The following is a 60948-nucleotide window of genomic DNA, read 5'->3' on the forward strand; positions in this document are numbered from 1 at the left end:
ATGTCAGTGAAAGACCCCAAACTGCATGCAGACAGTCCAAACCTCACACCACTGCCTTTAAAACAAGAATAGGTAGCTCCTGAGGTGAAAGACATTGTTCTGTCTCATAGCCTAGAGATATCTGCTTTCAGACAAAGCAGGTTAATTAATAACCCTGCTTTCTGGGGATGATGAGAGTTGTAGCCTAATGCATTCAGAGGGCATTGGGTTAGGGAAGGCAATACTGAGCTATTGGATAAATAGAGTCAGGGTTGGTTCTACTGTTAGACAATGAGAGGAAGGCACTTCTGGAATGGAATTTTGGCATCTTTTATTATTTATTATTATTTTATTATTTTTATTATTATTATTAACCTTTATTTTTGAAGCGCTGTAAATTTACATGAAAGGGTAGTATATGCTTACCTATTTCATTGATTACTGTTATTTTTAATTATAAGAGTAGATGAGAGGTGTTTCTAGGATCCCCCCCCCCCACAGGTGCCAATGTAACTTGACTCAGGTACCTACTTGGCAAGGTAGTAGTACCCTTTGCTGCCCTGCCACAGGCAGCAAAATGTTTTGGCCCACCCTTCATTTGAGTGCTCTGTGCTTCAATAGACACTTTGGCTCTTCATGAGACACAGTTTCAGTGGCAGCTGCCACACTGCAGAATTAATACAGTTTGACACAACTTTAACTGTCATGGCTCCATCCTGTGGAATCCTGGGATTTGTAGTTTAATGTGGCACCAAAGCCTTCTGACAATGAAGGTAAAAAATCTCACAAAACTACAAATTCCAGCATTCCATAACATTGAGCCATGCCCATTAAAGCAGTGTAAAACTGCATTAATTCTGCAGTGTAGATGCAACCTGGTTTTCGGAAAGCCCTTGTTCATAGATCAGAAAGTCACACAAGTAGATTAATAAAGGAGGAGAAGTGGAATGAATGTCAAGGAAGTTCACAGTGACTGAACCTGCAGTTGGAAGGGAGGCAAGATCAGAATTTGTTTTCTGTAAGGCTTGAAAGCCTAGCTCTGAGGAGTCTTCAGAAGTATGACCTGAGACCTTATTGCACACACTTTTGCTCCCGATATGGGAATGGGCAGAGGACACACATGGCCACATAAAATACTAGACTGGCAGGTGAATGTCCATCCACACTAGGGAAATAGGGCATTGCTTTTACAACCCTTGAAGACAGCTGGTCAGTTCATAGACCTCAAAGAAGACTGTGTGGCACACACAGCAATGCACCTTGCTTTCACTCCCCAGTATCTGTCACTAGAGACAATTGTTTCATTGTGCCCAACAGTAGCAATCACTTAATTAATCATCCCCTTTAAATCCCACTTAGTCTGGATTATAGAATAAAAAAAATTCAAGTTAAAACCACATTCTGGTGTGGTACAGACTGCCCTTTTGCCCTGTGCTGGCACCAATTTTAGGTTAGGGACCGTGTGGCAACCACATGGTCCCTAATCCTAGCACAGCGGGGCAGCGCTATAATGGCGGCGTCCCATCCATATGGGCGTGACCATTGTGATGTCACTCACACACCACACCCAAATGGCGCAGTGTGGGCATGACATCTCCACATCGCCCCAGACCGCTTATGGTGGCCTGGTGGCATCACGGAAAGGAGCTCCGAAATGGAGCTCCTTTTTGGCACACGTATCGTTGGCGTAGCAACCAAATGGCCACCCCAATGATGCAGAGGGGAAAGGGGCCGCCCCTTTCTCCTCTGTAGCGCCGGCCCCTCCAGGGTGCACTGGGCGCCTAAGGCGCCAGGGCACCCCTTTCCAGGCATTTTGCCACTTCTCTTTGGCCTGGAAAAATGCCAGATTGGGGCCACAGGGGCTGCCAGTTAGGTTGCCCTGGCCCCAATCCGGCATGAACAGGGATGGCTGAAGGCCACCCCTTTGGGGCGGTCTGTACTACGCCATAGCTAGAAACATGCAAAAAGACAGAATTTAAAATCATATAAAGCATTAATTGGAAAGCATTGATTAAAAAAACAGCACTGAAACAGAAACCTGAGGTTTAAGACAGGCAGAACCAATGAGATCACAATATGCTGGGCAGTTTTTTGTTTTTTTTTAATACCTTGCAGGCACTAAAGTATACCACAGAAAGTGGAAAGTGAGACATGGGAACTTTTCAGATACATGAATGCAGAGTGATGGTGACTGTGTTGGAGAAGGAACCATATAGCCTGACAAAATCATGCCTTTGAACCAAATTCCTCTGCTCCAGAAAGACCTATATTTGCTCCTAGAAGAAAATTTAATCAAATGTCTAAGATCATGAGTACAAACCAGGAAGAGGAGAGGATATTTCACACAAAAACATTCCTTTGGATCCACATTCTTGAGATCCAGTAGCACCTCAGATTGCACAGAAATAAGAAACTGCAGGAGGAAGAATTTAAACAAACCAATAATGGAAAATGAACATTGGAGAGGAGATTATCACACTCAGGCAGGATAGAGACAGGATTGCTCTCCTGTCCTAATCCCATCCGTGGGAGGGATCATGCAAAAGTCTTTCATATTGTACATGGGGGGCATTTAGAACTTTCAATGGGATGATGCTGTTGGTAACACTCCAACCTGTTGGCCCTGTTGCCTTGGCTGGTTCAGTTTGGCTGTGTTCTTTAGCATCACATGAATTATGCCCTTTGGTACTGGATAAGCATGAGGATAGAGTGGTAATTTAAACCCCATTGGAATCTATACACAACTTGAAAGTCTCACAAACCATCCAGCAGATGACAATGGGAAGGGCGTTCCTGCTAATTGGTGATTGTCAGGTCCAAAGGCATGGGCTATCATAAGGAAGGAAAAAAACAGGATGAGAAAAGCTGCTGTGGTTAGATCAAGAGGTGAATGCATTTTATGATCTGTGCAATGCCAAATGGCTGATCATTCAAACTAACAGGAAGAAGGAAAGCTTGAGAAAGTTGCCTTCATGGTACTAAAAAACAGAATAGATCAATGGGATTGCCATAAGTGTTGATTCATCATGCAACAGTTGACCCAAAGGGTCTATTCTAGTTGGGACTGTGTGCAGGATCCATATCTTGGGGCTACAATTCTCAGAATCCCCCAATGGCCATGCTGGCTGGGATATCCTGGATGTTGGAGTCCTTATAGTAAGTTTTCCAAGTTCTGAACCAGATGCTATGGCTGGACCAGCTGTCCTCTGGAACAGGCAATCCTGGTGGAACACTAAAGAAGTTTCAGATAGAGGAATAGTACATGTCTGGACATTGTAAGATGCAGGTCTTCTTTTTGCAAAGGATAAAACTAGTGTCCAATTACCTGTGTAAATGGGGAAAGAAACTTGGAATCACAATTTGGTTGTGCATGTTTACCCAAGTTGCCCCATTACATCAAAAAACAGACATCACCTAGATCCACATTAGCAATATCTCGAATAGTGAGGGCAGGAAAGGCACAACTACATTGCAATGTCTATTAATCTGGGGGCTAGCCAGGAATGTAAGTGGCAAGGAATGTACCCCCCTCTGGGAGGTAGGGCAATCTCAAGCAAAAGTGTCAAAAAGCTGACAGGAGAATAAGAATCAAAGAACAGAATTTGGGACTGACATCACCAGAAGATTCCGTATATAAAAAGGAAGACCTGGGGGCAGAGGATGGGAAATTCACCAAGGCCAAAGAGACTTTGAGGAGGTGGGGTGAGGAATGGCAATTGAACTCTTTTACTGACAGAGTACTGAGAAAAACTCTCTCTCTGGAATTGTTTTTTGAATTTCAAAAGAAGGTCCCATAGGCTTCCCTGCAGCTTCTGTTTACATAAAAAGAAATGCATATATTAGCAGCATTTCCAATTGACATCATATGTATTTTTGGACCAAGGAAGTGCATATGTTAACAGCATCCACAGTTGATGTCATATTTAGTTTTGGCCCAATGTATAATGAGCTACGAACTCAGGAAGCAAGGAAGTATGATTCATTGGGGATTATTGTTATTTTTCCTCAACTTGTTAAGAGTTTTGATTGCCTACAACAGTGGTGACTAACTTACATCTCTACACATATTGTTAGCCTTCAGCGCTCCTCATACCTCAATACTGACTATGCTGGCTAGTACTGATGGAACTTTTAGACCCACAACATCTGGAGGGGCACATCTTGCCCACCATTGATACTTTGAGAACTTAAGTGGTTCTTAACCTTTTCTTTACCATGGACCCACTTTAAATGTTTTTTGTTGCAACAGACCACCAAGAGCTGTGATGTTGCCGTTTGGCCTAGCAGGAGGGATGGAATACTCTCTTCTCTTCCTTTTCCTCCCCCCTCTCTCTTTCACTCTCCATTTTTAGCATGGGACTGAGCCCAACAGACTTTGGGACAGTGAAAGGAGGAGAATTGGCCTTTGTGGACCCCTCCTTTTTGGGGGGGGGGGGGAGTCTGTGGACCACTGGTTAAGAAACACTGATCTATAATAATAACAACAACAATAAACAACAATAGAAAGAAAAGAGAATGACTTAAAGCTCAGTATTTTGAAACTGCCCAAATCAGTTTTTCAATTCATCCATTGGATGGATCCACCATTTAGAAGCACAGTAACATCCAAATAATAAGTGTTCTTCTTGTTATTATAGCCATGAGGAGTCTGTGGACCACTGGTTAAGAAACACTGATCTATAATAATAACAACAACAATAAACAACAATAGAAAGAAAAGAGAATGACTTAAAGCTCAGTATTTCGAAATTGCCCAAATCTGTTTTTCAATTCATCCATTGGATGGATCCACCATTTAGAAGCACAGTAACATCCAAATAATAAGTGTTCTTCTTGTTATTATAGCCATGAGGTGTAGACTGAGGTGATAGTCATATTTTCAAAAGATAAAAGGGAAATAAGAGACGGGGAGGGTGGGATAATGTGGGGTACATTTCTGACTGTGAGCAGGGCAAGAACTCCAATTTTTAGATACTACAGTTCACTGGTTAATTAGAACAACATTATTGTAGTCCAGAAGGGCACCTCATATGCCATAAAACCTAAGGAAGGCATTTTTTGTGTATATGGTATATGGTACCCCAACCCAGTTATCCATGTGGAAAGCAAAAAAAAAAAAAAAAAATAGTATGAAAAACCATTGACTGCTTCACTGACCATAAAAGACTCAGCATGAAAGATTCAGATGCCTATGTACATGTCAACATGTATCACTCACATTATACCAGATGGCATACTGGATGTGATTAGTTGTCCCCTAATATGTGGCAGAGATGCACCTCCACAACTGGGGCCAATTGTTGCCGCATTCATTATATAATTTCTTTCTCACTTTTTCTCTCACTTAATTCTAGGTCTCATGGATAGGACCCTTGACAGGATCTGCTTTGGCACCAATATCTTATCATTTTATAATTGTTCAGACACCATGAGATCTCAGAGAATCTGATGCCCACAGAAGAAACAGAAACAAAGAAATAAAGCATCATACCTTCCTACTGTCCTGATTTGGCAGGGACAGTCCTGCTTAATCCTCCGTTGTCCCACTTTTTCAGCTGCTTTTAAAAAAAATTCAGGTTCTCTCTCCTCCTCCCAGTTTCCTTCTTTATGCTCAGCTTTCTTCATTTGCTGCAAACTAAGTTCCAAATTGACTCAATGGAATGAGAGGAGGGGAGGGACACAGTATTGCCTTTTACAAACTGCCACAGACTCTGCTAGCTTGTGTGTTCTTCCTCATTAAATACTTTTGCCATCTTGACAATTAATATTTCTTGGCACGTGAGGTATCATTTTTCTATGTTAGAAATCTTAGGTGGTTGCACTGTAGCAAACAACATGTGCAGTTTCCATGTATCTAGTCCTCAAGATACAAAAAGCCAGAATGTCATAGCATGTGCCAGTCAGACTTCCTAGCTGCCTGTGAAATCAACACAGGGTGGCCACTTATGCAACATCCCACAAGGGGAACTGAATAAAGTAAGTAACAACAACAACAACCTGAATTCTGTTGCTAGTCCTACCTAAAGTAGACCCACTAAATCAATGGGATTTATCAACATGTTGATTTAGCATTAAACAATTCATTGAACAGGCCTACTCTAGTTGAGACTAGCCAACAGGATTCCAGCCATTAAGAATAACAACAACAATAAATGAGAACAAAAGAGAACACTGATTTACAATTTCAAATGCTATAGAGATGTAATTCTGACCTTACATTGTGCATAAACCCTCCTCTATTGGAATATGGCCCTCCAGACCTTCCTTAAATTGGAATTCATCTCTTGGACCATTTCCAACCCCATCTCTATCATGGAACAAACTTAAAAATTTCTGTTTTATAACCTTTTCAGTTAGTAAGATTTGGGTGAATTGGGAGTGCAGGAAGCAAAGCCATTCTTAAATAGTTTATATGAGGTTTTGAGGGTTCTAATATACTGTATCATTAGAACCAAGAATATCCGGAATCTGATCTGCAGTACTAAGTTGCTGATATGTAGAGATAATTATTACTATTATAAAAATAGGCATATCATACAAACAACACAGAGAGTCACAAAGAGATTAAAATCAGAAGCCTTTGCTTCCTGCTTTTTCTGTAGTGAAAGTGCCTAATAGGAGAGAATGCTGTTTCATAGACCTCAGCTCTGTTCCACTTTGAAGGTTTTCATGAGGGCTAAGCAGGACAATGAAGAAGGGGAATGTGGATAGGACATAGGTAACCAGGGTGATCTGAAGATTTCAAGAGTCTTCTCATATTACCTTCTAAATGGGGAACACACAAACAAGGGTAGGGGGAGTAAGAAGAGCATTTGGCTTGAAATTCAAGGAAGGGTGAGCAAAAGCATAAAGGGGCAGAGTGGAGCACAGTCAATTTCAGATGGGAAAAGCAAATTTTTCATTTGGTTTGGGACTGTTTACCTCATTTTGGTATAAGCTGCCTTCCCTCTCTCCCTTGCTGCCCCAACTCAACAGCACACTGGAGCTGTCTACACTACATAATGCCCTGGTGAAGAACACAATGGCAAAATCTTCTTGGTGACATATGCTAGTATAGCTGGGTTTACCTTAGCATGAGTACGTTTTCAGCATTGTGCATGGAGGTTTTTGGCACCCCCTTGCGCAACAGCTTTCCCCAGGTGAACAGTGGCTGTTGGGTTTTTCCAGGTGCAGCTTCACTGTTCTCATCAATAGAAACAGGTACTGATTCGCTATGGGGTATATAGGGAGAGGTCTGTCACACTGTTGCCAAGCTAGTTACCAATCACAGCTTCACATTTCACCAGCCTTGACTGCGATGTTGGCCTATTGTCATTATGCCTCATATCTCTGATGGGGCTTAGGAAAGGAAAAGGCCACATATCCCCAGAGAAGAACCCTCACAACCCTTGAGTCATCTTCAGGAAAGAAATAGCTGCAGAAAATGAAAAAAAGAGAGACTCCAGCAAAAAACACAAACACTCACTACTATAATACAATACACTACAGATGGGACAAACAACCACAATGAACCATACTGTAAGCTGCATTTGGTCTCATATGGGAGAAAGATGGGACAGATAGACAGACAGACAGATAGCCAAATGGACAAATGTTTATTCCCCCTCCCCCCAGCATAGAAGTGAACAAAATACATCTAGGATCACTATTCTGGTTTTCATACCCTCCAGCTCTGAACAAAGGGAAAAAACCCATAGTTCTGGGATAGTATTAGCCCTGTGATCCCCATGACTCAGAGGGTGGATCCAACACAGTCCAGACCACTAATTTGTCACTGGAGAAACAAACAGAGAACAGACTGATGGCACAGACAACAAGTGGATGAGGCATGCAAGCCACAGACTGTCAAGCAAGTCAAACATATATCACACAAATATGCATAATATTGCTATGGAATTAGGCATTTATAATCACTTAGATATGGTGTTTTATTGTGCAAGACCCAGACACTGAGAGGCAGGTGCCTATTCCAAGCAGCTCAGGCAATCCTGATTTTTATGTATCTTTCAGGCAGGTGATATTAGTCCCATCTTAGACCTGGGAGAGCTTGAGACTGGTTTTCCACATTGCCTTGGTTGGAAATCCATGTGATACCAGCCCCTCCTCCCCTCAGATTCAAATGTGACAGTAGAAAATTACTAAGGAAGTGCACAACACAATATACACCATCACATTTTACAGTGGACCCTTGTTATATGCTGAGGTTTGGTTCCAAGATCCCCCATGGATAACAAAATCCGTGGATGCTCAAGTCCCATTGAATATAATGACATAGCAAAATGGTGTCACTTATAAAAATGGGAAAATCAAGGTTTGATATTTGAAATTTATACTTTTTTGAACATTTTCAATCCGTGGATGCTTGAATCCGTGTATAAGAAATCCATGTATAAGAAGGGCCGACTGTACTTCAAATGGCAAAATGCCCCCCCCCCGCCGCCGCCATGATAGTTTAATGAAGAGGAAGTTGAAAGTGAGAGTAGAGGTCACATTCCTCCAAATAACCTATAATTTGTGTATTATGTTTCTGTAAATCAGAAAACCCTCATTCAAACAAATAAAAACTCCCACTAATTTTTGAGAATCAAAGCTTTCACTTTCAGCAAAGCACATGGCAAAATGAAGGCCTTAACAAATGGAGACTAATATCTCTGAACAATGAAAAGAATGTTTCTAAGCCTGAGGAGAAGGTAATGCTTTCAGCTACAGAGCATGTTACAGAGTGTTTGTTCTACTATATTTAACTCACTAAGGATTTTATCAGAAAATCCTCTTCCCCCTCCCCCTTGCAGTGATTATGGCTGCCAACCACTTCTCACATTCACACAGGAGCTGGCTTCAGAAAATGATTGACAGTCATGAACATTTGTCCCCAAAAGGTGGCATTTGGCATTGTGGAAAGCAGATCACACAACTGTAGATCGCTTCAGAAGGTGATTGATAGATCACATGACTGTGGATCGCCAAAGGGCTATCATGGGGGTAAGTGTGATAAGAAATGATGCCAAACCAGTATCCTTCCATTCTTAAACTAGTGTGATTGTAGCACGACAGCAGTCTGGTGTGGTAAAATCCTAAGCAGAGACCTGGAGAAGTAGACTGCGGACTGCTTAACAGGAAAAAAGAAGGAACATTGCAGCAGAACACAGAACGCTGAGAGGCAGCCTCAACGGAATGAGAGAAGGACTAATGGAGGCAAGTAGGGATGATGAGAAGGAGATAAAGTTTGAGCTAAAGATGATGGTGCGGAGAGAGGTAGAGTCTAATCAAGAGCTAGAGTAGCATAGAGGTTAGAGTGTCAAACTTGGAAAATTTAAATTCAGTTCTCCACTATGTAATAAAACTTGCTGGATGATCTTGGTCCCAGTCACAATCTCTCAGCCTAACCTATATCATAGGGTTACTGGGAAGACAAAGGGGAAAGGAAATAGGGGAATAGCTATGGGAGAGGGAAATGAGGTCATTGCTCCTCTGAAAAATAATTCTGCCCCACCAATGAAATTTTCCTTCAGTCCCCAAATTTCTAGCATTGCAGAAGCTTAAAACTGCAGTTGAGCATTTAGAAGTACAGTTCACAGTGTCCGAAGAAAAGGGGAAGGCAAAGTTACTAAGGAAAATCTAATACACACACACACACACACAGGTTCTAGGTATCATTCTCTTCAATGCTAGAAATTTGGAAAATGAAGGAAAATTTCATTAGGGGAAAAATTATTATAGGGAGGCAATGCCCCACCTCATAGCTACCACCCCTGGAAAGGAGATCCAGGCATACTACCTAGAGCTCACTGGAGGAAAGTCAGGATTAAAATGCCACAAATAAATAAATAAATGATAAACTGGAAGTGATGGGAGGGTAACTGTTTAGTTCTTGCAGCACGTACCCTGGCTCATTTAGTTGAGCCATCTGGTGCCTTTCAAGGGCCTTTTGGGGGGTTTCAGCCATTTTCCACCTGAGCACATTAAACATTTCATAGGCTATTGAAGAAAATACTTCCCTCTCCCAATCTCATTTTTCTAGTCTTACAAACCTCCCCTTTCCTTCAATCACACTTCTCTTGAACATTTGCAGATGTTTCTCCTGAGCAGAAGTCTTCAAATTAGCCTAAGTGTTTCACTTTAGGTAAAACTTTGCTGAAGCACAGGGCCATTCTTTTGAGGAATGGGGTCAAGTCTCTTCCAGGTCTAATTCCCTGGATCAATCAGTCAATCAAACTATTATTTTAAAAGCTGTACAAGCTGGTGATAAATGCTGGGATCAAGGAGGAGTTGGGGCATGGCGACTGCACGTTGCATGTCCCGACTCCACTCCCATGCTGGCATGACACCATGGTGTCAGTGGCTATGGCGTCCTTTCCACCGCACACTCCACCACATGGCGGGTGGCATCACAATGCTCCCTTGGTGCAGCATGTACATGCAGTGCTCTAAAGTAGTGCTAAAAAGCAATGGCATCAGGGGCTATGGCGCCCTTTCTGAAGTGCAAAAAGAAGCCGCTTTTTGTGGGTCCTTTTTGCACCACAGAAAAGTCAGATCAGGCTGCAGTGTGAGGTTACCACAGCCCCGATCCAGCTAGGAAAGGAATGGGGTTTCGCCACCCCTTTAGGGGCTGTCTGTACAGCCCCATAGTCTGGCCAGCATTGAGAAAGAAAGAGTGTACAACCAGGTTACTTTCAAAAATGGACAAAACAAGAATAAGATATATTATATTTTCAAATGAGGGAGGGCGATAGCTTCTACACAGGCTTAGTGAGTAGTACCTGAAGTTTCTTGACCTTTTGGCTAAGATCAAGATTTCCTGAAAGAGAAGCCAGAGCTTAATAAAAATTACTTGTTTGGAACAACAGCTTTGTCAAAGCCCTCAGTCAACAGGACCACTGGACCCCTGAGATAACATACTATGGGAAAGAGGTGCTTATTTTATCATCTATCTATCTATCTATCTATCTATCTATCTATCTATCATCTATCTATCTATCCAATCTATTTTGTAGCTGAGGAGAATGGGAGTGGAATTAAGGAAGCACAATCTGCTTTTGAACTCAAGCCAGGACAACTTGACAAACCAGGTTGTAAGACAACCCCCTCCTTACATTAATATTTTAGGTGTTAACTGATGATGGACTGTATTTGTTCATGTATGAGAGTGTGCCTATGCATGAATATGTTGTCTTTTAAAAAAAAAATGTTTCACAAACTATACAATTGTTACACCAGCTCATGATAACAATACAACAATAGAGACAGTACAAAATGAACTGGAACCTTTGACTAATGAAGTAAAGGTCTTGAGGAAAACTAAATTCCCCTCACCATTTTATATAATACCTATGACACATTGATGCATGGTTTTCTCTCATGTTTATGAATCAAGGGATTAAACTATGTTAGGGTGGTTCTATTGAACAAATGACTGTTGTTAAATTTTGGCAAACACTACAGAAAGAAGAGAGATTTCACTCAAACTTCCCACACCAAAACATGAATTGAAATGAAAGTGTCCTTTGGTATTTGCACTCCTCTGAATTATGAAAACATGAGTATAATAGGGGGAAATGTGTACATACCACAAAGCTGTTGCTGCTTTGGTTGCTGTTGTTGTTGTTGTTGTTATCCCCTCATCCCCATGGATCAAGGTGGAGAACAACAACAGATCAACAAATACACAACAGCAGTTAAAAACACACATCAATTAAAAAGAACAAGCAAGACCCATGCATGTCAAAACAATTCACATTTTTAAAATTATAATTAAAAAATTACAATTTAAAAATCATCTGGATAGGCCTACTGGTATATGCATGGAGTAATAGAAAAATGCATTGTAGAAGGGAATGTTGTTTGTAAAAATATGTACAGTAAGCAAAATACGACAATGCAAATATTAAGAAGATGAAAATATATTACATGAAAAACATATATGTGGACAAAATTGCAAACTAATACTAAAATACAATGAAAAATCTTAAGACTGAAAATAAAACCAAGACACTGAGAGAAACTGTAATTGACAGATTCATCCAGCATGTCCAAAGGAGGGCAACTAAAATGGTGAAGGGTCAGGAAACCATGCCCTATGAGGAATAACTTAGGGAGCTGGGGATGTTTAGCCTGGAGAAGAGAAGGTTAAGGGGTGATATCATAACCCTGTTTAAATACTTGAAGGGATGTCATATTGAGGAGGGAGTAAGCTTGTTTACTGCTGGTCCAGAGAACAGGACCCGGAGGAATGGATGCAAGTTACAGGAAAAGAGATTCCACCTCAACATTAGGAGGAACTTCCTGACAGTAAGGGCTGTTTGACAGTGGAACAAACTCCTTGGAGTGTAGTGGAGTCTCCTTCCTTGGAGGTCTTTAAACAGAGGCTGTATGGCCATCTGTTGGGGATGCTTTAGATTTCCTGCATGACAGGGGGTTGGACTGGATGTCCCTTGTGGTCTCTTCCAACTCTATGATTCTATGATTCTAACATATCGTCAAAGGGCCCTCTTTCTTCTAGAGACTTTGGACATCATGTTCAAAATCTCCTCTTTCCCCCTCCCCATACACACATGATAGATTCAGGTGGTTAAAAGGAGACTTGGGGACCCTATCATGGTGATGAAACCCTGCAGCTGACCATACATGCTGGGTGCTAAAACTGATGTGGTGTGCATATTTAACTTGCACTCTGGCTGCTCTCAAGGCTAGGCTAAAAGAAAACAAATCTGGGCAGTTTGAAAGGGGAAGAAAATCTACCCAAGCCAGTTTTAATGCAGCCAGGTGGTAAGATTATGTATCTATAGGCACATAGAAGCAAAATCAGTATCAGAAGGGATTTCATGCAGAAGATGGACTGAGCTTATTCCTGAGCACAGGACCCAAATCAGTGAATTGATTCCTTTCTTGTAAAGGAAATGGCAACTGAACTTTAGAAAGAAGAATGTCTTAGTGGCAAGGGCTGCTGAACAGTGGAACAGACTACCTTGGAAAGTGGTAGACTTTCCATCATGAGATGTTTTAAAACAAGAGTTGGGATGCTTCGGATGTGGGATCCTGTGCTGACAAGGTGCTTGACTAGCTGGCCCATGACATCCATTCACTTCTATGATGGGCCTTTGAAATGTTCAGGGGTAGAACACAAAGTTCATATAAGAAAGATTTCTGTATGTCAGGGATGCTTAAGAACATACAGATTTCAGATTTCTGCTATGAACCAGCAGTTTTCAACTGTGTGAAGGGGAAAGCTGCTATTGTTTGCAAGTGTATCTGTGACTCCAGGAGAAGCCTGGTAAGGAAGGAAGGAGACTTTTCTCAGAAAGTCTGCTTATTCCCCGTGTTGGGTGTGTTGTAGAGTTGGTGCATGTTCATTGTCTGGAGAGCAATGGGGAGGTCCCAAAGGCCCAGCCACCAGCATCACATGGAAGCTTTGAGCCACCCTCTAGTCTTCCACACTACTCAATTATAGTGTTATGATTTCATTTTAAAGAAAGATCCTATGGAATCCTGGTATTTGTAATGGGGGGTTAGAATGCTCACGCAGAGAACTCCTCTAGTTCTTGTTATCTTTTTTATTTTTGGTTTATTGTTAACTGCCATCAAGTCAACTTTGACTTATGGCAACTCGATGAATAAGAGACCTCCAAGTTATCCTTTCATCAACAGTTCTGCTCACGTCTTGCAGACACAGGACTGTGGCCAATTGAGTCAATCTCTAAATTGCAGCCTTCTACTTTACCAAGCATTATTGTCTTTTTTCAGTGAGCCATATCTTCTTGTGATATGGTCAAGATACCACAGTATCTAAAAGTTTGGTCATCTAGGGAGAGTTCAGGCCTGATTTGCTCTAGGACCCATTTATCTTTTTAGCCATCCATGGTGTTCATTGAATTCTTATCCAGCACCACATCTATGATATGAGTTTACTTTTTTCCTATTCACTTTCTTCACTGTCCAGCTTTCACAACCATACATAGAAATTGGAAATATGATGGCATGGACAATCCTAGCTGTAATGTTCAATGATATATCTTAACACTTTAGGGTCTTGTCCAGTTCCTTCATAGCTCAATGCTATGGAATTCTGGGATTTGTAGTTTTGTAAAACTTTTCACCTTCTCTGTCAGACAGCTCTGGTGCCACAATAAACTACAATTTCCAGGATTCCCTAGCACTGAACCAGGGCAGATAAAATGGTCACAAACTGGATTATTTCTGCAGTGTGTTTTGGAACCATTTCAATGTCTTTGTTATCCACTTTAAAGTTATGTAAGCCATCTGTTGTCATTCTTTTTTTGTTTTCTTAATGTTCAACTGTAAACCTGCTTTTGAACTTTTTAAAAACATTTCCCAGTAATTGGTCCAAGCCTTTGCTATTTTCTGCTAGGAGTATGGTGTCATCTGCATACCTTAAATTGTTCGTGTTTTTTAATCTCTCTAATTTTCATACCACCTTCCTCCAAGGCATTTATTTCTTTATTCATTTATATTTCAAAAACAGGAATGAAGTCACCTCCAAGAGCGGGGTGAGGAGACTAGGCAGCAGGGACAGCTTCTCATCCCCTTCCAGTTCTCCAAAGAGAGGCAGGGGAATGCTAGCAGTGTTGTTCTTCTGCCTTTCTCTCCAACTAACTCCAGGGGGGTGAGAGGAAGATGCCCAGTTCTCCCCTCCTTTTTCCTCTATGGTTATTTAATGACTGTCGCTGCTACCCCATGGGTTTGAATGCTGTGGAAGGAAGGTTGCATGGAGCAACACATTTGGAGCTACTACACTCCACACACATTATCTAGGCTCCCAGCCATCATTTCGGGTGACTTCTCCCTTTCTTTAAGCTGGAACTGCCAATATACATGACAGGGAAGTATGTGGTGTGGAGATGGTGATGCAGAACATGAGCTTCTCTGATTCTATATCTAAAGTCAAGAAGGAATTTCCCTCCCAGGCTCAGACTGACCATTATCCATGGGGGATTTTGTTTCTCTTTTGCCCTGCAGTGTGTGAGCTGATTTGATTACATGAGTCATTGTTGAGATATTTGCCTTGCAAGGTATTTTACACACAACACCTGCTCTGTGGCTTGTACAGTGTGGTCAAGATTGCAGAAGTAATACTCTAGGGTGTGTAAAGAAGAGGTTGGACAGGGGGATGATCCTAACTTTTACCCTACGATATGGTGTTGCAGTAAATTGCCCTTTCCCCCCCTTCCATATCAAGGGATGCCTTTGGAGTTCCTAGTCACAAAGTGTTCACTGAGTGAGTCACCCCACATGTCACAGCTTCAGTGCCTCAGTTAGACATATCAGCACTGACAGCAGTTACAATCACCTGGGCTGGAAAGAGACCTTCCAGCTCTTCTGTTGTCCCAGCCTGTCAAGAAAGAAGGAAAGAAGCACCATCCTCCCAATTACATACCTTTCTGACAGGGCCTCACTTCCACTACCGTAGGCAAAGAAATTACACTCCCAGACTGTTTTGGGGTTTTTTATGATTCTGCTGCTCTCCTATACATTTAAATCTCAACAAAGGGAAAAAAGACAAGTGGAAGAAAAAAATGGAATGGCAATCAAAGCAGACCAGACCTACATTTCTATGATTTTGGCACCCTGATCCAAAATAGGTTTACATGGAAACCACTGTTTTCAATATGCATTGTTTGTTGGGTGGCATGAGCAAAGTTGTCTCTTGTTTTTGACATTATCTGTTTGTTTGGGCCAGCTATAACATCTTGCCTAGACTTTACCAAGGTTGCTACATACACACACATGCACACACAGAGAGAAAGATACACATAATACTGGTGGGAAAAAGTCCCACTGCCAAAGGCCAGTTACTGTTCTTAGAAGTCTCCAGGAGCAACAGATTAGCTGAAAACATCCCCAATATCCAAGATCGCAAAACCTGCTAAAAATAATAATAAGTGGAACAAACAGTTGCAATGGTTAACCAAACTGTGCCATTGCAACATAGTCAGGGTGGGAGGGTTGAGTTTTGTGTTGGGAGATGTATCATAAAAGGCTGCCATATAGAACTTCAAACTGTCTATTCCCATTCTCCTTGGGGGGGCACCTCCACCATGCAATAGCCACTGGAAATAGGGATGGACAGCAAGTGTCTGGTTATGTGACTGTAGCTAGTTGCACAATGATGACATCATGTTCCGGGATCTAAATGTCTTCGGTGCCGTGTCTTTGGGTATAAACACATAGCCAGATACTTCTCAGCCATCCCACTGTTCACTAGCTACTTACCTGGCTGTGGGAGGAGACACAGGAAGAAGGTATGTTATGGGGAGGGAATAGCCATTGTGTGAGGGAAGAAAAGAATTCAGATCTCTTCAATTACCCAAAAAAAACCATGCATGAACTGGTATAAAGCTCCATCAGCTACTTCAAGAAGTACCACAAAAAAAGAAAGAAAGAAGGGAGAGAAGAGAGAAGAGAAGAGAAAGCAAAAATAACTAAATTACTGTGATCAGTATTTACCCCAAAAAAACCACCCTCTGCTATTTTAATACCCCAATATCTAAACCACCAGTAATGATACAAAAAAAATCTTTCTTCAAATATATTATCATCACAATTGACAATAATTTTGTGATGATAATTTATTTGATGAAAAAAAATATGTATCATTATTTGTGATTTACATATCAGAATGTTAAGGATTTCAGTAATCTTGTTATTTTTGCTTTCTTCTCTTCCTTCTTTCTTTTTTGTAGTACCGTGAACCCTGCATATCCACTGGGACTTGGTTCCAGGATCCCTTGTGGATATCAAAATCTGTGGATGCTCAAAACTTAAACACAATGGTGTAGTAAAATGTTGTCTCATATAAAATGGCAAAAACAAGGTTTACTTTTTGGAGTGTGTGTGTGTGTGTATTCAAGCTGTGGATGGTTGAATCTGTGGATAAAGAATTTGTAGACACAGAGGGCCAACTGCACCAAAAAAAAATACATACTCATGCCTCCATATGCCACTAACAGGATGTCAGATGAAAACTGGCCTCTGGCTTTGCTGGGGTTCACCACCTTTGGTTTGTAAACTTACCTTTAAGGCCATGCTTTCTCATGTTTACTTACACAAAAAAGGTAAAGGTATACCCCACTGACAAGGTTGTCAAGTCATGTCTGATCATAGGGGGCAGTGCTCATTACCAAACGCTGTTTACCTTCCCATAGGAGTAGTACCTATTTATCTACTTGCATTTGCATGATTTTGAACTGCTAGGTTGGCAGAAGCTAGGACTAGTGATGGGAGCTCACCCCATCATGAGGCGCCCAGGCCTTGAACTGCCAACCAGCCAATCTTGCAATCAAGAGTCAGCATCTTAACCACTTGAGCCACCGCATCCCTATTTGCTTACACAAAACAAATACAAACATTATTTCAGTGCAATATAATAATATTCCAAAAGCCAGAGCCACACTCATTTATCACTAATATTAATAACTAAAAGGAGTGACATAGAGCCAACAGTTTCAACAGAGTTTGTTTGTGGGATTCTGAGAGTTCTAATCCCCCCAAAAGTAGTTTTTGCCAGCATTGATAGTTACAGCTCCCTGCGGGCTCAGGCTTTGGAAGTTTCAGATCATGTTGCCATTCTGTATACATTTCCTGTCAACCTGAATGCAAAAGGGAGCAATTCTTTTTGAAGAGACGGCAGAATTAATAATAAAAGGTAACACGTGTGTACTCTCCCTCTGTACTGCACAGCACACACCCTGTCCTAAGCACAAGTTGGCAGACACGTGCTGTGCAGGGAAAAGGGATGGTTTATTTGACCTTTGTGGGCTTGAAAAGATTAGAGTGGAGTACTGTATGTCCATGCATGCGTGTGTTTGTGTGTGTGTGTCTGTCTGTTTCTGTTTCTGTTTACCTGCCCAGTTTTCTCCACCAGCAGTGTGTCAAAGCCTCTCACCTGCCGCATTTGCTCTTATAGCTCTGGACAATAGCAGCAACCTGCTAGAAATCTCCCTGGAAATAGAATCAAAGCACTCTTGACAGATCAAAGCACCCCTGACAGATGGTCATCCATCCACTGTATAAAAATCTTGAAAGGAGATGCCACCATACTCTCAGGTAGTATGTTCCACTGTTGAACAGTTCTTACTGACAGGAAGTTCTTCCTAATGTTGAGATGGATTATCTTTTCCTGTAGTTTGAATCCATTGCTCTGGGTCCTATTCTCTAGAGTTGCACAAAAGAAACTTGCTCCATCTTCAATATAACATCCTTCAAGATGACAGTTCTACCAAGAGAGCTGTGTAAAGAACAGGTGTGGATGCTGATCCCATAGGCCTATTAATACATTCAAAATTCAGATTAAAATATTATCACTGACTAGCATTAAAAATAAGCTTAAATATGGGCACTGGCAAACCTCACCCCTCACAGGTCTATGGCATTTCTGGTCTGGCTCTACATTCCCATATAAAGTATTCTAGCATAAGAGTCCATGTTATCAAATCATTGCTCAACTATTGGATTACGGTATAGTCTCTGTTTATTTCATTTTCACAAATAAGTACTAACAAGCCCATTATTTTCTCCTTGCTGGGTGCACCTACCAGCCTTTTTGTTTGTTTTTCCATTCTTTTTTTCACATTTTAGGACTTATTTTGTGAAAATTTTGCAAAAAGTATATTTGGTGCCAACAAAAATGTATACAAAATTTGTTTACAATGTTTTGTACAAATTTTGGCACTAAAAATAGTGAAATACAGAAAGTCATTGGAAAGTGTCCAAAGCTTTTCCTAAAGTACCAAGGTACCCTTTCTCATCAGTGACAAGTATTTTGGGGGATGTTCTTTCCCTCCCTATCTAGCCTTACGTAGGCCAGCCTCAGTTCTTTCCCTCTAGCAAACCGTCTCATAGGGATATGGTTAGGACATATATATCTGTGGATATATTGCTGGAAAAGAAGCCCATGGCCAAATAAATGGTTGGATGATCCATATCAATTCAGCATGCAGCCACCACAGATTTTTGAATCTCCTTGGTCTTTTAGGGTTCTCAGTTCCTAATACCACAGTAATGGTTGAAACTGCAACTTCTTACTTTAATTGCTTGCCACTTCTGTCCTCCTTACTTCAGTTTCTCTGCCACTTCTAATCCTGAATCTATCAATTCCTCTCCCTACCTCTACAGGAAGATTGGGCAATTGTGTTCAGGCCAGAAACCATTCTACCCAGCCCACCTCATGGACCCCTCTTCGCCCACACGCAGCAAGGCAAAAAGGCATCCATTTTCCTCTACAGTTCATCTCAAAATAGCAACAGAAAGGGACATCCCACAGTGTATGGAGTCACATTCACTTGCCATTTTGAGAGGAATTGTAGAGAAAAATGGAGAAAATTGGAAGTAGTCCAGAGTTCTGTGGAGTGTGGTATTTTTTGTGTTGGTTTAGAGACAGCATTGCCCGAAAATCATAGTGAGATCATACTTTAAAAGAAAATCATATATATATATATATATATATATTTTAAAGGGGGGGGGGAGTTGGAGGAGCTTTGGGAGACTGGAGAGGGCTTTCAGAGGCCACAATAACGGGGTGTGGAGCTATATATGAACACCAAACCTCTTTTGCCCATCCCTGGTTTACAATTTAGAGAATCTAGACTCCCTGCTACTTATTTTCTCTCTAGCTCAAGGTCTCTTCCCAATCCACAGCCTTCCCACTGGGAAGTTTTGGTCCCTGCTGGATTGACAGATTCTGTATCCTCATAAAAATGGGATTGTAGCGAATAATTTATTTCTGTGAGCAGCAGAATACATTAATCCCCCCTCACAACACTAGGCAAGCCAGTCAGTGGAGATTATTAGACAGGGTAAAGGATGGAACACTCCTCTCCTTACCCTGTCATTTTGGCATGATCGTGCAAAGATCATCAGATGACGTCTGTCCTTATCCTGTCCTTCAGTCATTCTTATCATGCAATCATGATAAGATTATCAAATGATATCGTGCTTATCCCATCCTTCTCCCATCAATGAAGTGGCATGCCCCCATCACTTTGTATTAATGGAAACTCCAATTAATACAATGACGGGTGCCACTGGCGGGAGAAGGAGGGGATAAGCATGAACATGATAAGGATAGAAGCGATCCCTCCTTATCCCGTGTGATAATCTCCAGTGTCAGATATTCATTTGACACAACAGCAGTGCATGACAGACAGATTAGTCATACACAGCTGGGGATCACTGGTCAGGATCTGTCTTTTTAAAAAAAGCACAGAAACAAATTAGCATCATGCACCTCTTTGTAGACTGAGGAAGTCGTGTTACAAGATGGAGCATTTGCTCTCTTCCTAGTTTCTTAATCTAAATGGCCTTCCCCTGAAATTGCTATTAGTCCTGAAACAGGGTGTATCCACACTGCAGAAATATAGCAGTTTGATACCACTGCCATGACTCTATCCTACAGAATCCTGGGATTTGTGGTTTGGTGAAGCACCAGATTTCTCTGACAGACCAAGCTGAATACCTCATTAAACTACAAATCCCAGAATTCCACAGAATGAAGCCATGACAATAAAAGTGATGTCAAACTGCTTTATTTTTGCAATGTGGAAGTGCTCAAAGACATACTGTTGTTGTAGTTGTGACTTCAAGTTGTTTGTGACTTATGGCGACCCTAAGAGGAACCTCTCAGGGAGTTTTCATGCAAATTTCTTCAGAGAGAGCTTGGCATTGCCATCCTCTGAGGCTGATAGAATGCGACTTGCCCCAGTGGGTTTCATGGCATTTGAACCCTGATCTCCAGAGTCATAGTCCAACATTCAAACCAGTACACCACCCTGGTTCTCTGCTGGTACCTTACAAGGAGTTATATACTTTCCCTAGAAGAGTTAATACCAGTTTTAAATCAAGGAATTGCAGAGAGGAAACCATTATATTGCATTTTCCTGTGCCACTTCCACGGTTTTAGTAAAGGATGGGAGATCCTAATCACCATCCACCTGTATTAAATATAGATGCTTCCTTGAGAGTTTGCTAGGCAAATGTATCCAGGACTCTGCGAAATCCATGCAGCACACTTCTGATGCCTCCAGCTTCTTCAGAGCAAAGATAGTAATATTCTGCTCCCCCCTCTCCCCAGGGGCAATTTACAAGGGTGTGTAAACGTCCACCAGTAGCAAAGAGCTCAAAGGGATGTTAGCTGAGCTGAGAAAACAATTGCATGAAAAGGGTTCTTTGAAATTATGCAACACTTGGCTGAAATTGATCTGTCCTCTTCCAAGCAAATGTTAGATAGTTGTGCCAAATTTCTTCGGTTCTGAGGCTGCTTCAACTGTCTTGCTTCCTTGCAAGCTGTAAACTGAGATGAGTCTTGTGCTAAAGTCTTCTGCTGCCAACACATTCTACAATTCAACATCCAGGAAAGTATTGAAGGTATTTTTACAGATCTTTCAAGCCCTCCAGTAAACTCCAGGCTCTGAATAGAAAAACACACAAATTAAAGGTCTGGCTTCCAGGGTCTTGAAGGCAAATAAACAGTAAGCCCAAAGAAATACATTCAGACATTTTCTTTTAAAATGTAAGATAATAATAATTTATTTATATTTCCCCCGCCTCTCCCTTCGAATCGAGGTGGGGTTACAAACTGATAAAAACACATATAATTACAATCAGTAAAATGCAGTAAATCCAATACAATACATCACTTCAACAACAATAATGTCAGATAAAGTTAGTTTCCTGGAGAACCCAATTCATCAAAGTTGTCCACAAAATGTTCCCAAAGAGCCTCCGTTCTTCAGATGAAAAAAGTAAAACAAGCAGCAGCGAATAAAAAGAATAATATATAAGTGTCATAACATGTTTTGTGTTTTTATGAAAAAAGAAGCAATGACCTTATAAACCAAAGGAACATATAAAAGGAAGGGGGGGGGGGGGGGGAGAAAGGTAAACAGACAAGGTGCTAATCTGTATGTCATTATGCAATATTGTGGTTATCTAATGACAGCAAGGCCATTCAATACGGCTCACACTGTCTGCAGGAAGGTGGGGGAGAAAATCAGCATCAGGGATGAAGCCTCCAAAGGGGGAAGGTTCAGGTGCTTGTTTGAAGATGGAAACTTTCCAAACTCCACAGGTACAGGGGAGGGGGGAGCAAAGAAGGACTGGCTAGCTTCTTAGCTCCACCCATACTTGGGTACAATCCTTTCTTGCTACACCTGGTGAGGGATACATATATATATATATCAGGAGGGCCATGTATTTTGCCACAGTCCATTAGCATCCTAGGCAGAGGAAAAATCTTTCCACCACCCTTGCAACTCCACCTGCCCCATCTCAATTATGAGGAAAGAAGTCTGCACCATCGCTTTTCTCAAAGCCGTCTTGGCTGAGTTTTTAGGCACTGCAATTTTTGTCTTCTTGGGTCTGGGCTCAGCCTTGAAGTGGCCTTCTGCCTTGCCAAGTGTCCTCCAGATCGCCCTGGCTTTTGGCTTGGCCATTGGCACCATGGTACAGATTTTTGGACCCATCAGCGGTGGTCACATCAACCCAGCAGTGACCATTGCCTTCTTTGTGGGCAACCAGATCTCTTTCCTCCGAACGGTTTTCTACGTTGTGGCTCAGCTGGTGGGGGCCATTGCTGGCGCAGGTGTCCTTTATGGTGTGACTCCCAGTAATGTCCGTGGCAACTTGGCAGCCAATGGGGTAAGTCCATTTGGCTGTTAGTCTTGTAGATCTAATTCATAATGTTAGTAGGTTGGCATCCTGCACAAGGAATTCTTAGGCAAGTAAGGATGCCCACAGGGCGAATTGGTATCTAAGGGGAAAGACCTCAGGTGAATAGGCAGCTGTACAGTGGACCCTTGTTATACGCTGGGGTTTGGTTCCAAGATCCTCCGTGTATAACAAAATCCATGTGTGCTCAAGTCCCATTAAATATAATGACATAGCAAAATGGTGTCCCTTATAAAAAATGGAAAATCAAGGTTTGATATTTGAAATTTATACTTTTTTTGAACATTTTCAAACCATGTATGCTTGAATCCATGTATAAGAAATCCGTGTATAAGAAGGGCCAACTGTATTCTGTACCTGGCTAGCTTGTTGTACTGCATTTCCATCTGCATATCACACTGCAGAGTTAAGATGCAAGTTTGCACTTTTCAGCCACTTGGGAGTTTACTGGCAGAACAGGTGAACAGGGCAGAGTAAATTGCAAGGCAGTGTTTCTTCCAATTGCTTCTCATAGCCTAAGGGAAGGAGGGAGTCACTTTTAAAAAGAAAAGTTAAACATTCAATAAATGCTTTTAATTCCAGTGTTGCATCTTGAAGGAAAATTAAGGAAGGAGGTGTGTAGGGACCAGCTATGTAGATACCAGTATTGTACAGAAGGTTGCTTTTTAGTACTCACTTGGTACCATTTTAAACGCTGCTGGATTTTTGTACATTCCCCAGGAAGGTGGGCAAAGCCCTGTATGCCCACTGTACCTATGAGGGTTTTTGACAGGGGATAGTGTCTCCTCTTTTCTTTTTGTTTCCCCATATGACCCCCATGGGAATGGTAAACTCTTCTGGGCAGTGTTGTGTGCAGGGCACACAAATGTGCCTCCCTCCCCCTGAACACACAGTCTTACTCCTGTGTGTGCGCAAGGCTCTCTTTAGATACCCATGAAACATCATACTTAAGCCAATTGATCCAATGGGTTCTGTTGCACTAAGCTCTGGGCTGGGCTGGGCTAGGGCTTAGTTAAATAAACCTGATTGAGGAGTCACATTAGGCTTGAACAGAAAAATGTATATGAGTATAACTAAACTATTCCAAGGAGAACAATAGAAGGCCTGCACAAAAGAGGCTTAGCAGATCTGTTGGGTCAGCACTGAATGCAACTGGAAGCTCCAAGTGTCCACTCTATGGGCCATGGGCATCACCCTTGTTACAGAGAGGGATCAGATTGTAGAATTCATTTAGTCAGTGCCAGTACATTTGTGCACTGTCATAAAAGAGAAAATGCAAACAAAAATGGAGAAAAGAAGATACTGTGCATGTAATTTGCCTATGTTAATTAATATGTAAAGATAAAAAGTTAGCACCTATCACCAACATTCAAATAACTTTCATCACACTAGAGAAGACTAGGACCTGGGGCCTTTTCACATGTCACAGATATAAATAATAATAATAAATAAAATATTTATTTATATCCCGCCTTTCCTCAGATCAAGGCTGCTTACAGTATAAAATGCAACAGTACAATAAAACCAACAAGGAAATTACAGTTAAAACAACAAGCACAGATTAAAATAACAATGTCCAGCTAGCTTGAGATAACAAAACAATAACAGTGGGGGGGGGGGGGAGAGGAGGCAGCATCGAGGACAGTTAGGGGAAAGCCTGTTGGAATAAAAAGGTTTTTAACCCCTTTTTAAACTGGTCAAGGGAGGTGGCCGAGCGGAGTTCTCCGGGAAGCGAGTTCCAGAGCTGAGGGGCCAAGGTGGAAAAGGCCCTCTGCGTTGTTATAACATATTTCGCATCTGGAACTCTCAGTAATTGCTTCCCAGCAGATCTGAGTGTGCGGGGCGGATTGTATGGAGAGAGGCGGTCTTCCAAGTACCCTGGGCCCAAGCCATATAGTGTTATGATTGCACTCTGAGTGCCACAACTAGAATCTTGGGGTTTTTAGTTTGGTCAAAGGCACTAGAGGACCTCCCTAGCTGCATGTCGCAAATGCCCTCTCCTGAAAACTGCAAGTCCCAGGAATTGTTTCACATCACACAATTACAGTGCACCCACATCATATACAGGCACCTTTTATGTGGCTTTCAGCGTGATGAGGTTGCAATGGCGCGTGCCCTTGTGCCATCGTGCATGAGCCCCATTATATTCAATGGGGCTCGAGCATATGCACTATTTGCCTTACACCAAGGAGTCTGGAATGGAGCTTCCACATAAGGCAAGGGTGCACTAACTGCCATGGTTCTGTCCTATGTAATCCTGGGATATGCTGTTTAGGAAGGAATATTTAGAATTCTCAACCAGAGAGCTTTGCTGCCTCATCAAACTATAAATACCAGAGTTCTATATGAAGCAGCCATGGCATTTAAAATGGAATCATAGTACTACAACTGTGTGGTGTGAAAGAGTCCCAGGTGAGCCATTTGCCAGCTCAGTCTACTGTCTCTCCATTCTTTCAAAGGATTCTATGGCCCGGTACACACAGTGGCGTACTAGGGTTAAGGGACCACACGGCAACCGTGTATACAGGTACTGCCACTGTTATGTGATGGATGCATAGTGTCTGCACATTGCGCTGTGCTTGTGACATCATGAGTGCGCCATTGGCGCACTCAGACGTCACAATGGCGGTGCAAAAAGAACCCACTTTTCATGGGTTCTTTTTCCTCCACAGGGAAGCCGCGTGGTTTGGCGGCTGCGGCTTCCCTGCAGGAGTAAAAAGGTGTCGGCAGGCCTCCCTTTTTGGGAGGCCTGTACCGTGCCTAAATAGAATGTCTGTTGACACCTCTTCAATTAGAGAATTACTTGGTTTGCAAGGCAGCATACAGTTCATGAAAGTGACTCAGGCAGTCCTCTCTTAAGACTAAAATTGTCCTTGAAATTTGAACAACTTTTGCATGATATGTATTAACATCTTTTTATTCTTTATGTCAAAGAGTGGGCTAGTGTGAGGGTTTATTTTTTAATTTTTATGCAAAGGAATTCTCTGGCCCATGTAGGCTTTACACTGATTGCAATCCTGATTGAAGCAAGAACTGCTCCTCTGTGAAAACATGCAATGTCTCTACACAGGAGCCTTAAAATTCCATTAAAGACAATGTGGCATAGATACAGTGTTAGCCAAGGGATAAAATATCTCAAAGCTGCATTAGAGAACAGTGTTCACATGTTGCACTGTAAGCTTGTTCATGTGCAATCTTCATTCAGGAACAACTTGGATGAGTTCTAAAACTACACTTCCCATCCTTTACCTGTTGGGTTCTGCAGCAAAAGGCTGCAGTGGATATCTGGTTTGTTCAGCCCCATCCTGCCCTATTTTTGTTCTGTTTTGACTCTTATACCATACAGTTGCCTTAATTGTTCTTATTGCTTTCTTTCTCTTTTCCCTCATCTTACTATATAAATTATTGTGAGGAAATATTTTGACTTTCACTAGCATTTTTATTCCAGTTTTTTACATTACATTCTCCTTTTTCTCTCCTCCTCCTCCTCCTCCTCTTTGAAAGGATAGATGTAAGAAAACACTCAGCTTACTATTTACATCAATAATGGTTTGGGCACAACAAGTAATTTTCCACACAGCACAATCCTATGCAAACTCCACTGAGCAGGCTAGGATTTATTTCTGAGAAGGGTAGCAGCAGTCTTTTTTTTAATGAATAATTGCTTAGAATATTTGTAAAAAATCAATTTACACAAGACCTCAATGCCTTTTATGAACAGTTGAGCAGCAACAGAAAGTATGAAACTGATGTATGAACATGTGTAAATTCCATGCATTCCACTGCACCTGCAAAACAAAATCAATTTTTGCCCCCAAATTCCCTCCAAACACCTTCTAGGGAACATGGAGGCATGTTCTGGGGGGGGGGGGGGGGTTCCTGAGCCTTCAGAGTTATTAGGGCATTGGGAAGGAATATTTGAAAAAAAATTGAAAAAATTATTTTGACCCCTTGAGAGTCTGAAGGGGTTCAAAACATGGTGAAAATGCCCCCCCCCCCCACACACACACCCTCTAGAGATCCTTTGAGGGCATGTTTTAGCAAAACCAAATTTGTAAAACTCAAATTGACCTCTGGGAGACACAAAAACAGCATTTGGGTCTGCACTTTGCCCACTCCTGATACAGATCAACAACTTGTGTACACATATTGCACTTGTGTTGAATGCGACATGTCACCACTTTTGTTGGGTGACATCCAGCGTGGTGTAATGGTCTGAGTGTTAGGCTAGTTCTCTGGAAAACCATCATAGGGTTGCCTTATGGTCACCATAAGTTGGAAACAACTTGAAAGCATGCAACAATAACAAACTGGCAAAAGAGAGCCAAATGTAAGTTCTCTCTTAAAGAAAAGGGACTGGGCTGTGGTGTTGTCATATTTGTTTTTTGCAGTAATCCCTTTGTTCATTGCAGTAACCATGAAATTCCTGCCCCTTTTGGCAAGGGGTGGTGGGGTAAAAATAAAATTCAACTTGGTGAATGCACTTGTTTATTTAGCATTAAGAACCACACCCACATGAGTTTGAGAATGCCCAGACCAGCACAAACTTCAGGTCACTGACACAAAGAATTAGAAACTAATGGTAACAGGTAGACCTTCTGTATATTTCCAAAAACTAATCTTCATTTGTCAGTTGTCCTTAAGTAGCTTTATTTACTCAGAAGTCATCTCCCTTGATGTTTCAATCTTTAGTATTTCCAGCTACAAATGTGTCTAAGCCTCTTCGCTTCCCTCCCAACAGCTCAGCAACAACACAACTGCAGGCCAGGCTGTGGTGGTGGAGATGATTATCACTTTTGAGCTTGTGATGTGCGTTTTTGCCTCAACTGACAGCCGCCGAAACGACCATGTGGGCTCTCCAGCTCTGTCCATTGGGCTGTCTATCACCGTGGGTCATCTGGTTGGGGTGAGTATTTCTTGCTGTGATTTTCAGCTTTTGGGCAGAAAGAAAGAGGGGAAAGAGGAAAGGTGAAGTGCCAAATCATATGTTCAGAGATCACAGCAACCCTTGGCTGGTGAGGACTCTGGGACCATGTGGTCCCACTATCATGCCTGAGCAGCACTGATGTGAAGGAGTCATGTGTGAACAAGCAAAGTAAAGTGTTATAAACAGAAACAGCTATCAGCATAACACAGTTTGAGACCTCATCTTGTCTTAATCCAGCCAGTATCTATGAAGATGAGAGTAAGGAATAAAGAATATTTGTTCATTTAGCCCATTTTTCTCTACTCTGACTGGAAGTGGTTCTCCAGCCACTGTACCAGTTCCATTTAACCATGGGAATAAAGAATAAAATAAAAATAAAACTCTAGTCTCAGTGCTTTTCAAGATGGAGGCTCCCCCCGTCCTAAGACTTGTAATTAGTAGGATTCAGAACTTTTGATTCTCCAGCTCTCTGCTGAAGTTGTGTTGAACTCCATGTAGACTGGCCAACATGAGCATGGATCACAAAACCAATGCGGTGCAAGGTGGCAGGGCCCACATCCCTGTTCTAGATAGGACCTCATCTTTCACAGGCACTTTCTGGCCTTTCTAGTTCTACGTGACTGTTATTCAGTGTTGCCAATCACCGACGAAGGAGATCCCCTGATTGGCTTCCCAGAATGCCCCCAATTTTCCCGGAATGGGGGGAGGACTTCTGGGTCAGGGTGCGACTTCTATTGCACATTAAATCCATATTTTGTATTGTTTCCCTCCTTTTGACCCAATAGATATATTTTACTGGCTGCTCTATGAATCCTGCTCGGTCTTTTGGGCCTGCTGTTGTCATGAAAAGATTCACCTCCGCTCACTGGGTAAGAAACTGATTTTTCACCATGGGGAGAAAAATAACCCACGTTGTTGTAAACCTGCCCTTAATTGCTGCAAGGGCAGGCTTTTATGGTGGCAAGATCAAAGTCCAAATATATAACAGAAAAGTATTTTAATGAGCCAAGAATGCTTGACAATTTTCATTTGTGTGGCATTTACTAGCCTGCAATGGTGGGCCAATAAATTTCTTCAAGGTCCACAATGTCATAACAGTAAGGATAATGAGGGTGAAATCTAGAATTTGTTCACCATCCCATATGCTCATATCAAAAGTCAGTTTGTGTCCCTGACCTGAAAAGCTGAGAAGTTCAGGAAAATCTAGGAAAATGTAAATCCTCTTCTAGAAGAAATTTTACATGACTTATTGAAACTGAGGTTGTTGTTCTTCTGCCCATGTCGTTCCTGTGCCTTTTTAGTTCAGCTAGAAAGCTTCATATTTATGGTGAAATATCATTTTTTGCAGTAAATGGATGCAAACTTGGGCTAGATGTGGAGACAACATCCTTGAAAATTACTTGGCTACCTTTTGGCAAAAGCCAAATTTGCTTCCTATCACATTTTTCACATTTTATTTTAATTATTTTATTTTGCCTAATGAGGAATCTTTCTGCTTTTGGTAAATTTCAGAGGCAATGGTAATCTGGTTCGTTCCTCACTTGGTCTCACTTTAGCACTTAACTAGATCAGCCAAAGAGGAAGAAATCACACTTTTGTTGTCTCAGCTGGTCCTCCCATGATCTACATTGTTGGAAAGAATTTGTCTTAGGACTTTATCACATGGGAAAATCAGGGATTTAAACAGTGAAAACTGCATTAAAATCATGCAATCGTGATTAACATTTTCATACGACATCACCGATAAGAGTGCCATTATCCCTGGAATAAACAGGCAATAAACAGCAACAAATCATTCATGGGGAAATCCTGTGAATGATTTGTTGCTGTTTATTCCCTGTTTATTCCCAGGATCATGGCTCTTTAATTGCGATGTGTGTGAAAATGTTAATCACAATTGTGTGATTTTCACTGTTTAAACCCCCGATTTCCCCTGTGTGATAAAGTCCTTACTCTGACTCACCTGAGATTAGAAAAGCTTGGAAAAGTCAGGGCAGTTTTTGTGCTGTAACTCCCAGAAAGTGTAAAGACATATACAGTCAGCCCTCCACATTTGTGGCTTTGACTTTTGCAGCTTTGATTATTCACAGGTTTAATTAATATGTTCTCTATAGGAGTCTCTTCCAGCATGACTCTGCCAAACGTTGACCATAGTCATGCTGGAGGATCTAGAGATTCCTAGAGAAAACACTGTCTAGGCATTTGTAGGTCCTCTAGCAAGATTCTGTGGGCAACAACCACCTGATGTTGACCACAGAGTTGCACCAGAGGACCTAGAGATTCCTAGAGAGGTCTTCTTCAGATTAAAAATAATGGTGTTTGTTTTTTTTAGTTGTGGTTCTTCCACTTTCATGGGGGCCCTGCACCCCAACCCCAGCAAATGTGGAAGGTCCACAGTAAAGGAATCCTGTAGCTATTTTGAGATTCAGAAAAAGAATTTTCTGGCATAAGCTGTCATGAGCTTCAGTCCACTTCATCAGATGGATGGAATTATGCTTCTGTGGACAGACACATATATCAAAGTGGGGAGTGTAAACTGTAACAAAAATGCAAAATATGTGGATGTGGTGATGAAATGACAGGTTAAGTCTCAAAGATTATTAAGAGCATCTTAAGGGACAAAGGTGGGAGACAAGGGCTAGAATCCAGTTGATTAGTCTGAACTAGAGTGGATTTATTCAATCATTACATACAGCGTCAATACACAGGTAAATTCAATTGATTCAATGAATCTACTCTATCTTCTTGTTGTGTGTTTTCAAGTCACATTTGCTTATGGTGACCCTAAGGGGAACCTATTACAGGATTTTTTAAATAAGATTTGGTCAGAGGGTATTTGTCTTTGCCTTTCTCTGAAGCTGAGAGATTGTGATTTGTCCAAGGTCACTTAGTGAGTTTTTGTGTCTGAGCAAGAATTCAAACCCTGATCTCCAAAGTCATAGTCCAACACTCAAACCACTACATCCTGCTGGCTTTCTATTCTATCTAGTTGAGAATCATCCAGCCAGCATGTCTAATTTGTGCATGTTTTTTTGCATATAAAACGTGGCCTAACTCTTGAGAGTTAGGCCAGGTTTTATATACAGATGGAGATAAGAAGGAAAACATGCAGAAAGTAAACATGCTGGGATTCTGAGAGCTCTTGTCCAAAAAGTGAGAGCCAGTGTGGTGTAGTGGTTTAAGTGTTGGGCTAGGACTCTGGGTAACTAGGGTTTCAGGAACAGAAACCCACTGCGTGACTTTGGGCAAATCACACTTTCTCAGCACAAAGGCAGGCAATAGCAAATTTCCTCTTAATAAATCTTGCCAAGAAAACCCTGTAATAGGGTCACCTTAGGGTCACCATAAGTTGGAACAACTTGAAGGTACACAATAACAATAAAGTCCAAAGCGTAACTCATCCAGGTTCTATTACATTGAATATACAACACAGATGGAGTGTGTACCCCTTGCCAAACAAATGTCTAGCCAAACAAGAAACAAATGGTAGTGTGAAAAACTTTGAAAGGTTCTAATTCCTTTCTTTGGATTTTTTTTTCTCCTAGGTCTTCTGGGTGGGTCCCATTGTTGGAGGCATCCTGGCTTCTCTGCTTTACAACTATTTTCTGTGGCCCCACTCAATGAATATGTCTGAGAGGGTAGCAATTGTGAAAGGTACCTATGAGTCTGAAGAAGAGTGGGAAGAGAAGGAGAAAAGCATGGAAATGTCCTCTCCGTGAACAAAAGAGCTTTGGATGAGAAGAAAAAGATCAACCTCACATCTCCTGATGCTGAATGAACATTTGACTGTATACTCTGTAATCCAAAGAACCCATAGCTTATGCTGGTGCAGAGGGTTTAAAGAGGGAAAGGGGATGACATTATTTGTGTAAATAATTGTCTTGAACATGTGGCTGTTAGTGCATGGGAAAAATACTTCTGAAGAATGGGCCATTCCAACATGGCTTCGTTTTGGGAGCAATGCATCTGAACAGCAACACCAGAACAAGAATCTTATCCTCTCAGGGCTTGCAAAGGCTTGTTCTAGAGCTGTGCCTGGGAGATCTAAGCTTCTGCAAACTTGCAAAGTTTTCAGATTTTTTTTTTTAGCTACAGATGTTTGTCTTCCTAATAGGATCCCAAAACAAGTTTGCCAGGTCTGTACAGTATTGTATATACTTTCAGCTATCAAGGTTTGGAAGGTAAAAGTGGCTTAAGCTTGAATTTCCTAGGCTTGATCCCATTTCAGATATGCAATAATGCTAGCCAATAGTGTGTGTGTGTGTGTGTGTAGGTATGTTGTGTGTGTGTATGTTTAGTTCATGGTCAATCCACCTAAGAGCATAAATAGTAACAGAAACAGCTCAGAGTGGTTTACAGATGAGCTTGTGGAAGAGAAATGATGTTTGGCTGCCATTCTGTGTCAAGGACTATGATATTTGAATAAGATGCCACAGAGGCCAGAAGACTGAACAACCAATTGTCATTAGGTTCATCACAGGTTCTTTGGAAGCAACATGGTTGTGTGTCTAGGTTGTGAGGGTGGTAGGGAAGCAAGTTTCCTCAGGAATTGAAGGAACCCTCCCCATTCAGAATTGCTTGGACGTTTAAGGCTTAAAGCAAAACACAGTCAAAACACTTGTTTTGAATTGATTTCAATCCTACCTTAGTTCAAACAAGTGGCCAATGGAGATAAATTAATTTTGATACCTCCCAATATAGCATGCTATTCTTTTTATAGATGCACTGCTATCGTAGCTTTGTTTGCTTGTGTGTATGTTTGAGGGAGAAGGAGAAAAAAGGAAGAGGCTGGCAGGTAGAAGTAGATGTAATAGCAAAAGCTTGATGCTTGCTTCTGTGACTGATGCCAGTAGAGGCAGCAGATACAGGCTCTACTTGTATTCTAGGCAAGGGTGCTGGGGCTGCATAGACAAAAACGTTTAGCCACACAAAAATCCAGGAAGAACGAGACTTCTGCTGTCCTATTCCAAAGCTTTTGTTTTGTTTTGTTTTGTTTTTCACCTGAGTGGGGAGAAAAACAGACTACTGTCCTCTGCACAGTTTTTTGAGTTTACTTTCTGTTAAAGAAGAATGAAACTTGTTTTGGGCCTATGTTTTTATTGGGGTTTCTATAATATATTGCATTATTTATTGCCAGTAATAAAAGAGAGGCTGTACAACAAGAACAAGGTCTCAGAAGTCTGTGAAATTAAGTGAAGATGGGGATGGTGGTAGGCTATTGGTTTCAGCAGGTATATGCAGGTAACCTAACTGGTTTGTAACAGAGTTTATAAAGCTGAACCCCACAGTCAAGCCTCCAGCAAGATTCCCCCTGTCCAGAAAGGCCCAGAACACTGTTAATTTACTGTGTCTGCAATGGTGACAATTACTATTCCACCCCCAACAGGCTTTTGCTGCTGACAGAGACCACACTGCAGATCACACAAATGATCACGTAGCTGTACCAGGTAGCCCCACATCTTGACAGTGGCATGCATGCTGGCCATGCTAAATCACCATGCAGAATTTTCTCTTGCCTGAAGGAGCCCTGCTTGTGTCTGTGACTGCACCTGGGCTCAGATATCTGCCTGGTTACTGTAGGGTTGCCAGCTCAGAAGTTTCCCATGCTCTGAGATTTCAGAGCCAAAACTTGAGAACAGGGGTGGACTCTTATGAAAACACAGGTGGCAAACGCTTGTGTAACAATTTCAAAATAATATTTATTCATATCTGTGTGTCCATGAGAGAGTGAGACATGCAACATGCATTTCCAGTCTATCTCCTAAAGAAATATTGGCGGGATACAAACCGCCATATAGTACGTATAGGATACGTACTAGGGTTAGGAAGGGGCGGTGCTTCCGCACCCCCCTAACCCTAGTACGTATCCTATACGTACAAGATGGCGGTGCCCCTTCCACATGGGCGCCGCCATCTTTACGTACTGGACGCATAGCGTCCAGACGTGTCGCGTCCTTTGTGACGTAGTGAGTGCGCCCCTGGCGCCTCGCTACGTCGCAAACGCGACTCCAAAAGAAGCTCCATTTTGGAGCTTCTTTTTTGCTCCGCGCGGGAGCCGCGCGGTTTGGCTGCTGCAGCTCCCGCGCGGAGCAAACGGTGGCGGCGGGGAAGCGCCGCAAAGCGGTGGTTTGTATCCCGCCCCCATTTACAACATATCGATGGCCAGAGGGCTGAATCTCTTTATAGGCTGATACTACTAATACTAATGCATATACACATCAATCTTAGTATGTCCATATAGTCATTGACTAGACATTGTTATCTGATAACATTTAAAGGGCAGAAGTCCTTCTAAATTTTACCTGCATATTTGGGAGCCAGTGTGGTGTAGAAGTTTAACAGCTGGACTACAGAAGTCCAGGGTTCAAATCCCCACCCAGTCATGGAAACCCAATTGGTGACCTCAGGCAATTCACATGTTTTCAGCCTCAGAGGGAGGCAAAGGCAAACCCTTCTAAATAAATCTTGCCAAGAAAACCCTGTGATAGGTTTGCCTTAGGTCACCATAAATTGGAAATGACTTGAAGGCACACAACAATTATTCATGGGATGTTGATTGTTTTCATGGCCAGCATCCATAGTTTTTTTGTCGGTTTTTCTGCCTATGTGGCCATTTCCTAGAAGAGTTTATTCCTGACGTTTCGCCAGCATCTGTGTCTTGCATCTTTCAGGCTATGTTATTTGGGCTAATTATTCATGGGTTTGTATCCAGACTCTAACTTGAAATATCCTAGTTTTCCCTCACTTCCCCCTCCTTCCTCCTCCCACTTTGACTGATGTCACATCTAGACTATAGAACCATTTCAGAAATTGCCAGTTTCCACTGATAATTCAAGAGTTATAGTCAAAGTGTTAATGTACTTTAGCAACACTGCACTCATTAAGCATTAGGATCATTTCATTTTATTACTAACATTCCTCTTTCCTTCATCTGATCTCTGTTGAATCTGCATGAAACACACACTACATTTTTGATGGTAGCTATGTTAGCTGGTTCCAGGATAACATAAACAGACAGATATTGAGCGATACATTTCATTGTGAATAATACTGAGTTAATTTAAACTGACCTGGAGAATGGGATTAAAAAGTCTTTGGTAATGCCAGGAGTTCCCTAGGAATACCCCAGGATGCAAAAAATTTAATGTAGATCTTCCCCCCTCCCCCCAAAATAAACAGGACAGAAACAAAGCCTTTCTGGTTTTTCCAGTCTGCCCGGATGAGTTCTGAGAAGTTGGCAGATTTAATGAGTTTTTCATCCATTCATTTGTATTTCTAATTAATTTGACATGACAGTTCATTGATACAGAAACATCTGAATCCCAGTTGCATATGAACATGTTTGTTAGATGTTCCATTACAGATGTGGAATGACAAATGCAACACATTAGGCACCACAGCTGCTAAAACAGTGCCTTGTTAAACAATGGTGCATAGAAGTCATTCATGGCTTTCATAAAACTGAAGGCAATTATAATTATTGGTCTTCATGCTTTATATTGTATATAAAATAGCTCAAGGAAGAAGACTCCTTCCTTTTTTAAAAAAAAGCCACAGAAAAACATGCAGATCATTTGTGTGTTCATACTGGTCAGCTTCAGGCTAGCTCTCCCATGCTAGGTGCTGGATGTATACTCACAGGGATGGATTCTATCACACAGCTCTGTCTCCAGGCAGTACTCATCCTGTACCCAATCCATGCTCCTTCTGAACCTTTTAAAGAATGGGAAAATCCTGTTGTTTAAAAGGTCCAGGAGAAGCCCAGATCAGGTATGGAATGAGTACTGCCCAGGGACTGAGCTGTGCATCCCTGTGCATTTACATCTCGTACCTAGCACAGGAATAAAAGCTGGTGTGATAATCTCCTAGGTGAGGGAACCACCGCAAAAAGGAACATTTGTCTGAGTACAAAGAACAGCTGGAAAAATCAACATGAGGATATGACTATCAGGTTGATATCAGGTTGTCCCCCACTTCCTCTTAGCAGGGCGTCTGGACAACACACAGACTACACCCTGGTTGTGAGGTGAACAGACTGGATGACATCTGATCCATACAGCACCAGAAGCAGGGTATTTGTTGTTGTTCTTGTAAGCCATCAACTCATTTCTGGCTTATGACAACCCTAAAATGAGATGAGAAAAACTTACTTTTTACTTCAGATTTTCCCAGAAGATCTTGAACTCCCTGTTGCAATGTCAGGTGTTTGTTTAAAATGTGCCTCGCTGAGCTGCCTGATGCATCCACTGCTGCTGCTACTCTGAGGTCAGAATGAGATGCCCAGCCACATGATCATTGCTGCTCACTTCATTCTGACCTCAGAGTGAAGCAACCCATGGCAGCGACAGTGGATAAGCTGGGCAGTTCAGTAGAATATGCATGTGAACAGCTACTTGGCATTGGAATAGAGGATGTTTTGTTATGGGGAATGGTCAGGGCTGCCCCCAGAGTATCCTGGCCAGTGCAGACAGGACCATAGCTATACAGTGGTGTCACTAGGTGGTGCAAAGGGTTCAGACCGCACCAGGAGACACCCTAAGGGGAGTGACACCACTGCTGCTCAAATATCTGCTTTTTGGCAGAAATGGGCTGTGGCATTTGCCTGTGTCCCATTAAAATGCTGAAGAGATGGTGTGAGCAAGGTGAGACTCAGTGGAAGCAGAAAGGAGAGGTACTAGAGTTGTTGTTGCAATTAAAAAAATAAATGTAAACATTTGTAAACATTTTTTTAAAAAATTACAATTTTTAAAATTTTATTCAAAAACATTACCTTCTACCAAATTTTTACTTCAGCCACATGAAATGTATATGTTAATATACTGAGGCTGTGCATATAATATTGTAATTTAAAGGTATAATTTTAATTTTGCTAATTGTTTATGTCACAACTATTACCATGACATTCAGTGATATGCAGGAATTACAATTAATGAGTAACATTAATATGAAAAACACGAGTAAGGATTCTGTATGGTGTGGAATAGGAGAAGGTCAGTGGGGGCTGACACTATGAGTTACCGCATCAGGTGATGCCTACCCTAGTGACACCACTGTAGATATGAATTGTATTGCCTGGCATGGGCAGAATAAACTGCCAATCTGATTGTCTTCTGCATATACAGTTAAGGGAGAAAATGTTGTCCTTCGCCTTAAGCAACAAAGTATCTTGAGTCAAGCCTGTAGCTGTTGTTGTCATCATCATTAGTATTACATTTAAAACAAACATAGTTTTTTTTAAAAAAAAAAATCATAGCATGCAAAAATTAAAAAGCAATTCACCTAACAAAAATGTAAACCATTAAAATCATAAATCTTTTTTTAAAAGTCCAGTACATTATATATAGCCTGTACCACCTGAAAAATCAATTCTCAAAGGCCTGGCAGAAGGGAGTACCAGGACCTGGCAGCAGCCATAGAGAAGTCCTTCCCCCATGTCATTCCAACTTATGGCAACCCTAAGACAAACCTATAATGGGGTTTTCTTGGCAAGATTTGTTCAGAGGAGGTTTGCCATTGCCTTCCCCTGAGGCTGAGAGCATGTGACTTGCCCAAGGTCACCCAGTGGGTTTCATAGTCAAACTGGGAATCAAACCCTGGTCTCCAGAGTCATAGTCCAACACTCAAACCACTATGCCACATTGGCCTTTCATATGGGAGAATACAGTCCTTCAAATAACTTGAGGTCATGCTCCATTAATGGCCATGGCTTTACAGCATCCTTCTATAAACAACAGGATATTTCTAAGCAATTTGAAGTATACCATGCAGACAGTAGTTTCCTTTAACTTGTGGAACAGGAAGGTCATTTGCACAATAGCAAATATTAATAAAGATTATGGCCTAAATCTGATTGCTAGGTCCACCTAGAGTAGGTCCCTTGATTAAATGGGATATACAAAAAAGATGGCTTTTGTCTATCCCTCTGAATAGTGTCTACTCTGCTTGGGAATAGCAGTTGGCTTTAGGCCTACAGTTCTGCCTTCTTAAGAGAACTTTCCCCTCCAAAGTCATATGCTGCTTAAACATTTGCAAGACGATATCTAATCCAACCAACCTTAGCAGAGAAAATATGCTGCTTGACAAGGTAAGCTGAAGTAAGGTGAGCTCCAAGGAGTCCTAAACAAAGCTTAAGACCTCTTTTCAAAGGCCTGTTTGCAGATCAGCATTAGCCATAGCCTCTGTGGGTCTGTTTCAAAATATCAGTGAATTCATACAGTATGTACTAGCTGAACTAGCTGAGAGAACAATTCAGATAATAGCACGTACAAAGTATATAATATGGCCATGGACTGTAGTAGACAAATACACAAGGAACAACTGCTCTAGGCAAAATATTATCCCATGATTCCATGATGAGGCAGCATAGCGCAGAACATGCTGTTTTCTGTACTGTAGTAAATGCTGGTGCTTTCGCAAAAAAATTGAGAATTTTGCACCAAATATTTATATGCAGAAATAGTAGCTATTACATATTTATGATGCCACAAGCCAGACTAGCAATAGCATTGATATTTGAGTGTATGTTTACAGAAGTTGCACTAGCACAACCAAGAATGCTCCCTAAACCCACCTTAGAAGCCAAGCTCCACCATCAACATAGGGACTTCCGAGGTGCTAGGACCCCATGACAGAGCCACCATAGGGTCATCCTAAGTCAAATTCAGAAATGACTTGAAGACACACAGTAACAACATGCTTTCTCTCTTCATAGAATGATAAAATTATAGAATAATAGAATTGGAAGAGACCACAAGGGCCATCCAGTCCAACCCCCTGCCATGCAGGAAATCTCAATCAAAGCATCCTCGACTGATGGCCATCCAATCACTGTTTAAAGACCTCCAAGGAAGGAGACTCCACTATACTCCGAGGGAGTGTGTTCCACTGTCGAACAGCCCTTACTGTCAGGAAGTTCCTCCTAATGTTGAGCTGGAATCTCTCTCTCTCTTTTTTTAAACTTTATTTTTCTTGTATATATCACAAAATTTTAAAACAATTGCTTCTACATATGCAATCTCTTTTCCAGCAGCTTGCATCCATTGTTCCGGGTCCTGTTCTCGGGAGCAGCAGAAAACAAGCTTGCTACCCCCTCAATATGACATCCCTTCAAATATTTAAACAGGGCTATCATATCACCCCTTAACCTTCTCTTCTCCAGGCTAAACATACCCAGCTCCCTAAGTCATTCCTCATATGGCATGGTTTCCAGACCCTTCACCATTTTGGTCGCCCTCCTTTGGACACGCTGCACTTTCTCAATGTCCTTTTTGAATTGTGGTGCCCAGAACTGGACACAATATTCCAGGTGGAGCCTGACCAAAGCAGGGTACACTGGCACTATTACATCTCTTGATCTAGACACTATACTTTTATTGATGCAGCCTAAAATCGCATTGGCCTTTTTAGCTGCTGCATCACACTGTTGACTCATGTTCAACTTGTGGTCTACTTGGACTGCCAGATTCCTTTCACACGTAGTTTCATTCAGCCAGGTGTCCCCCACCCTAAGTGCAGTACCTTACATTTCTCCGTGTTGAATTTCATTTTTTAAGCTTTGGCCCAGCTTTCTAGTCTATTCAGGTCATTCATGATCTTCACTTGTCCCACTCTATCACCAGAAGGTCCCCTGGACTCTTCACCAATCTAGGAAGACATCCAAAAAGAGGGAACTGCATAATAACAGACAGCTGCAAATAACTGTGGCTGTATTTTGGCTTGAAAGTATTTTTTAAAAAACCAAAATTCTAAAAAGCACACCTTGATTTTGCCATTTTATATAAGGGATGCCATTTTACAACACCATTTCATACAATGGAACTTGAGCATCCATGGATTTTGGTGAACACAGGATATCCAGGAACCAAACCCCAGCAGATAACAAGGGCCCACTGTATAGGGCAGCCTTTCTGAAGCTAAAAACCTCCAGCCACTACAGCATCAACCTATATTGCTGGAAAGACAGTGATGAAAGAAGCAAAGCAATCAAGAGAGAAATGGGAGGGCAGTGACTGATAAAGTGCATGTGTTTTTACTGTTGCTTTTGTTGTTGTTTTAAATAAAGAGAGTGGGAAATGCTAACAGAAATAACATTACCTTTCTCATAAATACAGGGTGAGGCCATTCCTTTAACAGGAATAGAAGCAATTCAGTACAGATGCAGAAAGAAAAACAGGAATAAGAACTTCAGATAGTGGAGGATTTTTAAAATAATTATTTGCAGCCGCAAGAGCTACTGACTGCTAGCTTAGAAGGTTTTAAAAGGGAATTAGCCAAGATCATAGTAATTGTGTCTACTGATGCCTACTAATATTGCTAGCCAAACAGAACCTACTTTTCTGGAAGCAGGGTGCCTATGAATACATTGTTGTTGGGGTGATGAACAATGTGGAGGTCACTTGCCTTCATGGATTCACTGAAGTTTGTGAGATTCTGGAAGCTACTACTGTGGGGAAGAGGATGCCAGATCTTGGTCTAGCCTAGCAAAATATTTCTTGCATTCTTGAAAGACTTCCCCTGCGTTCCATTATTGCCCATATATATATATATATATATATATGCATGGAGCTCTTACCTAGAACATCTATATGATGCTACTTCTCCCTCTTCTTTCTGATCCTTCCATAAGATGTACTTTTAGTATGAAGCCTGACATCCTTTCAGGCAGGGCAAATCCCTGTTCTCATTTGGAATTCACATTATGGCAAGGAATAACCATATCACTGACTCTATTTACAGAATTGGCATGCCTCAAAAATCATATGACATGGAAATAATCAGGTAATAAAGTCTTATAAAGTAGCCATGCAAATATTTTGTGTTTGGCCACATTTACCCCCTTTTTAGCCTTGATCAATTCTTTCTTGTCTTTGTGGGTTTTGTTTGCCATTAAGATTTCAGTTGTCAAATACTTAGGGACCTAGAAGCTATTGTTACTTTCCTTAGAATTCTCTGCAAAGAACTAGTGCACAGTGGATAATGGCCTCATCAACAGTGTTATCATTAACATTTTGTAGACTAGTAGTTCCCAAACTTGGATCCCAAGATATTCTTGGACTATAATACCTAATAGTTGACCATGTGGACTAGGATTGATGGGAGCTATAGTCTAACATCAAGGGAGCCAAAGTTGGGAACCACTATTTTATATCACAGCTGAGGAGGCTTTGGTGCTTCAAGTCTCACAATGGTTTACCATTGGCCATGCTGGCTTCTGGGGAAAGAAATCCAAAATACCTTGAAGGCCAGAATACCTTGAAAGCACATGGTGATGCTGACCTTCCCATCAGTAGATTTTAGGATATTTGTGCAATAAACCAGAATGCCACTCTGGAACAGGTAAAACTTTCTTTCCTCGCCTTATTGTCATGGAAGAGAAACGTTCACTAGCTGGATGCCTTAAAAGCTCAGTAGGAGGACTGGTTAAAAAAAAATCCTTACAGCCCTAATTGCAGTCCACTCATGAGTTCTGTGAGAATGCTTCCTTCCACTGTCATTTTATAAAACCATTTTCAGCAGAGCTCCTGAACTCTGGTTTCTAATTGGAAAAAGCCCTACAGCTTCCACATAATTAAACAAGCCCATCCTTGAACTACAAGCCTTGCTGGTACATCAGATCTGTGTCTTTGCTGATAAATTCACCTGACTTACTTGTTAAATTATCACAGATTCTGATCTACAACTGATGCTTTTGGATCTGCCAACTTGGAAGATGATTACTCAGAAGTGCAGCTAGAAGTTACCATTCCTCATACACTCCATCCTCTCCTCTCAAATTAGTCAAGAATCTGACTAATACTATACTTTCCACCCAGTTTGAAAATTAAGAGCATATGTGAGGTATTGACATTACAGTATATTGTCAAGCACTCAGATATGAGAGCAAGCAAGCATCTTGGATAATGACCAAGCAAACAGGGTGCGTAGCCAGGCTAGGCTGAGCTGAGCTGGACTGGGTAGGGCTGTGGCATAGAGAAAATTTGGTAGCCTCCTCGAGCAACAGGTTTACACATAGGAGAAGGTGCAAAACTGAGGAATCTGCATGGATAGTGATCTGGCCACTAGGGAACACAAGGTAAATTGAACTGGGATGAGTCAGCAGTTTCTTGTTCCTATTATCTTCTTGTCTTGAGAAAGGTCATAAAATTCTTGTTTTATTTATTTATTATTTAATGAATTTATATCCTGCCTTTTTCCAAATGGATGAGATTTAAGGCAGCTTAACTTGCTGATTTGGTGTGTTCAGATATACCTCAGTTAATGAAGTAGAAGCATGACTTTAAGATAAAATTTGGTACCAGAGGCAGAAATAAAATGGAAAGAATGTGGGTAGGTCCCTACATAATTAAAAGAAGAAAGGTGGCTCAACATGTTTCAGAAAACATTTTATTCAAAACTAACCATATTTACATGTGAAATGAAGCAACCAGGTTGGGTAAGCCATGTAAATAAAAACATTTTGAATCCTCTAGAGAACACTTGAATGCTTCTTCCAAAATGCATCCTGGGATGACTTTTTCTTTCACTGTCCTCCACTTTTCTTACAATTTCCACTTTGATGGCCAAATATACAGCTCTATGGGTTTTGTTTTGGGTTTTTCTAACATGCTAGTGAGGCAGACTCATCTACTCTTCCCTTTTCTCTCTGTTTTGCTAGTTCATGCATGGCTAGTAAGGGAATCCTGCTCTTTTCCAGCTCAAGCGTCATTGCACTGTATACTGCAGACACACTGCTACAACCTCTTAAGATGTGTGTGTCATTTTAACAGCATACCTCCAATGTGACCTGAAGCAGTTTTATTTTGGCCTGCCTGTTCGGGGCCTTTGTTAACTTAGGTAAGCTTATATGCTTTATGGCAGTGGAACTGGTTTGGCCCCACATCCGCTGCAAAGGCAACAGTTGCTGACCATATGCCACCTTTGCTCTTCTGGCCATAAGAGCATACTCCAATACCATCAATCTGTGATTTCACTGGGTGGTGCAGCATTGTCACCTATAAGGTTGTTACCTACAGGATTCCAGTGTATGTTACCTACAGGATTCCAGCTTAATAGCACAAGCTGTCCTTACAAATGTATGGCTCACACAAACAAAGACTTGTCTTTCCTTGTATAAGAGCTGGCAATTGTTCTTCAATGTAAGGCTGTTAGAGTCCAAACAAAATTACTTGAATTACTGGAGACCAAATGAAACGTCAAAATTGCACTGATTAAAAGCATTGATACCATCTGCTCCATAGTGATTCTTTATGAGTCTGACCTGATGAAGTTGGCTTACGTCAGAAATAATCACATTTAACCTTGTGGCAAGGACCTTTGACATAATCTTGATCTTTGTGATCAATAAAGATTGTGGCCTGTAATGAGTGCTTCACTGTTGTGTCGTGTGCTGAGAAAATTAGAAAAGGGGGCCCAGTCTCTGAAACACTGGGGGAAGAATTCCACTCTTAGCTTTAGAAGAGACCTCAAAGGTCATCTAGTTCAGTTTCTTACTGATGCAGGAACTCAACTGCTACAGAATCCCTGATAAGGTGGACATCAAGTCTCTGCGTAGCCTTGTGTGATCGAAATTAGGGGTGTAATCCATTGCTAATTTTATTCTTGGGGGAACTAACAAATAATTTTAGCAATTTTCCCCCCACTGTGAGAAGAAAAAAAAGCACATTTTTCAAACATGATTTGCATTTCAGGGCTTACTGTGTGCAAAATTTACACACAGTTGGATTTTGAGTACAGAAATTAGCATTTTCTAAACAGAAAATCATATTACTTCATTTAGAAATGTTGTTTCCTTCACTGAAAGTGCTTTAGTTAAGACTGATTCTACACAAAAATGCCACTTTTTTTTTTTTTACACAGAGGACTGAATTTTCTGTGCAGGAAAGAGCATTGTCCACACAGATCATTTTGGACCAGCAGTTGGATTTAGGCTTTTGTGTTTTGAGGTAGTTTTGTTCAAATATCAGTGCCCTATAGTTCTAATGTACTTTAAAATAATTGTTTTAAATTTGAACTTAAAACTTTTATGCATTGAGCTGTAGGTAGAGATGTGAAGGCCCAGACAAAAAACCGGGGGGGGGGGGTCAGAAAAAAATGGGGGGGATTTCCTATTATTTCCCTGAAGGCTTTTTTGTTCCCTCCCCAAAATGAAAAAATGAAAAAAGAAAGAACATAAATTATGGATTTTTTTTAATTTTAGCATGATGAATAAAATCTTTAAGAGAAGCTGTTCCCAAAAAAGAAAGAAAAAGAAATATCACTTTTTGTGCAGCAAATGCTGTTTTCTATGCAAGGCAAACCTTGAGAATTTTGCAAGAACAAGATCCAAACTGTCAAAGCTGAGGCCTTTGTGGAAGAGCCATGGTGTGTGTGTGTAATCACCTTAACTATTTAATTAGTTAGAAGGCAGGTCATTAACCAATTGAAAACTCCTTAAATTGTTGATAGCTCTAGTAATATACGATGGTGCAATACAATCATGAAAAGCAGCAGCAGAGGTGAGCTAACACTCACTGACTGAGAAAATTTGATCCCCAGGTCATCTGCACTAAGGAGGTCAAAGGGCAGAAGGCAGTTCAAAAAACACCGCATGCAAAATATACTCCCCACAATCATTCAGATGTCGAAAGCATCAGGTGCACTACCAGAAGCAAGTGTGGCCTCCCTTCCTGCTGTCAATGGCAATATCATTAATTAGGAAAACCACACCAGCTGCCAGAACATCTTCTTCAGGTTGAGCTAACTACCAATGGATAGGCCTTCCTGATTTCTTTGTATTGCTGGTTGAAGATCTATCTATTGGATCCATACCACTCAGTTTACTGCATTGGATAGTTCGAGAGAACTACATATTGCTGTTTTTCATTCCCTTGAATCATTAACCATGGAGTCACAACAAGTTTATACACGTTACTAAACGTGTAAGATGTGACTGATTCACTTAAGCTAGGATTGTTTAACAATAATCTTGGAGGGTTACAGTGCTTACTCGGGGCTTGGTTTCCTTGGAATCCGGGCACTAGTGATTTACTGGAGCTTTGCAAAGTTTGCTTTTAGTTGCAAACCTACGGGTGAGCATACTTGGAGGCTGATTGTTTTAAGCACTCCTATCAGTTTTTCAAGGTAGCACTGCTCCTCCAAAGCTCCAAAGATACTGCCCAGCTCTGACCTTTCCTCAGATTACCTCAAATGCAGCCATTCAGCTATCTTTGGTCTCACAAACTAAACCAGGACATTCCTGATTCCCAAATTATTCCCAGAAGAGTTCAGGTTGTTGTTGCTGTATGCTTTCAAATCATTTATAATTTATGGAGACCCCAAAGTGACCCTACCAAGGGATTTTCTGGGGCTGAGACTGTGTGATTTGTCCAAGGTCATGCAGTGGGTTTCCATGGCCAAGGGGGGGATCGAACCCTGGTCTGTAGGGTCATATTCCAACACTTAGACCACTACACCATGCTGGCTTTCAAGAGCCCAAGTACTGACATCAATCTCCACTATGAAGGAAAGGGGTATGAAGGTAATGTCCGGAAGCCTGACCAAGCTGACAAGTGTCACTGAACTGGAAGCAACTACTAAGGAGCCATATAATAACTGTGTCATTCTTGTGGTTTGTCAAAAATATGGCCTTTTAAGGATATGTTTATTTGTTTGCTTCATTGTCTATCATGCAATCATATTAGACTAGCACTTGGAAAAATAGCAGAACCTGTAAAAATTGTGATAATAACATAGCCCCTTTTCATTGTCAAATGTTCACAAACAAGGAGGCAATTTTCTGGCAAAATGTAAAAGATATGGCCAAGATTAGGAATTGGTAACCTAACTCCCCCCAAAACCTACCTCCTAAGCAGTGCAGTTTCTCCTGTTTCCATAAGATCATTCCCAGGTTGCCAAAGAGCAGAGAGATGGGGTGGGGAAAAATATCCAAGATCTTTCCAATAGCTGTGTTGTGGGGAACTGCACTGTTTAAAGAGTAGATGGGGAGTGTTTTTGATCATTGAGTGGTCATGTCATAACTCATCTCTTGGAAGACTTTGTCAAAGAGGAGGAGAAAGAGTCAGATTGCCAGGAATCTGCAGCTCCTGATAATGGTACTCTCTCCGGGTTTGGGGACCTGGAGTCTGACGCAGTGGGATGTCCTGTTCCCCAGCAGGAGATGGCAGAAGCCAAAGATGCTGAAGATGATAGGTCCTCATCCTTTCTTGAACAACTAAAGAGACTAAGGGAATTAGTGCACAGCTAAAAATAGCGCTTGACCACTGCTGAATTAAATTCAATTCAGGATATATCCGGATTTTAATGCATGGATTTTTGCCCCCGATGCCAGTACGTGGGTGCATCCTGGGTAACATCCAGCTAGAATCCAAGCTCAGCTGGCCAATTTGCAAAGCCGGGAAGCTCCCAGCTTTGAAAAGAGACCAGCTGAATTTGGAGTCTAACTGAATGTTACCCAGGATGCACCCACGTACTGGCATCGGGGGCAAAAATCCATGCGATAAAATCCAAATGTATCCCAAATTTTAATTGAACTCAGCAGTGGTAACTTGCTTTTTTTAGCTGTGCGCTAATCTCCTAAGAGAGAAATGCCAACCCCAATGATGATTACATAGTACTGTAGATGCTAATCTAATTAGAAACTTGTGGCCTTGAAAGAGCTGCCCATAAATATCTCACCGGTTCCTTCCTAGATTTGCTGCTGACAACCATCTTAGTTTGTTGACTGGCAGTACTCTGTGAGCTTGTTTTCTGCTGCTCCAGAGAATAGGACCCAGAGCAATGGATGCAAGCTACAGGAAAAGAGATTCCACCTCAACATTAGGATGAACTTTCTGACAGTAAGGGCTGTTTGACAGTGGAACACACTCCCTCGGAGAGAGGTGGGGTCTCCTTCTTTGGAGATTTTTAAACAGAAGCTGGATGGCCATCTCTCGGGGATGCACGGCAGGCAGGATGGCCCTTGGGGTCTCTTCCAACTCTGTGATTCTATTTCATGACCTTTGACTGGCTATGTTTTAATGACTCTTTACTTGTTTCTGGCATCATGTATCTGGGCTACCAATTTGCTGAAATGATTTCCAGACTGGCTGATGACCACCCTCATGCTTCTCAGTTCATCTTACTCAGATAATCCATGACTGATCAGACAGCTCTTCTACCTGCTTCCTCAGGGATTTGCTGACTATTGTATAGGATAGTTGCGACTCAAAGTGAATGGTGTGAGTCAAACTTACTCCATTGTAATCCATGAACAGGATGCCAGCCTATTTTATTAAAGCCTTCAGAGACTATTTGATTTTGTTTACATTTACATGTGTGTAACGTAACAATTTTCAATTTTTTAAACCTTGTTTAAACATTCTTGTTTTAAATGTTCACTAGATTAATATACTTTTAATCTTTTAAAATTATTCTTATTGTTTAAAAATGTTCTTTTTTAAAAATACATATATTGTACACTGCCTGCCCAGAGATTCTCAGATAAAGGGCAGAATTTTAAATGTTTTAATAATAATAGTAATAGCAGGAGGAGGAGATAGGAGATAGGAGGAGAGGAGTAAACATCTTATAAGTTTTTAAGATTCAAACTGAAAGACTGTTAGAATGTAATATATCAGACATAACTGTGTTGAAGAAAAATCAGTAAAAGCAAAACAAGTAATTAAACAAACAAACAAATAAGAGTTTATGAGATCACGAATTCTAAGTTAAAACTAGAAGTGGCGAGAAAACAGAAAAGTTAATGAATGAATAAAATTGAATATGGAAAAAAATACAAAGAAGATTTAAGAAGGTTAAAGAGTATTTTTTACTGAAATATATCGAATAATCGGTATGAAAATGAAAAAGTTGTGGTTATTCCAAATACAATTATATTGGGCTATAAAGAAAAATCTCAAAGATGTTAAAATGGAAGTGAAATAAAGGTTTTAAAATGTATTTGATTGTATAATATATTGTGCGGAGTATATGGTAAGAGAATCAACAAACGTATTGTATATTTTTCTGTATTTATTATTTTTATTTATTAATAAAATGTTTGTTTGTTTTTCAATAACTGTGGTTGACAAAAAAGGAAGTTTGGATTACAGATGTGGCAATCCCTGGATGAAGCAGAATCAAACACAAAGGGGAGGGAAGTAAGTGTTGAACAGCATTTACTATGAGGAAGTTCCTCCTAATGTTGGGGTGGAATCTCTTTTCCTGTAGTTTGCATCCATTGCTCTGTGTCCTAGGACCTTATCACACACACAATTTTAAACGTTCTGGGGACGGAAGGAGGACGCTCGTGTACGCGCGCGTGCTGCAGAAAATGGAGTTTATCGCACACAAATACGCCCTCCAAAAGGCCCTGTTCCGTCCCCGGTGCGCACCCGTTCGCGTCCAGTCCTGACAGGCGGGATTTTTGCCTGACGGATTACCTTCTGTCAGCAAAAAATCACGCCCGTCAGGACTGGACGCGAACGGGTGCACGCCGGGGACGGAACAGGGCCTTTTGGAGGGCGTATTCGTGTGCGATAAACTCCGTTTTCTGCAGCACGCGCGCGTACACAAGCATCCTCCTTCCGTCCCCAGAATGTGTGTGCAATAAGGTCCCTAGTCTCTAAAGCAGCATAAAATGAGATTGCTTAATCCTCAACATGACATCCCTTCAAATATTTAAACATAGCTATCATATCATCTCTTAGCCTTCACTTCCCTAGGCTGAACATCCTCAACTCCCTAAGCCACTTCTTAGAGGGCATGGTTTCCAGGCCTTTCACCATTTTTATCGCCCTCCTCTGGACACGCTCCAGCTTGTCAATATCACTCTTGAATTGTGGTGCCTAGAACTGAACACAGTATTCCAGGTGAGGTCTGGCTAAAGCAGAATAGTGTGGTAGTAATCCTTCCCACTGTCTAGACATTACACTCCTGTTGATGCAGCGTAGGATCATATTGGCTTTTTAGTTGATGCATCAGTGTTGACTCATTTTCAGTTTGTGGTCTACTGTGACTCCCAGATCCTTTTCCCATGTACTGTTCTCAAGCCAGTGGTAAGCATAGTGGTTACAGTGCTGTGTAGTGAATCCCATCCTAACACCCATCCACCCCAATCTCCACTTACCAGGTAGCAGTTGCTGTGATTAAGGGTGCATGTTCTTTTGTCAGAAAGTAGTTGACCTCCCCGTGGGCAATTTCCAGAGTGACAGGCACAAGCAGGACACCTGTCACAATGCTCTCTCATACCAGAGATCATTCACATGGGGATGCAAGAGATCAAGCAGCTTGATTGACAAGAGTACAGGCGCTCATTGATCCCATAAGTGTAGACTGGGTTACCCACAGTTTGTGCATAGACCCTAAACCCTATGAATACAAAATATATGTAGATTACACATTCATAACTGCCATCAAGGATTCTGACCAAACCCTACAAACAGGTTCATCTCACTGGAAAAAGAAAATAACTGTGGTTCCAGTGGTGATAGGCGTTTTCTGAGCATTTCCTAATGAACTGACAAAACATCTGAATGCAATCACTATGATAGGATCACAATGGTGTAATTACAAGATATAACACTACTTGGAATGTACCACATTATCCAAAGATACGTCACTGATTCCTAGATTCTTGGACAGAATTTAGATCTCTAATCCATGGGAGTGCCAACACATCTGATAGAAATCTGTACTTACAACAAGAGGCCACTGCCAGAACAGAATACGGAGAAATAGAATGGTTCCCAATTGGCAAAGGGGTCAGACAAGGTTGCATCTTATCACCCTGTTTGTTTAACTTAGATGTTGAACATATTGTAAGGAAAGCAGGCTTGGACACAGAAGGAGGAGGAGCAAAATAGTAAGAAGGAATATCAACACTCTAAGATACGCAAACAACACCATAATGCTAGCAGAAAACCTTCCAGACCTGGAACAACTGTTCAGGAAGATCAAGAAAGACAGTGCAAAGGCAGGACTACTGTTGAACATAAAGAAAATAAAAATAATTACAATGGAGATTCTAGACAAATTCAGCCTAGACAATGAAGAAATAGAAATAGTAGAAGAGTTCTCATACCTGGGATCAAACACTGATATAAATAGGGACTGCAGTCAAGAAATCAGAAGAAGATTAGGAATGGGGAGGGTGACTATGAAAAAAGTAGAAAAGATTCTAAAATGCAAAGATATACAACTGAACACAAAAGTTAGAATCATACAATCCATTGTTTTCACTATTACCATGTAAAGATATGAGAGCTGAATAGTTCAGAAAGAAGATAGAAAGAAAATCAACTCATCTAAGATATGGTGCTGGAGAAGAGCACTGAAGATTCTGTGGACAGCCAAAAAGACAAACAAATGGGTCCTAGAGCAGATCAAGCCAGAAATCCCCCTGAGAGCCAAGATGACAAACTCACACAAATGCAAATGTGTCTACATGTTAAGCTCTTCAAAAGTATTTAAGATCCATTTTTGTTTGCTTCTGTCTACACAACATGGTGGTTCAGAGGGTGATACAAAGCCAGTCCCAAGAAGGGCCAAACCTAGCAGGGAAAGAGGACAAATGATGAAAGTCTTTTCTACCCAGATTGGGAGTATAAAATGAGTACTAAGAGAATAATCTCCAGTTTGTCCAACAATGGCTCCCAAATGGTAGGTAAGATCCACCTGGGGAATGTGCCTTCCTAGGTTAACATCTCTGTTTAGAAATGTTATCTCTGGCAGGGTGCAACTCTCAGAATCTCTTCTCCAGTGTGGACACTGGCCACAGTGTGTGTGTGATCAAAGTTAGGATAAGCAACTTGAGAAGGTGCTCACAGGTTCCTCCTAGCATGGCCAAAGATCCCTAGGGGTTGCATACTTCCACTATCTAACCTTCCTGCTGCCGTTTCCATCACACTGCCAGTTTCTGCCACCACTAGAAAATAACAGAATTTTCAGTAGGAAAGTTGGGATATAGGGAGCACCCCATCCCCTAGCAGTACCATGCACCCAGCAGTCTGTCATCTGGATCTTGGAAAGCATCATTACACACTCTGGGACTCCTCTTTCATATAAAGTTTAATTTCTGAACATGTCAAACCATTTGCTTTTGTAATTTACAATGGTTGGTTGACATTCATTTTGTTTCATCATTCATTCTTCTTTAAGTTTTTCCTATCAGCCTGTCAAGTAGTTAGGACATTTTTACTTCACATGAACTGTAAATCTGTACCAAAATATGTGATATATGTCAAGATCTTTAGATTTTTCCTATCATGCTGTCAAATAGTTAGGATAATTTTACTTTATATGAAGCACACATCTGTGCCAAAATATGTGATAGATGTCAGAAGCATAGCCATGTTAGTCTGGTATATCACATGTGCAACGGGATCTTGTAGTACTTTTGACACTAAGTGTGCTAAAAAAGTTGTAGCATAAACTTTCACAGACTTAGGTCCAAAACACACTGCAGAAATAATCCAGTTGGAGACCATTTTAACTGCCCCGGCTCAATGTTAGGGAATTCTGGGAACTGTAGTTTTGTGAGACATTAAGCTTTCTCTGTCAGACAACTCTGGTGCCACAATAAACTATAGTTCCCAGGATTCTCTATCATTGAGCCAGGGCACTTAAAGCAGTCTCAAATTGGATTATTTCTGCAGTGTGTTTTGGATCAACATCTACTAGTCTACAAAAAGCAGACCAAGTTTACAAAAACTTATTCTACAACTTTTTTTTGCATAGTTAGGGGTGAAGGAGACTAGCGGCTTGGAGCAGCCTCATCCCAGGACCATGGTGCCTAGACACTGTGGTCCTGAAGCCAGCCCCTGTCATGGTCCCAAATGGGCTGCTGGCAAGGAAGGGCTTTTTGCTCCTCCTTTTCTGGTCAGCTTTCGGGCACCTTAGGCAGCCACAGAACCACTTCTGGACAATCCAGGGGTGTGCGTCATCTGCATGCCATGCCCCCAAAGCAGCCAGAAGTTGCAATTTTTGGCTCATGTGTTTTGGACCTTAGTCTCAAAGATGCTACAAGATCCCTTTGTGTGTGTCATAGAAGGTTCCTCTTTATTTTAATGGCTGCTCAAGTATGCAAACTAATAACATCTAGATGATAAGGCTTTGAGTGTGAGCATTTCACAAACATCCCCCCCCATGAAAAATACCCTTACTTGGATAATTTTCTAGGAGTGAGGGATGTGAAGGAGGGGGAATGCTCTGCATTTTACTAATAAACACCAAATCGAATTGAGGATACCACTTTCTGACCTCAATCTGAATGGATGTTCTGTAAGAATGTAAACATTTCATTTGGTCCCATATGCAAGAACAAATAATTTTTAAAAAAATCTCCCTTCTGGACAACAGGTTTCTCAGCACATTTTAATTATTTTTTGCATGTATGTACTTTTTTGCAGTGAAAAATATGCAAAAACGTTGTTTTGTTTTGTTTTTTGCCCAGAACACTCTGAATTTTACACACACTCCACATTTTTCTACACAAAAGTATTGTTTTGTAGGATAAGCAAGTTATTTGCTCATTGAATTTTACAGACAAATAAGGTTCCAAAATTTGGGGAAAAAATTACAGGTCAAGGACAAGAAAATGCTGAGCATTCCTTACTACCCCAGCTTTGTAAGACCATGAGGCAGGCAAATATGGGTGTATGACAACAGGTATCATAGGACTGGTCTATAAAACACAAGGAATGAGAAAAATAGCCAACAAGGTGGCAGCAGAGGAGAAACAGTATCTGTGAGTATCAAAACAAGAACTGAAAAGGTGAACATTTTTGAAAGAAACTCTAGACTCTTTCTTTTCATCCCAAGTTAATATTCAGCAGACTCTCTCTCTCTCTCTCTCTCTCTCTCTATATATATATATATATATATATATACACTCTCTCTCACACACTCTCTCTACACACACACACACACACACACACACACACACTGTGTGCGAGTGAGAGAGAGAGATAGCAAGAGAGAGAAGAATATTAATTATTATTAACTTTATTTATATCCCACCATTCCCCCCAAACTGGGACTCAAGCCATGAAATAAAACATGTATAAAATACCACTTCTCATACTTGGAATTAACAAAGAAAAACAGTATACAGTACTAGCTCCCTGACATCTCAATAATGCATTAACATATTAGGAGTTGTATAGTTTGAAGATAATATTGGAAATAACCGCTTTGCCAATGTTTTGGGGGCTTGACTTTAACAATTAAAAAGTAATTTGATTATTTCAACCTCAAAGTATTTCTAATTCCAAAGCAGCACACAGGATGACTGACTTGTTTCTTGGCTCCACCCCACACAGAATTAAATGAGTCCTTTTCCACATATATAAACTCACACATGCCCTGCAGTGTACAAGACAGGAGAATGTTCCACATCACCATCTGGTTTGCACCTACCTCTTCTCAGATTTGGCAATGGCTGCCACTCCACAAAGACGCCAAGAATTTTTCAGCATCAAGTTTGCCCGAGCTGTCGTATGTGAATTTGTAGCCACTGTGATCTTCATTTTTATTGCTCTAGGATCAGCCTTCAAATGGCCCTTAGAGCTGCCCAGCGTCCTTCAGATCTCCTTGTCTTTTGGCCTAACCATATCTACCTTGGTTCAAGCTTTCGGTCATGTCAGTGGCACACACATCAATCCAGCTGTGACTGTTGCCTACTTTGTGGGGAACCAGATCTCCGCCATCCGCTTAGCTTTCTATGTCATTTTACAGCTTTTGGGAGCCATCATTGGTGCAGGAATCCTCTATGCAGTGACACCCAGACATGTGCGTGGAACCTTAGCCCTCAATGATGTAAGTCCTTCTGCTGTCAAAGTAATGATCAAGCTGATGATGGGAGCTTAGGCAAGTGACTCCTAGCCTCCTGAGTTGGGCGAATGAGGAAATGTAAGCAAAACTAGCAATTCTGCAAGGGCTGGTGCTAAGTGATGCACGTTCCTGGATTGCAATATGGAGCATGGAAGCTGCATGCAGCATTGCATAACAGATGGAAATGAGATCTTGTCAAGAGCTTCTTGGATGCAGACAGCAGGCTGCTGCACCTATAAGGGATTAAGTCAAGGTTGATCTTTTCATGAGGTGTTTTTTCTTCTGCATCTATGCTGGCCAGTTTGAGATTGTTTTTTCAAAGTGAAGAGTCTACAGAATGGCTTAGTGGACAAGTCAGAGTGGTTTTAGGAACCACTGGTGAGACCCAATGGGAGAAAAAAGAGAACACTCACATTTATTGAAGAACAAATCCCACTATGTCTAATGCAATCTCACTGTTATATGTCTTCAAGACAATTCTGATTTTTAGTAATGCTGTCCTGGGATTTTCTTTGCAAGATTTATGTTAAGGAGACCTAGCATGGCATTTCTCTATGGCTGAGAGAGTGTGACTTGCCCAAGGCCACTCAGAGATTTCCCTCATATAGCAGGGATTCAAACCTGGCCTTCCAGAATCCTAGTCCAATACTCAAACTCTCCACCATAGCGGCTTCCAATAGGATCTACTCCTTGGTAAATGCAGCCTTCCTAACAGCTTAACCTGAAGCATGTGTACCAGGAGCTAAATCCCAGTTAGCAAAATGGAGCTTGATTCCTAATAAGCAGTGGAGGTTGGTGGGAATCTAATTGCTGGTGACAAATCTGATCTGGGATTAGTCTAAAGTTAAAGCTGTCGATGTCTGATTTGTTGGAGGGGAGGTTTCAGTTCCTTTATCCACCAATGGAGGTTTGTATTTATTACATTGCTAGCAAGGGTGCTAAAGATCACAACATTAGATGTGTTGTAGTGGGAAGTTTGTGAAGATCTATCACAGAGATAAGTGAATGTCCTATAACAGCAATTTCTTCCCTCCGCCGCAAGAAATTATTGAAGGGTTTTATGTTTAGTTTACTGTTCTTTCTTATTCCTTGGTAGCTCTCCCTGGACACATCCCCAGGTGAAGCCCTGGTAGTGGAAATCATCCTAACTTTCACTGTGGTCATGTGCATCTTCTCAGCTACTGATAAACGCAGGACAGACAGCAGGGGCAACTCGGCATTGTCTATTGGACTGGCAGTCACAATGGCTCACCTTATGGGAGTGAGTGCCTGGCTTATTATTTTCCCACTATTTTGTAAATAGAAAGGTTCACTCATTTCAAGGTGGAAAAGATCATTTTCAGGCTCAGCTAGAGTAAAATTTCCCAAGATGCTAAGAGAGAGAAACCGGGAGACAAAAAAACTTTTCTTGTTTTCTTCAATTAAAAAAATACTGAGGGGAAAAATGAGAGCATTTGCAATTATTGCATGAATGTAAGGCAAACAGCAATTTGAAGAAAATGTGTATATGTGTGTCCCCATGTCCCTCCTCATATAGATAATTTATGGAATTTCAGTTCTACCTCTTTCCCCAATTATTTTCACTCTCAAAGGTATGGAAAATAGATTCAGTAAAGCTAATGCAATTATTTGAGAACAGGAGACAAGATAGTTTCAAGTCTCTCCTCCGTCACTATTACTAGACTATTACTAAATTCAGAGCAAGGCTGGAGGTGAAATCCTGTGCTACTGATGGATTTCATTGTTTCTGATATCAGAAGTGACAAAACATGAGAAGGAAACAAGAGTATCCATCCCAGCTCAGAAGTCACATTTTAAGAGAGCCTAATATCACCATTAAAGGAAACACTTAAGTTTATTGATTGGGACTTGGCAAACGGGAACGGATTGGAAGGGAGGAGAATGGGAAAGGACCGGAACAGAGGAAAAATGTATGTTATTGCATGGGAGAATGCCACCGATGCCACTGGGAGTCCCCAAACAGTTCCTCATCCGTCCCACAACCGTTGATTTTGAAGGATGATTCAGAATTGTTCTTCAAAATCGGCTGCTGTGGGATGGATGGGGAACTGTTTGGGGACTCCCAGTGGCATCGGCAGCATTCTCCTGTGCGATAACATACATTCCACCCCCACCCCCCATTCCATTCCCTACCCATTCCCTTCCATTCCACTTTGTTCCCGTTCTCCAAGTCCAGTGCCATAAACTTAACTGGTTTTTTGCAAACCTTCAAAAAAGGTTTTGCAAATCTTCAAAAAAGGTCCCACAGCAGCCAATTTTTAAGAATGATTCTGACATTTCTGGCATTCAGATTTATTTGTAGGATATTCTTTTCACTCTTCAGTTTCCAGAGATTTCTTTGGAAGCTTTGTGGGAACATGTATAAATGGAAGAGGGGAGACCATCTCCAAACCATCAGTGCATTCTTTTAGCCCTAATTAAATACAAGTTCATATGGTGGGAATGTCTTCTTCATTCCTTATTCTTCTTTAATGTTTGTTCCTGTGAGGAGTAGTTGGTTTTAGTTCTGCTTCAGGCTATGTCTCTTGTATCTCCTATAAAGTGAGCACGGCAGGAGAATTGTCTGTAATGTGTCAGCTATGCCAGGATTCTCTCCAAAGAGGAAGATTTAAAATGAAGCTTAAAAGCCAGCCAGCAGGCGCCCTTGAATGAGTGATCTTCAATACTACAGAGCAAGAATACATGAAGAATCAGAAAAAAGAACACAGTATATCTAAACTTGTGTCCTTTTTGCTTTTAACAGATTTATTATACTGGCTGCTCCATAAATCCAGCTAGATCCTTTGGTCCTGCAGTCATCACAGGAACGTTCAGTGGTGCTCACTGGGTAAGGGTCTGCTTTTCTGTACTACAAGCTATACTATCCAATGACTAGGCTAGTCCCAGAATTCAGGTTTTCTATATAAGTGTGTCTGGAGGAAGGAAGAGCATTCATTGATATGGATTGGTAAACCCCTCTCCTATATTGTATTGCATTCTGTGCAGAGGAAGAAAACTAGCTTCCTTCTTCCAAGTAAGGCACTGTAGGTTGAGATGGTGTTTCTATTGGGGAAGAAAGGGCGAGAAGCTAGCTTCACTCACCTACCACTGTACCATGGGAGAACAGCAGAAAGAGGTGGAGGCAAGAGCATGGAACAGTGACTGAATAATATTTGGTGATTCATCTCAGAGAGCAAAATGTTGTTGGGCAGACCATCTTCTGAATGACTGGCCTAGATGCGAAACATCTGACACAGGATGCAAAATGGATTCCATTTTACACAGTTCCCCAGCATGATAAGAATGGATTAATGGAACCAACTTTTCATGTTTGCTTTGTCAATTTGTCTCTATAGGTCTTCTGGTTTGGACCCATTTTTGGTGGTAGTTTGGCTTCGGTAGTTTACAACTACATTCTATACCCACGCAAATTGAGCATGGAGGAGAGACTTGCTATTGTGAAAGGTTTATTTATTCCAGAAGATGAATGGAGAGAGACACCAGAAACTAGGACTGAACGAAACTGGACTTGAATGGATGGTGGGTTATTACACAGAACTGATTCTAATGACAGCCTACCTTTCTTGTTACAGTCAGGTTCAATACAAAGAAGTAAGGTCCAACTATTACAAAGAAAAGAGCAGGCTGTCTAACAGCAGTCTTAGAATGAACCAACTGGCACTACTTTCCGTATCTCACACTCATCTAGCCCACATGCTGCCAAAGATCATGCCAGCCCCAAACCAAAGCAACTGATAATAGAACCCCCTGTCTGCCAGACATTCAACAGATTCTATCTATTATGCACAGAATGGAGCTGGGTGTAACATTAATGCTTATAAGTATGCATGTTGGCATTGCCTCTAGCCAAAATTCAGGCTTGTCTGGTGGAATGGCTTATAATTGCCATTCAAGGAGGGACAGGCTTCTTTATCTCCTTGGCCCATCAGTCAAAGTATACTATGACTTCCACCATCAAGTGTGAGGCCCTGCCTAATGGATGACTCTGACTCACAGAGCCTGCATCTGTGTCTCCCATCCGGCTCTGCCAAATGATTTTGGAGGCCGGTGTTGAACTTCAGCATCAGAAAGGGGTGGGGGGAGAGAACTTAGCTTCTGTATAATTGTTTACTTATTGTTGTGTGCCTTCAAGTCATTTCTGACTTACAGCAAACCTAAGACAAACCTATGATGGGGTTTTCTTGGCAAGATTTGTTCAGAAGGGGTTTGCCATTGTTTATATGAGGCCTAATAATAGAAACATTATAATTACTCCTTATACACATATATGTCTAGAATTTTTTGTCAAAAATCGATCCAAATAACCTGGGTCGACCTATCCATGGGTCAATGTAAGTACTGCACTTCAACTCTTAGCAAAAAAGGATTCGTCCCCTTCTCTGAGTAGAAAACTGCTTCTGACCTCTTTGAATACCTAGTAGAAAAATAGCAGCGCTGGTGGCTCTTTGGTGCTTCCCCTCAAAGAAATCTTAAGAAGAATCAATCTTTGAAACATCTCAATAAGATATTTGTGTATGTTTGTCAGCTTTGCTGGGTTCAAATCAGGCAAAGTTATCACATTAAAAGTAAAGGCTGTAACCACTGCTTATGTACTTGCCACTTTCTTTGCTTTGCCTTTTCATCCTTCTTGACATGTGTGTGTTTTCTTAGCCCCGCCTGTGCCTCGTCGCCTTCCTAACACATCACACAGCCATGGTTTACCATACTTCCTTATCCATCCAGCCTTTAGGGTGAGCAGAAACAGTTATGCCTACATATATTTTATAAATTCTTTGGTTTCATTTCCCTTTGCTTCATCCTTTACATCCTTTGTTACATGCCCCTAAGTTTTGACCTCAACTTATCCATGAGTCATATCAAAATCCATAATTTCGGCCCCCAAACCTGCCCTCAATTTATACATGAGGTCGACTTATATGGTGGTAGTAACTCCTACTACTATTCCTCTTTCTCCTTCTTCTTGCACTACCCTCCCCCCTTTGTTCTCCAAAAGACACTACACTGTGAGGTAGATCAGGGTGAACAAGAGTGGCAAGGCCGGGACCACCAAGTGGGTTTCAAAGCTCAATGGAAATTTGAACCTGGGTTTCCCAAGTTCTAATCTACTACACCACACCAGTCATGGACATGGGAGCATGTCCACTCAGGATTTCAGCTAAAGAATTGTCTTTCCTGTGTGGCATTGAGGATTAAAATAAAACTCCTAGCAGCACTAATGGAAACATTTTTCCCCTTTAAGCCTAACTGCAACACACTGAGCCTGGAAGGGCCATTTTCAACCTCCATACTCCCTTGCTGCTAATCATGTTGTTACTATCAAGTGTAGTTAAGCTCTTCCACACCAGGATAGTCCATATGGCTAGGCAAGGTGGAACAGCCATCCAAGGCAGGAGATGCTGAGGGGAAGAGAGTTGAAGGACAGAGCTGTGTGGGCTAAGTGACCATCCTATCCCTTTGAGAAGGTGGAGGACATTGTTCTGTCACAAGTGTTGAAATTAGATTTCTGCTGCTAGTTTGGGTGGTCTCTATATATAGAAATGGCATGGGGAGGGCATTCTCCTTTTTTTCAAGAAGCAAAATATCACAAGTTGGGTCAGCCTTCTATTTTCACTCCATTTCTCTATTTTTACTTTCCCTTCTTCCAATGTATTGAAAGGGGAACCCATGTGTTAAAGAGCAAGATGCTAGTCTTATTGAAGACTGATTCAACTCTTTTTAACACACCAGTATAGGAATGTCCCAATTATTTATCTAGTCCAACATTACAAAGTTTCCCCAAACTCCAGGGAGATCCCTCCAACATCTATTCTTTACTTTATTCTCCATTCTGTATGAATAATTGACAGGGAGTGGGCTTTACTAATTTTTGTTAACATGAGCAATTTTCATTGTCAATAAAATACTAGAGAATCTGGCAAAGGAGTTTATCACATTGACTTTTAATCTGACTGCACCCTAACAAGATGCAGCCAGGATGCAGGATGCAGGTGGGAATTATCACATTTAATTCACAGTTAATTTGTCCGGCTGAGTACAGGCACTGCTTTTCAAACTTGGAAAGCTCCTAGCTTTGAAAAGTGGCTTGCTGAGCATGCCTGGGATCCAGGATGCAACCAGGCTGTACTCAGCCGGTGAAATTAAATACGAATTAAGTGCAATAATTCCCACCTGCATCCCACTTCCTGGATGCATCTTGTTAGGGTGCAGTTGGGTTAAAAGTCCATGGGATAAACTCCTAAAATAGCAAAATAGGGTCAAGAATTAGAACTTCAGAGCAATGAAAAGAAGAGCAAACTTGTTTTCTGCTGCTCCAGAGAACAGGACCCAGAACAATGGATGCAATCTATAGGAAAAGAGATTCCGCCTCAACATTAGGAGGAACTTCCTGACAGTAAGGGCTGTTCAACAGTGGAACACACTCCTTCCTCAGAGTGTAGTGGAGTCTCCTTCCTTAGAGGTCTTTAAACAGAGGCTGGATGGCCATCTGTCGGGGATGCTTTGATTGAGAGTTCCTGCATGGCAGAATGGGTTGGACTGGATGGCCCTTGCGGTCTCTTCCAACTCTACGATTCTATGATTCTATGAGCACAGTTCTCTTAATGACTAACATAGCTACTCCATTGTTTGGCCTTTGTTGTGCCAAGATGGAGGATGTTTGTGTGGTAATTTACCACCTCAAGGAATGGAAGAGCATAGAAACAATCTGGCTTATTGCAAGCTCAGGAGAGCATTTATTCACACATCGCACAATTATGTTGTGGAATTTGCTGACAGTGAAGTGGCAATAGCCATGGCCACAGGCTTAAACAGCTGTTAAAAACACATCAGACAAACTCATAGTAGTTAATTCTGTCAACAGCTTATTGGCCAAGACCGCAAAAGGAAATCTCAATGTAGAGAGGCAGTAAGTTTCTGAATAAAGTTGCTGGGGACAAACATGATGTATTGAGAGGTGACATCAACAGTCTGTATGGGTCGTTTTAGATTTTGGACTTAATGGTTTTACCATGGCCTCCCTCCTCAAATGGCCATGAATATTATACTTCATTTATTTTAATAATAGGTCCATCCTGCTGCATTGTGGAGAGCATGTGTGCTCATTCTGGTGAACCAGACCCTGTACTTCTGCCTGAGAATCTTGTGGATTACTTGGAAGCACTGGATTGGCCATGCTTTCAGATGACATGATGGACTGGATGAACAAAGGTCCTCTTATGGCAAAACACACACACATGCAAGGTACCTTTCCACTAGAACATCAGGGACATCCTGATGCCCTCCAGATGTTTTAGACCACATCTCCCATCAGTTCCACCCAGTATGACCAGTAGTAAGTGACTGTGAAAGCTGTCATTTGAAATTTTTGAATGGCACCAAGATGCCTGCTCTGCTATCCAAAGAGGAAAATATGTGAGGTTCTAGTTTGCTACTATTGAAGAGGGAGCCAGCTTGTTTTCTGCTGCTCCAAAGAACAGGACTTGGAACAATGGATGTAAGCTGCAGGAAAAGAGATTCCACCTCAACATTAGGAAGAACTT

General features: G+C 41.3%; 2 protein-coding genes across 3 annotated transcripts; both read left to right on the plus strand.

Annotated features, from left to right (window-relative positions):
• Positions 1-22263: 22263 nt before the first annotated feature.
• LOC149322626 (aquaporin-5-like) lies at positions 22264-37605 on the plus strand. Of its 2 annotated transcripts, XM_089508801.1 has the most exons (5): positions 22264-22626; positions 27398-27562; positions 28369-28452; positions 31129-31298; positions 37572-37605. In XM_089508801.1, exons 1-5 carry the CDS (start codon positions 22264-22266, stop codon positions 37603-37605), a joined length of 816 nt encoding a protein of 271 aa, XP_089364927.1. The 2 variants fall into 2 exon arrangements, with proteins under 2 accessions (XP_089364927.1, XP_089364937.1); XM_089508811.1 differs by lacking the exon at positions 37572-37605 and having other exon boundaries at positions 31129-31302.
• Positions 37606-52993: 15388 nt separating this feature from the next.
• LOC149322627 (aquaporin-5-like) lies at positions 52994-56922 on the plus strand. The gene is made up of 4 exons (XM_089508826.1): positions 52994-53374; positions 54486-54650; positions 56154-56237; positions 56746-56922. Exons 1-4 carry the CDS (start codon positions 52994-52996, stop codon positions 56920-56922), a joined length of 807 nt encoding a protein of 268 aa, XP_089364952.1.
• The last annotated feature ends 4026 nt before the right edge of the window (positions 56923-60948 follow it).

This window comes from Sceloporus occidentalis, unplaced genomic scaffold, assembly GCF_023333645.1.
Source record: "Sceloporus occidentalis isolate IW3139 unplaced genomic scaffold, rSceOcc1.0.p SCAF_1, whole genome shotgun sequence".
NCBI lineage: Eukaryota > Metazoa > Chordata > Lepidosauria > Squamata > Phrynosomatidae > Sceloporus > Sceloporus occidentalis.

Excerpts from the sequence above, each read along its gene's own strand:
- LOC149322626 (XM_089508801.1), top strand. The coding sequence starts at position 22,264 with ATGAGGAAAGAAGTCTGCACCATCGCTTTTCTCAAAGCCGTCTTGGCT. Across the intron at positions 27,563-28,368 it reads CCGTGGGTCATCTGGTTGGG|ATATATTTTACTGGCTGCTC; the intron begins GTGAGTATTTCT and ends TTGACCCAATAG. Across the intron at positions 28,453-31,128 it reads GATTCACCTCCGCTCACTGG|GTCTTCTGGGTGGGTCCCAT; the intron begins GTAAGAAACTGA and ends TTTTTCTCCTAG.
- LOC149322627 (XM_089508826.1), top strand. The coding sequence starts at position 52,994 with ATGGCTGCCACTCCACAAAGACGCCAAGAATTTTTCAGCATCAAGTTT. Across the intron at positions 54,651-56,153 it reads CAATGGCTCACCTTATGGGA|ATTTATTATACTGGCTGCTC; the intron begins GTGAGTGCCTGG and ends TGCTTTTAACAG. Across the intron at positions 56,238-56,745 it reads CGTTCAGTGGTGCTCACTGG|GTCTTCTGGTTTGGACCCAT; the intron begins GTAAGGGTCTGC and ends TTGTCTCTATAG.